The sequence below is a fragment of the Phragmites australis genome, chromosome 24 (assembly GCF_958298935.1).
Source record: "Phragmites australis chromosome 24, lpPhrAust1.1, whole genome shotgun sequence".
In the NCBI taxonomy this organism is placed as follows: Eukaryota; Viridiplantae; Streptophyta; class Magnoliopsida; order Poales; family Poaceae; genus Phragmites; species Phragmites australis.
The window spans coordinates 8,054,744-8,115,691 of NC_084944.1; the positions used below are offsets into that span (position 1 = coordinate 8,054,744).

The 60,948-nt window shown below is 43.1% G+C and overlaps 5 protein-coding genes across 11 annotated transcripts in view; 1 reads left to right on the plus strand and 4 right to left on the minus strand.

Annotated features, from left to right (window-relative positions):
* Positions 1 to 8,305, plus strand: part of LOC133907043 (serine/threonine-protein kinase EDR1-like) — an 8,425-nt gene extending 120 nt beyond the window's left edge. Inside the window, exons 1-13 of one of the 4 annotated variants that reach the window (XR_009907907.1) lie at positions 1 to 554; positions 2,104 to 2,520; positions 3,056 to 3,159; positions 3,330 to 4,564; positions 4,826 to 4,866; positions 5,065 to 5,133; positions 5,251 to 5,351; positions 5,779 to 5,857; positions 5,945 to 6,043; positions 6,134 to 6,202; positions 6,283 to 6,360; positions 6,827 to 6,916; positions 7,311 to 7,359. The exon at positions 1 to 554 is cut by the window's left edge and continues 120 nt beyond it. Coding sequence is in view for 3 of the 4 variants with exons in the window: in XM_062349037.1 (XP_062205021.1) it covers positions 189 to 554; positions 2,104 to 2,520; positions 3,056 to 3,159; positions 3,330 to 4,564; positions 4,826 to 4,866; positions 5,065 to 5,133; positions 5,251 to 5,351; positions 5,779 to 5,857; positions 5,945 to 6,043; positions 6,134 to 6,202; positions 6,311 to 6,360; positions 7,311 to 7,487; positions 7,635 to 7,770 (2,943 nt within the window). In the remaining variant the exon portion in view is untranslated. Of the gene's footprint in view, positions 555 to 2,103; positions 2,521 to 3,055; positions 3,160 to 3,329; positions 4,565 to 4,825; positions 4,867 to 5,064; positions 5,134 to 5,250; positions 5,352 to 5,778; positions 5,858 to 5,944; positions 6,044 to 6,133; positions 6,203 to 6,282; positions 6,361 to 6,826; positions 6,917 to 7,310; positions 7,488 to 7,634 lie in introns of those variants that run through there. The other 3 variants (XM_062349038.1, XM_062349037.1, XM_062349039.1) reach the window with 3 other exon arrangements.
* Positions 8,306 to 9,343: 1,038 nt separating this feature from the next.
* LOC133907555 (uncharacterized) lies at positions 9,344 to 12,194 on the minus strand. 2 transcript variants are annotated; one of them, XM_062349617.1, is made up of 7 exons: positions 11,986 to 12,194; positions 11,820 to 11,861; positions 11,612 to 11,729; positions 10,574 to 10,633; positions 10,119 to 10,227; positions 9,790 to 10,015; positions 9,344 to 9,695 (listed from the first exon to the last, which is right to left on the minus strand). In XM_062349617.1, exons 1-7 carry the CDS (start codon positions 12,040 to 12,042, stop codon positions 9,507 to 9,509), a joined length of 801 nt encoding a protein of 266 aa, XP_062205601.1. In that variant the 5' UTR covers positions 12,043 to 12,194; the 3' UTR covers positions 9,344 to 9,506. The 2 variants fall into 2 exon arrangements, with proteins under 2 accessions (XP_062205601.1, XP_062205602.1); XM_062349618.1 differs by lacking the exon at positions 9,344 to 9,695 and having other exon boundaries at positions 9,877 to 10,015; positions 10,114 to 10,227.
* Positions 12,195 to 26,833: 14,639 nt separating this feature from the next.
* Positions 26,834 to 31,269, minus strand: LOC133907563 (protein EARLY HEADING DATE 2-like). The gene is made up of 4 exons (XM_062349627.1): positions 30,786 to 31,269; positions 30,424 to 30,676; positions 30,134 to 30,307; positions 26,834 to 27,645 (listed from the first exon to the last, which is right to left on the minus strand). Exons 1-4 carry the CDS (start codon positions 30,976 to 30,978, stop codon positions 27,078 to 27,080), a joined length of 1,188 nt encoding a protein of 395 aa, XP_062205611.1. The 5' UTR covers positions 30,979 to 31,269; the 3' UTR covers positions 26,834 to 27,077.
* A 3,390-nt stretch (positions 31,270 to 34,659) lies between these two features.
* Positions 34,660 to 37,700, minus strand: LOC133907836 (heat stress transcription factor A-2c-like). 3 transcript variants are annotated; one of them, XM_062349932.1, is made up of 4 exons: positions 37,040 to 37,700; positions 35,562 to 36,304; positions 35,106 to 35,203; positions 34,660 to 35,010 (listed from the first exon to the last, which is right to left on the minus strand). In XM_062349932.1, the coding sequence occupies exons 1-3, from the start codon at positions 37,349 to 37,351 to the stop codon at positions 35,200 to 35,202; spliced, it is 1,059 nt and encodes a 352-aa protein (XP_062205916.1). In that variant the 5' UTR covers positions 37,352 to 37,700; the 3' UTR covers positions 34,660 to 35,010; positions 35,106 to 35,199. The 3 variants fall into 3 exon arrangements, with proteins under 3 accessions (XP_062205916.1, XP_062205914.1, XP_062205915.1); XM_062349930.1 differs by having other exon boundaries at positions 35,461 to 36,304; positions 37,040 to 37,697; XM_062349931.1 differs by lacking the exons at positions 34,660 to 35,010; positions 35,106 to 35,203 and adding an exon at positions 35,210 to 35,369 and having other exon boundaries at positions 35,461 to 36,304; positions 37,040 to 37,698.
* Positions 37,701 to 38,900: 1,200 nt separating this feature from the next.
* Positions 38,901 to 53,516, minus strand: LOC133907837 (acireductone dioxygenase 1-like). Its single transcript, XM_062349933.1, has 7 exons — positions 53,429 to 53,516; positions 51,387 to 51,498; positions 51,173 to 51,267; positions 50,937 to 51,051; positions 50,687 to 50,811; positions 39,323 to 39,393; positions 38,901 to 39,241 (listed from the first exon to the last, which is right to left on the minus strand). Exons 1-7 carry the CDS (start codon positions 53,444 to 53,446, stop codon positions 39,178 to 39,180), a joined length of 600 nt encoding a protein of 199 aa, XP_062205917.1. The 5' UTR covers positions 53,447 to 53,516; the 3' UTR covers positions 38,901 to 39,177.
* Positions 53,517 to 60,948: the final 7,432 nt, after the last annotated feature.

Here is a 60,948-nt window from a genome sequence, read left to right on the forward strand (position 1 = left end):
CCACTCTCCGCCTTTTGATTTAGAGCTCTAACCCCCGCCACTTTTCTTAAAAGCCCCCTCCGTTTCCGCGTCTTCCCCATTCTCACCCCCACCTCACCGCCCGATCACATCACCAAGCGAAGAAGAGAAGGGAAAAAAAAAAAAGTCGGAGCCCAAACCCTAGCAGGGCTCGCAGCGAGCGGGAGGCCATGAAGATCCCGTTCGTGTCCAAGCGGTCGAACCGGTCGAGCGAGGCCGACGCGGGGCCGTCGAACCCGCCTCCGGCCGTGCCGCAGCCGCCGTCCCCGGCTAGGTCCGCGGCTGCGTCAGCGTCCTCGTCGTCCCCCGCGGCGGCAGCGCCGGGCGCCGGAGAGGAGGACTTCATTTCGCAGGAGGAGGAGTACCAGATGCAGCTGGCGATGGCGCTGTCGGCGTCGGCCTCGGTGGGCGGCGGGGGCGCGGGGGACCCTGACGGGGAGCAGATCAGGAAGGCGAAGTTGATGAGCCTCGGGAGGGGCGCCGCGGGCGATCGGGGCGGGGGAGACAGCGCGGAGTCGCTCTCACGGCGATACCGGGTAAGCCTACCGAATTCTGTTGTTTCGCTGTGCATATAGTAACTGGTATAGAAGTATTATTGTGGATTAGAGGATTAGACTAAGAATGTCCCTGCTATTTCTTACTGCACAAAGTGCTTTGTGTGTACATTTTTCCACTTTGATAGTTTGATATAGACTTAGCCCTTAGCCTATGATGGATGCACAAGACCGCCCGTGTCATCAATGAGAGTAAGGTAGAGTTCAGCTAGTTGGATACCTTGGAACAGTTTTAACATTTTAATCGATTAATTTCCAATATTTGGAGCGAAAAATTTGGTATAGAACATGTAGATTTCCAATACCAGAACATGCAGATATTGTCACATGAGAATAATTTAAGCATTCATCTTCAAAAGTATTTCTCTATCATTATAGTTTTATTAGCTTTTGTTAATGTATATTTATAAATAGTAATGATTGACTGTATGCATAGGAGACTGTGTCCATGTCCTAGATCTCAGCTCATATTTGCATGTTATGTGGTGTCTTGCTTTCACAGTTGAAACAAGTCCTTTCCTTGTCAGCCGTTTAAAACATATTGCATGCACATGAAGGTAGGCATTGATTTCTTTCTGGGTCCATTATGTCTACTCTGCTCTGTTAAAATGTGCAAATACTAACAAAAAAAGGAATTAGAGCTTTTAATACATGCATGTACTGGCAGTTATAGGGTACATTGAGTATAGTAGTGGAGGGTACGAAGATCGCTTTCTGCCATGTATGAAGCCAGGAGAATAACTAGGCAGGCAAAGAAGTAGAAATTGGGTGTGAAATTGGTGGTTTCTGTTAGCCATATCCAAGATTTAAGATTTGCATCCTTTCTAATGCTTATTGCTAGATTTTAGGAATTTTCACAAAGTAAGTCCAAGGGATGAAAATGGAGAAAATAAGGAAACAACTATTCTCACACGGTTTCATATATTCAGATATAATGAAAAGTAGTAATGCCTTAATTTACTCCTTGTTCCGATTTGCTGTATAGGACAACTTACTTTGATGGTGTGCATGGTCTTTAGCTCAATTAGCAATGCCTCCCTTTATCTAAGCATAAAAGATTAATCACAACTCATGACCATTTCCTTGCATGGTAGCTCTTTCAATGGTATTGGAACCTTGCATAGAGAAGTCGTATACATGTAAAATCAATATTCTGTAGTTCTAAATTTTTGTATTTGAATTCTTGGAAGCCCGCTGTTTTTTATATTAATGGTAACTGCCTAAATTACCAATACCCAGCATGAATTTTCTGGTTCCTGCTAGTTTTTTTTTACCCTGCTGAGGAGCACACTGAAGAGTTGCGGATGTAATCATATTGAAAGAAGCGGAGTGTATCAATTCGTGTTATCAGAAAAACGTCCAAACCACTAAGCAATGGTGTCAGCTTACAGGGTATCTTCATTGCCAACTGTGTACTCATAGGGTACTTGATGATCGGATGCTGTCTAACCCTGATATCTTTTTGTTTTGGAACTGAACCCTTGTTGATGTATCCATTTCTGACTCTAATTTGTATTCTAACTTATTTTAGGAGTACAACTTCCTTGATTACAACGAGAAAGTTATTGATGGATTCTACGACATATTTGGCCTCTCTGCTGAGTCGTCCAGGCAGAAAAAGATTCCATCACTTGCTGAGCTTCAGATGAGTATTGGGGATCTTGGATTTGAAGTGATTGTGATTGACCATAAATTTGATAATGCCTTAAGGGAGATGAAGGAGGTAGCACAATGCTGCTTGTTGGGCTGTGCTGATATTTCAGTATCTGTGCGACGAATAGCTGAAGTTGTTGCAGAACATATGGGTGGTCCTGTGCTAAATGCAAATGAAATGTTTACTAAGTGGTTGGGCAAAAGCATTGAGCAGCGGACATCACATCAGACAAGTCTGCTGCCAATTGGCCGCATTGAGATAGGCTTATCTCGCCATCGTGCCCTACTTTTCAAGGTTGGTTCTTTTTTCTTAAAAAAAAAAGTATGATGCTTGTTTCTCATATATGTGGAGTTCATTCCGCCAACTCTTCATTGGCCTGTTTGGCCATAATTTGATGAATATTAAGAAAAGTTATTATAGTTCTATGTTGGTAAACAGCAAATTAGATTTCACATTAAATAGATAATCAACTTATCTTAAGATATCAACCTTTATGTTGTACACATTTTTTCCCACTACATTGCATTTTATCAACATGTTAGAACTTGTAAATAATTTACAGCTTCACCATGTCTCCTCTTGAAGTATCTTATTTATTCTGCCAGCAGATTGGATTAATGGTTTCTTCAGTAGATAAGGAGTAATTAATCAAGAGGCATCTTATAGACACACCAACGAAATGAACATGAGATTACCAAAACTGGGGAGCTAATGTATTACATCACCAGCATAATTAATTAGCACAGTTCCAAATGGCTTCTTAACAAGCGCTGTATTTAGAAGCATGCTTTCTCTGGTCTTGCTCATACGCTCTTTTGTATTCATGCAGATCCTTGCTGATAGTGTTGGTATTCCATGCAAGCTGGTTAAAGGGAGTCATTACACTGGTGTTGAAGACGATGCTATTAATATCATAAAGATGGACAATGATAGGTACTTTCATACTTAGATTATCATTTTAATCGTTCATCAACCACACTAACACTGTCAAAATAATCCATTAATGCATTATTAGTCTGCTGCTGTTAACACTATACTAGTGTACTTACTTTATTTGCATCTGCTTCTGTTGACTAGTTTCCTCCACTTAATTTTTTCTGTAGGGAATATTTGGTCGATATTATGGCTGCCCCTGGCACTCTTATTCCAGCAGATGTCTTTAATTCAAAGGGCACTTCATTCAACACCAATCAAACATTGGGTCAGAATCAGACAACTGATTCAGTTAGTAACATGGACAATGAACCAGTTGCATTACAGTCTGAGCGAAAGCACAACCAATTGCATCTGCCTAGCAATATCAATTGGATACCTGACAATCATTCAGGGTATGAGAATACAACTACTCTGTCTGCTCAGAATCCTTGGGCTGAAACATTATCAATGACTGCTGGAAGTAGTGCTAGTGCACCCTGTGCATTGGCACCTCAGATGCAATCAGGTCAACTATCGACTGCTGGCGACCTTTCAAAGCAGAAAGAGGACTTGAAATTACTTCCAGACTCTCAAGACAATAAGGAGTCCAAAAAACTATTTTCAGATCTTAATCCTTCTAGGGCTATTGGATCTAGGAAAAGTTCAGTGGCATTCAAGGGACTAGACAATAGGAACAATGAATTCCAAAGACGTAGAGAGAATGTAGCCCCAGTCCCTGCAAGATCACATCAGCCATTGGTGATAAAGAACTGGTCTGCTTTTAATGACATTTCCAACAACAAGCAGTACAACTTTGCTGAGGGGTTAGTTCCTCGCAGAAATATTATTGACAATGTTGCATCATCATCTCAGGTGCCCTGGTCAGCTGGAAAGCATTACAATTCTAATTCTGCAGAGCGCAACAATAGGTCATATGCAGCACCAGTTCATAACTATGACAATGGAATGATTGGTACCTCACCTATGACCACAGCCTCTACCTCCAGAGAGCGCCTTGATAGGTCAAACATGGGAGCTGCTTCTGATTTTGATGTGATTGGTACCTCTTCAGTGAACACAGCTTGCACATATGGAATTGGGAGGGTTGCAGAAAAGGGCCCTTGTGATGATGTGGAAAGAATTCCCATGTATTCTAGATTCGATGGTCAACTTTCTGCCAATGCACAAGGATTTGCTATACAAGCAAACGAGAACAAGGAGAACTATGGCAAGCAAGACCACAAAAAGTTATATCCTAATCCAAGAACGTCCCTTCCTGACAGATTCATGGGTGCACCAAAGGATCACTCAGGGTCTGTTTCTCCATCCCAAGTTGGTTCAAGCAGGGTTGACATGTTGGAGGATGTATCTGAATGCGAAGTCCTCTGGGAAGATCTTGCAATTGGTGAAAGGATTGGATTAGGTACACTAATCTTTTATCTATCCTATACTGATCTTTCCACTCATTTGAATTTAACGTAGTTTATGGGGTCCTTTATCATAAATAAATATTCATCTAGCATTAAGGTAAAAAAGTTATACTTCAAAGTTCTTGCTCTATATGTTCAATCATAAGTATGGATATTCTTGTCTATTACGCCACCAGAGCCGTTATGTTCCACTGACTTGCATCATAATGTTCTTTGATGTGGTGACAAAATGATTTTCTCCTTTCAACTTTTAGGTTCATATGGAGAAGTCTACCATGCTGATTGGAATGGAACTGTAAGTACTTCTCCATTTTAACTTTATATGGATATGGAACTTATAATGAGCTCAGTACACTAACCCGATTTACATGCTATTTGAGGTACTGATTGCACAACGTAAATAACAAGTCAAAGCAGGGTCTGTGTTTGCTATTACTTCTGATTGGATCTCCTGATCACTATTACGACAGTTTGATATTCTGTTTATTTACAGGAAGTAGCTGTAAAGAAATTCTTGGATCAAGAATTCTATGGTGATGCTCTGGATGAGTTCCGTTGCGAAGTAGGTGATTTTTTTTGCTTTGATACCCACAAGCTTTGTTGAAATGCTACTTTCTTACTACAAATACAGCTCTCTTTTGCTGAAACATTAGATAATTTGAATATACTCTTTTAATAGGTGAGGATTATGCGCCGGCTTCGTCATCCAAATATTGTGCTCTTTATGGGTGCGGTAACACGGCCTCCGAACTTATCCATTTTATCAGAATATCTTCGAAGGTATAGCTAGGTTTCTTTAGTGATTTATGAAACAACTAGGTCAAAATAGGTGTGGTCGAGTACCATAATCCGTGATTCCAGAAAAATGCGCCTTGGTCGATGCAACATACCACTGTTTGCAGCTGATTAGTGGGTACTAATGCAACACTTCATGCATGGTTAAAACTTGCAAAGAAACAATGCTGAGCATGGTACATGTTATTAATGTGATATTGCTATGGTTGACTAGCTTTACATAATTGCATGTACTAGCTTACATGCTACCATGGGCTATATAGATGTGCTTAATTTTCTCAATGAAATGCTCTATTGGGCTAAAGTTAAACCTCTTATCATGAATCTTTTGTGACGCTTGCATTTTTAAACAGTGCTGGCTCAAATGTTCCTGTTTCAACATTGACTTTTATCTAATTGTTTTTTTTTTCAGGGGAAGCTTACATAAGATCATTCATCGCCCTAACTGTGAAATTGATGAGAAGCGTAGGATTAAGATGGCCCTTGATGTGGTAAGAGTGAAATTCAGATCTTGTGGTTTCATGTTTATTTCCGTTTGTCTGTCCATACTCGATGCTATGATTATGTTCTCTCTGTAGGCAAGAGGAATGAACTGCCTCCATACAAGTGTACCAACAATTGTTCATCGGGATCTAAAATCACCAAACTTACTGGTTGATGATAATTGGACAGTTAAGGTATGTAAAGCCCTTCGAGAACCGAAGCCTGAACTCTTATTGCTTTACTATTTCTGGATTACTGTTGGTTAACAAATTAAATATACACAGGTCTGTGATTTTGGACTTTCACGTTTAAAGCACAGCACATTTTTGTCATCCAGATCCACTGCTGGAACTGTAAGTACTCTTGATGTATAAGCAGTAGAATTACTTTTTTATTTTAGCTGTGGTAGAAATATTAAATAATTTTCTTATAGAATTTATCGTTTCCCGCTGTTGTACCAGCCGGAGTGGATGGCACCAGAAGTATTGCGGAATGAACGATCCAATGAGAAGTAAGTGATTTTGTAGTATCATTTTTAAATGCTCTTATTTGTCAGCTTAGGTTGAGACAAATTTTCAGGCTTTCGCCTAAATAGTAGTAAGTTAAAACCTGAAGGGTGTTTCTGTAGAAAACAGCTAACGACATGTTGAAAGCACTAACTTGAACTTTGTGGGTAAGCCACAGTTGCCTGAGGGGATCTTAATTGACTCATAAGAAGGCTCCTCTTAGTGGAAATCTGGAATCGATGGCTTTATAAGCTTGATATAGTATAGTGTCATTTTTTATGTGCTGTTTGGAGCCTTTTGTGGTTGATTTCATCTGTCTTCCTACCTGTTAATTTGTGCAAGGACTGTCTTTCTGGAATATATTATTATAGCCTCAGTCTTCACATGATAAATTCCATAGCTTTAAGTCTAGTTCGTTGGTTTTTCTTTGATAAATGCTGAATTGGATACCTGGTTCTCAACTTTGTGCAGTACAAACTGGATAGAAAAAGGATGTGCAATATGTAGGTTTTTGGAATTATGAGATGGATTGCTAAGAGTGATGACCGATGATAAATTCTGGTATCTAATTTTAATTACATCTGCCATGAAGGGTTCTTAAATTCTTTCAGTTCATCTCTGGTTACTTAATATTATTTTACATAACCCATATCTTACTGGATGTCTGTCGGTGCACATAAGGCATGCGATGCCTTTTAATGGTCCGGTGGAATGGTCTGATCCCCACTATACACTGCCACATGGAGCACATAACTATAAGGCTAAACATCAATTGTGAAATAACTGATATTATCTTGTAGAGATCAGAACTTTCATACGACTTCACTGATCACTTTTTCTTTCTTTCTGAAGAATGGAGCTTCTGTTTCTTGCAGGCCTTTTTTCTTTTCTTTCTGTTGGAACATCACCAGTAAAATATTGGCAATAACACACATTCATCTCCTGAGTTTTGCAGGTGTGATGTTTACAGCTTTGGTGTCATCTTGTGGGAACTAGCAACGCTAAGAAAGCCATGGCAGGGAATGAATCCCATGCAAGTTGTGGGCGCAGTTGGCTTCCAGGACCGACGGCTTGAAATCCCCAAGGAAGTTGATCCTTTAGTAGCAAAGATCATACGGGACTGCTGGCAGAAGTGAGTTTTCATATGTCCAAGCTTATTTTAATTTGGACAGGAAGGACATGAAGGCTTCATTTCTGGTACTGTTGATTGGGCATGTATCTTTTTTGTTGCATGCGAACTAATACATGGTCTGTTTCTATTGTCATTTTCACTTTCCAGGGATCCAAACTTGCGCCCTTCTTTTGGTCAATTGACGAGCTATCTGAAGACATTGCAAAGGCTAATAGTTCCTTCTCATCAGGAGATACCGAGCCCCCATGCGTCACAAGAAATATGGGTGAACTACACCCCTTGAGGTTATCATACACCAAAGGGGAACAAAGAGTAACTATGATTTTGTCGCCATATATTCGGGTTCAGTAGTCTGCGAAGGCATGGCTTGATTGAGAACCCAAGCCCCAGTCCCAGATAGCAGTCATCCTTGCTGTTGCAAGAAAAAGCTTGGCAGCAGAGTTTGTCCAGTACAGGATATGAGTATAGGACCATCAGATAACAGCCAGAAGAAAAAAATATAGGGCTTGTTCGGATGAGGGTATTTCACTGGAAGGTTTCTGGATCTAGTTCAAATTTGAACTAAATACAAAATTTCCAATGAAATACCGCCAATCCAAACATGCCCTAGCTGGCAATTATTTCTTGCTTCTCATGTGTCACCTTTCTTTTCCTTTTATCCCTACCGGGTGCGAGCATGCTGGAAGACAGCGTGCTCGTTGTGTCATGTGGATTATGGAAACATAGTAATAATAATAAAAAAGCAAATGTGTAACTGTATGGCTGAGTTAATCAAATTTCAGTCACCTTATAATGAACATGGCAGCTAGATTCTGGAACATTGTGCATCGCGTGATTGATTGTCTTCTGCCATATCTAAATAGTCAGTCACTTGTGTTATATAATGTTGTGGCGCCCTCTGGCTGCCGCTTGTTAACACATTCAGTTCGTTGGGTCTATCGTATGTTTATTGCGATGTGATCAGGCACTTTGAACTGGTTCAACTGTCACAGAAAAGCTCGAATGTTCTATGAAAAGTTACCACAGTTTGCGCAAGTGCAAATCAATATTCCAGTCAATCTGTAATGGTCAGGTTGCGTGTACAAATATGTTGTTTCGATTCAAGCGATAGGCACCCACACGGCATTTTCCAGGCTATATATCTTGATCAGCCTTAATACTCCATTATGCTGGTTGACATGAACAACTCGTCCCAGAAATGTATGCCGGCTAATAGCTTGTTACTGTTAGTTAGATGCTAACATTTACGGAAGTCCACCACTCTTCTGATGCCAACGATGATGTTTTCAGAGAGATTGTCGCCTTCGATGTCCTCTCTTGGAGAACCGAGCGCACAAGCCAGAGGGTCCTCCATAAGGTCACAAAATGATCTCAAACATAAACATAACAGAAAAAAAGAAGTCATCTTGCTTGAAATATTTTGAAATTTGGACGGAGGAAAGTATAAAAAATGTAGTATGCAGGATACTAACTACTAAGGTACTGAAAACTTGAATATTAGTAGTAACTAACGATGTTTAGAGTAGTCTGTCTAGAAATTGATCTGGCCTTTTCATCGGAGTCGTTAGCTTCAGCTTCTATTTCCTTCATTAGTGCCGCCATTTCATTTGTGGAGAGAAGAATGCAAACATCATGGAATACTTGCGGACCTCACACAATAAACCGGTAAACCCCCACTCCCGTGGCGATCAGCAATTTTATCAATTTATACAATATAAACTTCGATCAGGCATAACACACCAATTAATTTACTCGCACGCATGAACAAATTCATCCTAGCGACCTGTGGCGACTGATAATTTCAATATTTTTTTATCAGACATAACACTCCAATTATTTTGCTCGCACGCATGAACTCATCTTAGCATCATGTAGCGACTGATAATTTCAATATTTATATCAGACATAACACTTAATTATTTTGCTCGCACAAATGAACAATTCATCCCAGCAACCTGTGGCAGCTCATTTCTCACAACCGGAAGTTCGAAGCTAAAAACCCACACTTTTGATCAATCTTCACGATGCAGCAAACTTGTCAGCATAGCGATGATGATGATGATGCCGGTGACCTCTCCTGCGGGCTCGCAGCTCGCTCCTCTTCAGGACAGTGCCTGTGTTTTCAGGGGGATTGTTGATTTCCATGTCGCCTCCTGGAGAACCGAGTACACAAGCCAGTGGGTCCTCCATGAAGTCTCCAAATGATTTCTGCAAATATAAATATACAAAAAGGTGACATTTTGCAGCAAAATAAACCCAACATCTGTCAAACTGTAAAATTAGCAGTAAACCAGTAACTCACTATGTTTACAGTAGTCTGTCTAGAAATTGATCTGGCCTCATCATCGGATTTGCTAGCTTCTATTTCCTTCACTCTTTCCACAAAGGCGCTGTCAATATACGAACGGCGTGGGTGCCACCTAAAAAGTGGTCTATCTTGATGCAGATCATTGAACAGATGCTCAGCAAAAAAGTGCCTTTCTACAGCTTCAACCAGATATTTATCATCGCTATGCTTAGTGAGTATTCTGTTAATGGAGCAAGTAAAAAAGAAGTATGATGTTAATGAAACAAGTAATTAGTTGGAACACCTTATCCTAAAAGAACAAATCGGTAGTTCACAAACCACACATGTTAGCTAGCTCCATCTTCATGCGTTCATCTTCACTGTTCAAAACTACTGCAGCACACCCACGCATCGTTGCATCATACAACACCTTTCCCATCATAAAAGCACAGCCTGAAATGTTAGCTTCAATTATTTCACATTCCCACTGAAAAAGATGAAAATTTGATTCGTGAACACCAAATGAACATCAAAGAGTTAAATTGTCCAATATTTCATAAGGTAGCGCCCAATGTTTATTTTACCTAGATCCATCTTCCTTTCCCAGACCTGAAGGCATGTTCATTTTAAATCTAAACTTTGAATGGTTTGATCTACTGTTAGGTTAACTAGTTATATACCTTTTCTCAACTATAACATGAAGATTGGATGCGGGATTTTATAAAGCTTGGCTGTGCCTTTGCATGCCATTATTAATATATAGGGGATCGCTAACAGGTTCAGTACCCTTGAGATTTACCAGCAGATAAGCCGAACCTTGTTAATCCATGCATAGGTGGATGCCCAGCCAATTTAGCTCCTGAACAACAAAACATATGTAAGCTTGTGTTTGATACCCATAGCAAGCCCCTGCAAGGCAAAATTAACAATGATAATTTTGCAGCTTTATAATTTTTTTATACAACACTCGAATGCATCAAAAGTAGCAAAAAATACAATGTCTCCCTACGTTACGCTCGACCAATAATTGCACTGGCCATATGTAAATTCACAAGAAGACAACTAATACTTGTACATATTTTACCTGTTCAAAAAGACAACTATACAACTAAGAAAAAATACTCCATATGTAACAGATTCACCGTGGTTGGTGAGCAAGTATAGCATACCCATAAAAATATCCTTGAAAAGTTAAGACAATGGAAGGAGCAGACTACAACATTATTTACTGCGAATAGCACACTCAATAACAGCAAAGACAACACTATTTATGGCACAACACTTCAGAAAGGAGTACACAATACCAACTATGTGAAACGAAACAATGAATTGTCTTCCAGTTTAGCCAGTCATACTGTTAATCAGATGACAGAGCGTTCTTCAGAAAATGAGAAAGGGTTAGTCTTTTCCTCAAAATTCAAATAGACAAGTGTGTCGCTATGCACCACAGCACTAGTATCGTTTGAATTGAACGCCAATATTATATGGCCTTTCAAGCTGAACTCTACCATGCACAAATAGCTAAAAGAGTTTCATCCCCTTCTGGCCTGCTGGGAATGCTTATATAATGTATATTACTCTTATAAGCAGGCTGTTGGGCTACCTGAAGGTTTCCTCCAGTAAGATTACTGAATACTACAGTCGCGCAGGGCCACAACCATGCTGCAGGCATATATAACACAATGTGCTCCCTAATTACTAACACAATGTCTTCTGAAATGGCGTCTACGATACACGGTTCTTCTACTCGGTGGAATCTTTTTGTTTATTAACTGAATGCTCCTTGTTTACCACGTCTTCAAAACATCATAAACAATCGAGAGAGGGAGGAAGTGACCTATGCCGAGACCAAACCATCCCATGTAACTGCCCAATCCTGAGGCCAAGATGAAGCCCCCACTTGGAAGAAAACTGATAAGCCTGAGTTTGGTTTCCTCCTCTCGGGTCATGTCGCCCTAGATCATCAGCAGAAAATCCCACTCAGCAAATCGACAAGAACAAGATCTTTCTTTTGGGAGGGTGGGGATTATCGCGGACGAGGTTACCTTGGTCCGCATGGCGAACTCCAGATCTTGGATTACGTCCCCCTGCGACATCACAGCAACATAAAACCCCATCAATCCCATTGGTGAACCGCTGCTGCGCCAAGAACGGGGGAAGGAGACATTGGGAATCGCAATCAGGGCGTTTCTTGGGAGCAATCCGGCGAACCTTGCCAGGTGCCGGGGCGACACGATTCTTCATCTCCCGCAGCAGCGCCAGCACCATCCCTGATCTCTCCGCGCCTCTCCTCCAGTGCTGCTCGCTCGTTGGGTCGAGTGGACGGACAATCGAGCTGAGGGCTGGAGAGGAGAGGAGGAAGACGAAGAGGGGAAGGGGGTCATGGATTCGGGCCTTTGTTTCACCGCTACAAACCTACAATTGCTATGATTTTTTTATATTTTTTATTTTTTAATATTTGCAAGACAATACAATTGCTATGAATTTTTGTTTCCATGGACCGCTACAAACCTACAATTGCTATTGGGTATTTGGGCTCAACTGTTTTCTGTCATTGGGCTAAAATATCCCTCGGCATCTTATTGACCCCATGGCCCATTTGTCATAGTCGCTGCAACCGCCATTCCTCTTAAACTAGCTTAAGTGCCTGTGCGACGTAAAAAAACACACTGAATGCAGTAATATTAAATATAAACTTAAGTATGGATATTTGGATGTGTTATCGGAGTGCTGTCGAACGAATATGTCGGGAGCGATGTCATAGTTTGATTTTAGATAGGATAAAAAAGAAGGAGGAAATTATTCACTAATTTTTCTCATAATTTATTTATTTATTTTTCTAGGTAAAACGGGTCCTATATCAGTAGTCAGTAATGTGGCGAGTAGGATGAAGGACCAGGGTAGATAGTAAAAACTAGTCTGATTGACGCGCCTATGACGCGTCCGTTTTTATTTTACTGTATAGAGCATAACAAAAGAAGATTAAAAAAATTAGGTTCATAAATTTTGTGCATTTCAATATTTATCTATGAATTTATCAATATTTAACACATTCAATTAATTATAGAGAAAACGGTAGTACTTTTATGTATACATATAGTTTTAACATGTAGATAAAAGTAATACTAACCTAAAAAAATTGTTTCATATTTTTTTTTAAATTTCAGATATTTTTCTTTGCATTTTAGATTTTTTAGTCGATTTATCAATATAACTAATATTAATTTCAACATTTTTCTAAAATTTCCTAAAAAATGAAAATTACAAATATACGTGTATGTATACATATATATACATACATGTATGCATACACGTATATATAACCAATACTATGGCCCACTGCTACAGTATACTACAGTTGCTACAGTGGCAGATGGCCTTAGAGGCCGCAGGGTTCCCTAGTATATTTCCTCTTGATAACTAAATTATTTAAATTTTAGATGTTTTTATTAGATGAGATGAGAGCATATGAAAGATGTGACACGAGAATCAACTTAAATTTTATACAGTAGAGATAAGTTGTGTGAGATTCAACTAAGGTTATATTTAAAAAAGATATGTAAACTATGAAATCCAAAGACAAATGCGTCTCACATTATTCATCCAAAGAAATATGGTATGCCATTGGATATGTTGTATTAATCCACGCAAAAGGGTTCACAAAACATTGCCCAGCCTACAATATTTTCATCATACATAAACACTTCAATTTGATCGTGCACATGAACAACTCATGTCGGCATTATATGCCGACTATGACCAACTGCTCCAGTTCGAAACAAAATGCAAACATTTACAGTATTCCACCAGCCTTCTGATGTAAGTAAGCATCAAAATACAGCAAACCTGTCAACATTTTGATGACGACGACGATGCTGGTGACTTCTCCTGCGGTTTCGCAGCTCCCCTCTCTTTAGGACAGCACCTGTGTTTTCGGAGAGATTGTGGCTTTCCATGTCCCTTCCTGGAGAACAGAGTATGCAAGCCAGCGGGTCATCCATGAGGTCTCCAAATGATCTCTGCAAGCGTAAATATGCAAAGAACAAAAAAGCATAAGAAGAGTCATCTTGCTATGAAATATTCTGAATTTTAAATGGAAGAAATGAATAGGAAAAAAAGAAGTAGCGATGCAGGGTGCTCGAGTACTAGACTGCTAGGTCTGAGAAACTGTAAAAGTTAGTGACTCACGACAGTTGCCGATCTAGAAATTGATCTGGACTCATCGTCAGAGCTGTTAACTTCATCTTCTATTTCCTTCCCTCTTTCCACATAAGCGCTGTCAATATACGAACGGCGTGGGTGCCACCTGAAACGTGGTCTATCTTGATGCACATCAGTGAACATATGCTCAGCAAATGAATAGCTCTCTTAGCTCTTCAGTTTCTTCCTGGATTAGCTCTGTTGTATAGTCATTTCCCACTAGTTTCTTTTGCTTTTCCTTCTTTGTGGGCTGTTTTCTTTTTTCCCCTGTTTTGTTGTCCTTTCCAAAATCAATAAAAATCAAGAGTATGGCACTCCCCTACTGTATTTCGTTCAAAAAAATATATGCTCAGCAAAGAATTAGTAAGTATTCTGTTAATAAAGCAAGTAAGAAGGGTATTATGTTAATGGAACAAGTAGTTAGTTGGAAGTTGGGAACAAGTGAATCGTTTTTTTAACAAACCACACATGTCAGCCAGTTCCATCTTCATGCGATCTTCTCCCTTGTCATTGAGCAAAATGACTTCAGCACACAGACGCAAGGTCAGCTAATACATCACTTTTCCTGTGATAAAAGCACCACCTGAAATACAGCTTAAATAAATTAGCAATTCCAACAAAATAGATAAAACTTGATGCATAAGCACTATATGAACAACAAGGAGTAAATGCAACCAATTATTTATTAGGTACCCAAGGTTTGTTTTCCCTCACCTGTCTTCCTGTTCTAGATAAGAAGAAAAATACTAGCCGGTTTCAATTCAAATCAAAAAATTCAAAAGGTTATATCTAATACTGAGTGTACAGCAGTAGCTATATACTTCCTTACAAGTATAACATTAAGATTTTACAGCTTTATGCCTAAATGGTGGCAAAAATAGAGAGGCGCATAACAATGGCTGGCAGCTATTCCTACGAGAGTAGCCAATTTGCTTCCTTCAAAATTTAAATTTTAGAAAATCGAAGCTACTTTCATGCGGCACCCACCAACATAGTATTAGTAGGGAATTAGAGATAAGAATAATTAATCTCCTTGTTAATTCGGTTGGTTTCTTTGTAGATAGATATTCCATACATTGCATATGAGTTTATTAAGTTTAGAAATTTTTTCTTAGGGGTCAACTCAGTCATCCATATAAAAGGGATAGCCCTTTTCCACTATGAACCAAGCAAGAATGTTTAATTAGTCTTTGTCATGTCTAAAGTTCTTGCACCCCAGTTTACAGTCTATATTCCTTTTCCAGCACCCCAGTTCCCTCAAGTCATGCCATTTGGCCTTCCTCTGTATGTCTGCAGGTGAGGAAACGCCCGTGTTCGGGTATTTCTACCCCGCTGAGGGTGGCAAGGGTGGTGATAGATGAATGCCATACTATATCCAACTCTGGTCGGTTGCCTTGTGGCGGTTATTCCGTTATGAAATAATGTTCACACCGTACTGGTATTGACTGGATAACCAAGTCAAGAAAGAAAGTTTATCAAACTGGACATCTGAACCCGAGTGATTCTGACACCCATATCCATGTCCAAGAATCATTTATTGTGCTCATTTTTTTGCTGTTTATTTTTCTCAAAATTTTGAATGTTTTTAAGAAAAGATAAGGTGTTTGGATAAGCTATAAGATGTAAAAATACATACATCTGCAAATAAGGGTCTGTTTGGTAGAGCTCTGATTCTGTGGTGAGAGTGATTTTGTGGTGGAAGTAGAGTGTGAGTGATTCTGTGGTAGAAGTGATTTTGTTTGTAAAATTGTTTGGTATGCTAGTGGTGAAAGTGATTCCTGAGAGAATATTTTGTTGAAATCGAGAAGAATCAGTCGAAAATTAGGTGAAAACTAGTTTTTTTAGCTCCTACCTCGCTATACAAAACGGGAAGTGATTCCCGCGCGGAATCACTCCCCGACGAACCCGTTTGGCAGTGCTGGGAGCGATTCCGGCGCGAAATCAGCTTCTAGAGCTCTACCAAACGAGGCCTAAATAAGCATCATATGGTGCCATTCCGGCCATGAAGCAAACCTATATGTAAAAATCCATCGCTGGCCCCTTGAACCCTGCCTGTCAACAGTGGCTTATAAACTTTCAAGCACAACAAAAATCCAAGGTTTCCAAAATCTTTAGGCTTTACTTGCTGAACAAAACAATGACAACAGTTGTACTTAGGATGTTTTGCTATATTGATAGTGAATTATATGTATACTTGATCAGGTCTGTGCTTACACAAATTTTCATTTGATTATCCCTGACAGATTGGATTACATTACTACATTAGTATGTACTAGATGCCCCTAACCCCTAAATTAGAACTAGTGTTGTACCAGTGAAGAGATGGAAGTTTTTGCCATGAACACCAGCAGCGGTCCATTCTCTCTATATATTAGCACACAGCTTACATGACAAATTTACAACAAATCAATCAACCGGCAGCTATTAAACTGGGATTGCTACAAATCTTGCAACTACCAAATATACATGATGTGTTGCCAGATACACTTACAGAGGTATTTTAACATTCCCCCTCAATCTCAACCGGCCACTATGAGGTTGATACCGCGTCGTAAACGCTTCAGCATCAAATTGGTAGCAGGTTTGGTGAAAGCATCTGCTACTTGATCAGTAGAAGACACAAACTGAACATCAAGTGTACCAAGCGTAACCTTTTCACGGACAAAATGAAAATCCACCTCAATGTGTTTTGTCCGGGCATGAAACTCTAGGTTTGCTGCCAAATAAGTAGCACCAAGATTATCACACCACAACACTGGTGCATGTGGTTGAGAAACCCCTAATTCCTTGAGTAGGGTTTGTACCTAGACAACTTCAACTGTACAATTTGCTAGAGCTTTATATTCCACTTTAGTGCTTGAGCGAGAGCCCCATGAGATTAGGTTAGGTCCGAGAAAAAACTACAAAGCCTCCAGTGGACCATCGGTCATCATCATAACTAGCCCAATTAGCATTAGTGAACAACACTGAGAAGTGTTGACTTAGACCGACAAATTTTAAACCAGTAATCAAGGTACCCTTAATATATCGCAAAATGTGCTTGACCGCCTCCCATTGTATATCAGTGGGTTTAGACAAATATTGGCACACCTTGTTAACTGCAAAGGAGATATCTGTACGAGTCAAAGTGAGGTACTGAAGGCCGCCCACCATGCTGCGATATCGGAACACATCATTTTCTCCAAGTGGAGTTCCAAGATCAGATGCTAGTTTGTTAGTGATTGACATGGGAGTTGAAACCGCCTTGCAATTCTCCATACGAGCACGATGAAGTAAATCATCAACATATTTATGCTGAGACACGACCATTCCCCCTGAATTGTAGGTGGCTTCAATACCAAGAAAATAGCTAAGGTGACCAAGATCCTTAACGGGGAAGGTGGCGGCAAGTTGTCGTAGTAGACGGTCAACTGCATGAGGGAAAGAGCCAGCAATGATAATGTCATCTACATAGACAAGCATATAAATGGTGGTGCCACCCTGATGAAAAATAAAAAGAGAAGTGTCAGCCTTGGAGGATTGAAATCCCAACTGATGGAGCTTATCACTTAAGCGAGAATACCATGCACGCGGCGATTGCTTTAACCCATAAAGAGTCTTCTGTAGTTTGCAGACATGAGTTAGATGAGCATGATTTTTCAAAACCCGATGGCTAATGCATATAGACATCTTCATCAAGGAACCCATGCAGAAAAGCATTGCTCACATCAACTTGTCAAAGGCACCAACCGTGAGACACAGCTAAGGACAGAACAAGACACATTGTGGCTGGTTTGACAACAGTGCTAAAAGTATCAAGATAATCAATACCATACTGCTTAGTAAAGCCTTGAACAATAAGACATGCCTTGTATTTGTTAATTGATCCATCCATATGCTACTTAACCTTGAACACCCATTTGCAACTCACAATATTCGTTAATAAAAGGCCGAGGAGCAAGAATCCATGTCTTGGTCTGTTGTAAAGCACAAAACTCATCCTCCATAGCAGCACACAACGCTGGATCGGTGAGTGCCACACAAAGAGAGGAAGGAGTGGCAAAGAAGGCATGACGATTCGGTTCATATCAAACTGTACCATCAGTTAAGAACTAATGCTTGATGATGTTATTTTGTAGACGAGTCTGCATACGATGGGGACCATCTGACACATCCCCATTTGACACGGTCGTCAATGGTGCATTTGTCAATGCTGTAGTCTCGGGTGCATCTGACACCGTTGCCAGCGCCTCGGGTTGGTGCTCGTCTACCTCCGTAGAGGCAGGGGTGAACCCAATCCACCGTCTTGGTCTACTCCTTGGATTGGAAACGAGAGCATGCCCCCCCTGCATGTGGCGTCGTTGCGCATGGCACCAGGGGAGGTGATGCTTGGTGCAGCATCATGCACCGCAACAGGATCTACTGTTGAACCTGGGAAATCAATGTTAGCGGACAAAAGTGACATATTGTAATTTCACATATTAGTATCCTGAACAACTGGCTCTGATACCAAGTGAAGAGATGAAAGTTTTTACCGTGAACTCCAGAAGCGATCTATTCTCTCTATATATTAGCACATTGCTTACATGAAAAGTTTACAACAAATCAATCTACAATCAATCAATCGGCAACTATTAAACTGGGATTGCTACAAATCCTGCAACTACCAAATATACATGATGTGTTGCCAGATACACTTACAGAGATATTTCAACAGTACTCTATAAAAAATTGAAATCATGCAATTTGGATGCATATGAAGATTCTTTTTACTATGTAAAAGGTAGATATGTTTAGACTATGCACGTAACAATTTTGGAAATAGAAGTTAATTTGTTCCTTGAATAGACCAAGATAATTCAGTAGCTGAATAGTTAGTAAAGTGCAATGTTCAATTTCTGCCTTAGAAAGGCTGACGGAACTGACCAGTAATGTACATATCTTTGTTCTTTCTTTTTTTTGTTTAAACAATGCATCTATTGAGCAGAATTAATCTGAAGCTAGCAAAGATCTTCTATCAGTCACTGGAAGGAGTAAGTCAATTTTAGAAATGTCTTGCACAGTTAGGCAGTTAGGTCTGCCTGTCGACCTTCCAAATTACGGTGTCACCTTGCATTTTACTTTATGTGTACGACGTGAGAGACAATTTAAACAATCTTCCGCTCACATAGTTAGGATTCACCATCTTGACCTCCAAAACTGCAGTATTTCCTAGTTTTAAGTTATTTTAATGATATGAACTATTTTTTCATATTCTCGTGTTCTTTTACATACCACAATCTATCTATGACTGTTGCCTCTTGCCCTCTCCCTTGCCATTTCACTAGAAAAGCAATTTCTTCAATAACATCGAGACTATTAAAATCACATTACTTTCTCTATTACAAACTTAGCTGTTGTTCTCCACTTCAATAAGTCTTGTGACTCCAGGATCAGATTATGTGGAGCATTCTTGTCTTTTAAGAATATGTTCTTCTTATTCACCTTATTCCCTTACAGAACTATGTTTATGTTGTTAAAATAATATGAAAAATGATGATGACTACTGGATAACTACCATATCCGGGCATCTCAGGATCTCTCGTAATTCTCGGGGCATATCTCTATCTCTGAGAAGGGAATATCTGAATAAAAGAAAACTACCCGCAGGAACCCAGGGTATCCCGTAAATATGGAAGTTTATCTCCAAGAACGAGAAGAAAGACTCCAAAAGACGTATGACAACCCCTTATATATACAGAGCCTGGGGACACTGCAGAAGGGGGAGGTCAAAGCGAAACAAGTCAAACAAGAGCCAATAGAAATCATTCAAACTTTTCGACAAACCAAAAGACACCTGAAGCCGAGTATGGAAGTCACCACCTAGGTTTAGATCCATCTAGACTAGCCATACCCTCTTGTAACAGGTTTAGATCAATACAAGATAAATATGACGTAGGGTTATTATCCTTAAGGAGGCCCGAACATGTGTAAAAAACCCGTATATTCTCCTGTAATTCGTCTACTCAAAGCATCGCTTACCTCTTCAACAAGTTCGCAAGATCGACGATTCACCAATTGTCGCTAGCTGGCACCGTCTGTGGGGATAATGACAATAGGTGTTAAAAATTCTACACGGAACATGCTATCGACTACGCCTACACCGAGGACCAGTTTTTTGCACGAGGGGTTCTATGACAACTTCACCTCTCCCACCGACGAGCTAGCGATCGATCGGGTGAACTTTGACGAAGAACTTTCTGGCGACGATTCTAAGGATGACGTAAGTCATTTTATGGATCAATGCACCAAGGATTACGGCATCAAGTTCGAACCACTTTGCTGTCAAGACAACCGTAAATGCCCTATTCGCCACAAGTCGGGATCTTCCCTCGCAATTCCCAACAACATGGATTGTCAAGACACCTATCCGGAGCAATCCGATGAAAAATCCATGATGGATCTGCCATCAAGCTGGATACGCAAGCCTTTCACGACATAGTATCCGAATCTTCAGCCACTTCCATTGGCAAGATAGTGCTCCCCGTTACCGTCAGGAAGCATGACAACTTCCGGACGGAAAAGATTTTATTCGACGTGATCGACTTTGAGACGACATACAACTCCATCTTGGGAAGGTCTACTCTTGCCAAGTTCATAGCATCCACACATTACGCTTACCAATGCGTGAAGATCTTGGAACCCGAATGGGTCATCAGTATCCAGGGTTACCCCAAGACAAGTCTCTATTGTGATAAGCAGAGTCTCGATATGGCATCTTAACTCAAACCAAGCAAAGAACCTAAGAGCTCAAGGGTCAAGGTGAATAAGAAGCCTCAGTCGTAACCACGACCACAACGCCTCAAGACGCAAAACCAAATACTCGAGGGCTGGGTTCACAACTAGTTTGAAACCATGTAACAGCGTATACGCTACCCCCGAAGTAATAAATGTCACTGCTTATCGACTTAATCTAGTATGTGTCATTTAGATTTAAGATTTTAGGTCTACAATAGCTCATGGGTCGTCAATAAGCTCTGTAAGTCCCAAGCGTAAGTACTAAGAGTACTTTCATAATAATAAAGATCATATTGTCTAAGAAGTCGATCGAATTCTTTTGTTGGCTTACTTATCTTTTTGTGCATCCTCATGCCCGACAATGGGATAAGCCGCTTCTCAGGTTCCTCATCCCAAACGTGCACCCAGGATGGCGAAAAGCTTTTCTCGACCCAAAGGCAATATGAGCTCTTTTCTCTTTTTTGCATTTTCTATTTAGCTGCCTACCTGAAAAATTCTTCCGAGCAGACAGTCATGGGCTAACAAGTACTAGGTGCTAGAAACCAAAAACAACATATTGTGTACCCTCTGAAAGAAAAATCCAACGAGAAGGGAAGGATCGTTATGTTGCGAACTCGGATTGCGAGAAGGCTCGTTATCACGTTCAACGAGTGACTGGGAGCTACGACGCCTTCCACTCAGCGGACCTAAGGCCAGCCATAATAAGCACTCCAACTAGTGACTAATGTGCCTGGACTAATCAAAGTTGGAAGCAAGTAAGGAAATCACAATATGTTGTCGAATGCATCCAGCACAGAGTACTTCCATCGAATGAGAAAAGCGTTTAAATTCCTACTAGTCTAACAAATCTACTAAGTTATTTATTACAGACTACAGGGAAAAGTTTTAAGGCAGAGAACCAACTCTAAAAGTTTTATGTGTAAGTACTAAGAGTGAGTTTACACTAGTAGATGTTCATATTTCCCGTAAGATCACTTGAATCTCTTTGTGTTCTTTTTTGTCTTCCCTAAAATTAACGTCTAGCACCTGTGAGACAGGTACATTGATGGTAAGCCACAATCCAGGTACCTTTACCTATCACGTGCCTGGATAAGTCTGGACAAAGTCACATGGGAATTGACTTCAGGAAACAAGAGTTTCTACGATCAGAGGGGAAGTATGAGTGTTCAATTCTTTTTTTCTTATCCCGATCGGCTAATTTATAATGGCTGGTCGGTAGTTTTTATTCTATTATTTTTTACTGCATATCTAAGTTTCTTCCCAGATAACCAGTCGGAGCTGGATGAATACAATATACTAAGAGTTAACAACAACATATTGTGTGTGTGCCAAAGCGACTTCCTTCGCATAGAGACGATGTTCTAAATTACGACCTCGTGAGATGTGACAAAGGTTCCCTATCATGCCCTCGAGTGCCCGAGGGCTATGTCACCTCCCACTCATGTCGGACTTAGGGCTGACCTGATTAAGCTCCACAATTAGTAACGATGTCATCCTACCCTAGCCAGAGGAGGGATCAAGTAGCACTAAGCATGTTAATTTGTCAGTATCTCCTCGGTATCGAGTTCTCAAGAAGTCCCACCATTTTCATTTACGTTCTTTTTTGTTTTTTACTAACAAAAGAACACGTTTCTATTTCCATGCACAGGATACAAAAGAAAACCTAAGAGGACTTGGTGATTCTTCGACTAGCCACCGCGGCGGTTCCGAGTCCTACTCGGAGCTATGATCTTCTGTGCCAGGGTCCCATCACATTTCCTGTTCGGAATCTCTTCCGGCGCATGCGAGAGCTGTTGGTACAAAATACCAGGAGAGCTGGCACACTACATCGACAAAGGCGCTCAGTTTTCAAATATCATCTTGATATTTTGCCAGAAAAGGAGGAAAGATACTTTCACCACCACGCGAAATCTTCGCCGCGACGGTTCAACTTTTTAAAAACCCACCGGACGGAGAGCCAGATTTTCCCCAATCTTCTCGGAACCCCGAAAAGTTGAGACGATGCTTATCAGTTGATCTGAATTTTCTACTCGTATGAGGTCCCTACCTGGAGGCTCACGGAGCTACCCGCAGAAGGCCTAATATCCCGACTAGATGACCCGATGGCAAACAGGAACCTAGATAGATGTACATCCTACCCGGAAGCCTGAGTTATCACTCGGAGAGGCAACATGTCGAGATGTCTTCCTCGGCTAGGCTAAGTTTCTTGATCCGTTATAACCTCATTTCACGTACTGGTGAGGAACTTGACGATGACTACTGGATAATTACTATATTCGGGTATCCCGAGGTTTCTTGTAATTCTTGAGACATATCTCTATCTACAGGAAGAGAATCCCTGGATGAAAGGAAATTACTCGCAAGAACCCAGGGTATCTCGTAAATAGAAAAATTTATTTCCAAAGACAGGGAAGAAGACTCCAAAGGATGTACACCCTCCTATATATACGATGCCTAAGGACCCTACAGAAGGGGAGGTCAAAGTGAAACAAGTCGAACAAAAGCTAAAGTCGAAGAAGTTGCTCAAACTTTTCGACAAACCAGAAGACACCCGAAGCCGAGCAGGGAAGTCGCCGACTAGTTTTAGATCCATCTAGGCTAGTCACATACCCCCTTATAACAGGTTTAGATCAATACAAGATAAACAAGACGTAGGGTTATTATCCTTAAGGAAACCCAAACCGTATAAAACCCCTTGTGTTCTCATATGATTCGTCTACTTAAAGTATCTCCTACATCTTCGATAAATTCGTAAGATCAGCGGTTCATCAATCATTGACCAAAAATAATAATTTTCTCCAGCTGCAACTGCAAGATATTTTGCGTATACAGCAGGCAGTCTAGTTCATTTTGATGTTTAGTTATTGAAATGCTTTTGTGCGTCATATAGGAAGCAAATACTACTGTTGTTCATATAAAAGCCATCTAAGCTATATCTGATTATGCGCAAGTGCTCTTTGAATCTAGGAACAACAAAAGTGAAGAACCTTGATGGTAATATTGGTGCCGTAAAGATAAAGCTGAGCAAGGAAGACCTCAAAGAATGATCGGCTGCAGTCCCTGCTGGTGAGGTGGCCGGGTCCAGAGTTACTGGAATCCTGGAGCCTTATTCTTGGAGGCTTGCGAGGACCCCACTTCCAAAGTAGACACTTTACATCTTCAAATGCAAATTAGTGATCGTCCTACCATGTTATGTTGTATTTGTTCTTATCTAGCGACAAGAAAGAAACAATATTTTCCATGTCCGAGAATAGCTTGTACCTCAAGCAAGAGATTTCACTGGAGTTCTGTGTGGGATGTATCAATTGATATACTTCATCAAAGAAATATGTGAGACAGAAGTTAAAACTCCGTTTGTGTTGCGCATTCTCTGAGTGTTATGTCATTTTTTCATGTCATTCTCTGAGTGAATCCATGTCTGTTATTTATGGGAATGACTTTATGTCCATTGGCTATCATCCATTGAAAAAAACACTACTTCAATATGTTTTCGTTTACTGCATTATTGACTGATATTACAACATATATGGATACAGCTTACTGCACAGAGCGAAGGACCGGCTTGAAACGCAGGGCTCCAATCGGCCCCAGCACAGAGAAATTGGTACCTTACCAGTTTTGATTACAACTTTTTTTGACAAACCAGAACATTTTCACTTAGTCCTTATTTTGATTTAGTTACAGTTGGTTTAAACTTGTTACTGCACTCACTTGAAATAGCATCCAAGCACATCAACATAAAGATGTTCTCCCCACCACCACTAGTGCTACCTCAATAAAATTTACCGCCTTTTTACTGTCTCTGTGCTACTTTTAACTCCTCAGGTCTGCACTACTTTTTTTTACCTTATTGCACTCCCTCTTTGCGCAAAATTTGTGGTACAAAAATAATATTTCCAAATTAATGTCTGTGTGTGCTACTTCTTGCTAACTACTAGTCACCTAACATCTATCACAGCATCTTGCAGTACAGATTTAACTTGCATCCTGCTTAACTTTATTTGCAGATGTTTCAAGCAACATGAGGAGACAATTGGCGATGCCCAAGTAGGGCTGCTGCATGCGCTGTCGCCAATGGCCATGGGTGTCCCTTTCAGGAGGAGCTGACCAGATTTTGAATGGATCTCGAGGCAGCGACGCCCTCTCCTTGGTTTGCTGCCCATCACGCACTTCGAGCATCGGGGATCTCGCGGCGGCCGCCGGGCCGGCGATGATGCGGAGGGACGCTCACCAAGAACTTGTGGAGCTGACCTTTGGTGTCTTGGACCACCTCCCCCCAAACTCTTCTGCTGCTGTGATATTTGCCTCCGTTGATTGCAAGGCCACAAAATCCTGATGCAGTTGAAAGCAAGGCATGCAGCTTGCGTCAGTTAGAGCAGTCGTCAGTCTATGATTATTCGATGATTGGTTGGTTGATTGTTCATGTTATGCTCTTCTGATCCAGCTGAAAATCTCTAGTGGCTGCTCTTCAACAATGCACAGTGTACTACCACCTGCCCGAAGCCGGTGGTTGGTGCAACTCTGTCTGAAACTTCACGTCTGCTGAGCTCTCTGAAACTGTGCATCTGCTGATATGTTTTCAGAGAAGCTCTTGTTCATGGACCATCTCTCCATTTTTGTTTTTCCATCCCAACATTTTTTTTATAACTCTACTGATGCACTTAATAAACAAGTTCTATTTTTTTCTGCAAGGTTCTTTCTACAAACTAAGATTATATTACGTGTGAATGCAGGTAGCTCAAGTATTTACAGAAACAGATACTTGCTTCCTGCTGCAACAGCTTATGCGAATCAGCAGCACAAAGAGGCTGTCAGGAAGCAAAAGAAGGGGTTGCTTTTTGTTAATGCCTGGATTGCAAAAGGCAAAGAGCTAGGGGAATAAAGGAGGGAAAGCAAAGGAGGAAAAGCCATGCAGAGGAGCAGTGATCCTTTTGTAGGAGAGGAGGGGGGCAATTGGGATATTGGATGTACTAATGCCCTGATGCATCTCACATGCCCATAGCTTTTCCCTTCTTCAAAAGCCTGGCTAAGTATATGCAGCATGCCTGCCCCTGCCATTGGGATATACATAGTCCCAATCCCTAGGTTTATTCCATATGCACACCCATGCATGTAAACTTTGTATCTTTTATCCACATCTCTCATCAAGAATATTCTGGCGTATTAGGCTTTTGATCTTTTGCGTGCCTATCTTTCGCAAAGGCATTTAGGTCCATACAAAATGGAAGGAGTAGGATGCAGTAAACCAGCAGTGCATTGATCAATTGAACCGATGTGCATATGAGCTTGTACATGCTTGGGCATTTGAAAAACTTCTTAGAAAAATACATAGATGCAGAACATGTGCATTTGCAAAAAATTGTACAAAAGGAACGTGCTCAAATTACAAAGATACTATATATATGTGTACAAACTGTGCAAAAATATTTTTGACATTTTTTGGCGAGTGAACACACATGATCTACCATGCGCCAATGTTACCATTATAAAGAATTGATTTTTTTTGGGCACAAGTGCACTTTTTTTATTTCGCCATGAATATAATTGATCTTATACTTGTTGAGTAGTGCCAGCATTCATAAGGAGATGGAGATTTAACATTAACTATCCAGTAGTAATGCACACTTTAGAAGAATTATTAGTCGAGGAAAAGAGTGGGGCATGAGCATGATGCGTGTCAACGCACGACAATAAAGAAGCCATGCACACATTTTGCACAGGTCCTTTTCCTTCTTCCCCATCTTTCTCAAACTATGTGCTAGGCTCTGTCTCGGGATTGCACATACATATGTATAGATGTACCATGCGTATATGCATGGTCCCCGACCGAGCTCGTAGCCCCATATGGCATGCTCCTGACTCATCATGCATGATGCACGCATACTGCAACAGCTGCAAATCCATGCAAATGCTAACTCACCTGTTAATTTGGATTCGTGTTCGTCTTAATTTTTGATGTGCATACAAAGTTCGCATGCTCCTAACTTATCTGAACATGCTTGCACAGATCGAGCAGTAGAATTTTTGCTTTAGTGTACTTGATAGAGTTCAAATCCAACACAAAGAAATTAAACACAAGATACTTCAATGTATTTACCATAACCATCTCAAGGAGAGTAACATGTCTCTCAGGAGAAGAAAAAGAAACACAAAAACCAACAAAAGCTTGATGATCCATGCATGCAGTGATAGTTACGAAAGCCGAATCCGCGTACCCTAATGAGAATTAGACAGGGAAATGAAGATTAAGAAATAAACGGCATTGGACAAGATGTAGGCACGTCGAACTATGTTTTGATTGCTCTTCAAGAGTGCATGCAGTTTGAGTGGCTTCTCTTCAAGCAGGCCTAGAAGTTGTGGCTCCACGTCTCGTTCACCGGCGGCAGCCGCTCGCCGAGGTACTGCCTGGTCAGGTCGGTGGCGCAGCTGGCAGCGCGAGGGACGGTGGCAGCAGCGGTGTCGCACAGTGACAGCTGATGCAGCTCCTCGACCTCGCCGTCGTCGACGCTGAGGAAGTCCCTGGTGAGCCGGCGCCGGTGGCCGCCGGCGTGCAGAGCCACCGAGCCGTCCGGAGTAAGACCAGTAAGACCGAAGCTGACAGTGTCGGCGACGACGTTGGTGCTGATGGTGGCAGAGATAGGGAGGTCAAGGTACGGTGAGGGTTGGATAGGCTGCAGGAGATCAGAGGCCCCTTGGTGCAGGAAGAAGAGGGCATTAGGGTTTTGAGCGGCAGGAGGAGGAGGAGGACTGGAGAATGGTAGGAACAGTGGTGTGCTGCTGTTGGTGATCAGAAGATTATTGTTGCTGTTGCCATTGCTGTTGGTAATGGTGCTGTTGTTTGCAGCTGCAAGAAGCCTTGCACTCTCCTCAGCTAGGGCATCACAGAAGGCCCTGTGTGTGAGCAGGCTGTCCTTCCTGCATGCATGAAGTCATGGGTTGGATAAACAATCAGAGGAAGAGTCAACCATTTCATAAATACATGATATTTTAGATAAAATTTGGTGAAATTTTTAAAACTTTAATAATTAATAACTTTTGAAATATTTAGGTTCATAATATGAAAATTATATATATGAATTTATCTTAAAAAATATTTTCATAATATCACAAACTTATTAGATTTTATAAATACATTCTACTTGAAAATAGTACTCAAAGTTATACATCGAAGATCGTGCAATATCCAAAACGTAAGTATTTTTTACTGGAGGGTGTATTATTTTGTAGGTTAATAACTTAATATTGATGTCCACATGCATGAGTAGTCAATCCATGCAATCCGTTCATGTAAAGTTGCATTTAACTTTAATGACGAAAAGTTCTTGCATATGATCGGCTCAGGTTCTTTTGTCAGTTTCCTTTGTGACAGTAGAAATAAAGGGAGATGTGCGTGTGTGTATATATTCTAAGTCATCACTGAATTCACATGGTAGCCGTGGATATACATACTTCCCTATCAAATGAAGTAGGACAGTACATATATAGGAAAACTAGTATGTACATAGTGTTTTATCTTTAATTTGAAGACCTTAACATGATATATACTGCTTGAAACTGCCTCCTTCAATTCCACTGTCTAATGTAGGAAGTGTGCATCAAGAAATGGAAATATGAAAATGATCCTATTGGAGTGCACTGAAACAGCAGATTGCAGTATTTGTGAAGGATCTCATGGCCACATGGACAACCATAAAGTATTTGCAGGCTGGAGGATTCCAAGTATACATATTGCCTGCTACTTTGACCAGGATTCTGGTTTTTCAGATCCAAAAAAAATCAAAAATTGTACCAAGTTATTCCCTGGGATCCATGGGGAAGGTCACATCTACACATAGGACAACACCAATGTATCTAGCTTGTCACTTTTTTGTTTTAACTAGTTAGAGATGTGCATCAAGATGTAATCATACACAGTTTATGATAGATCAAAACCCTAAAATTCTAAATGAAGCCGCATTCGGTTATTTTATCGTCAAGTGACATTACCAACCGAAGTTTAAGAACGCTGCCCAGACACAGATCGTAACTTCAGAATTCAGATCAAAGTTTAAAAAACCTACAAGAACATGATCTTTATTGAACCAGATTCCGGAATTAGACCAGAGTGGCAATTAAAGACCATGAACACAAGATTTATTTTTCAATTCAAGCTACGTACGTACCTAGTTCAAATCTGAGGAAAAAAATAAAGGAACATATCAAAACACTGCACCCATGCACTGATATTCCAAGAACAGCAGGTCAGCGCACTACTACAGAACATGCTATAAGTAGCGTTTTTATCAGTGCCTGTTGTGTAAAAACCGCGACTGAAGACGTATCGATGCCGGTTGTTAAACTCCCACGCACGAATAATAGCTGAAGCGCTAAGAACCAGCACAGATGTGTCTGAACCCGAAATTTGTCTCCAATCCAATTTTGGCTCACGTCTGCATCCACAGAGCCTTATCTCTTTTCTCACGAGTCATGTCTGGCTCAGTCCTCCTCATGTCCGCAGAGCGCCAGAGACTTATCTCTTTCCTCACCACAATCCAGTCCTGTGCTGTTTTCAAACACCAAAGATTTGGTGATTTTCCCCTTGAAGGATAGTTTCTTGTCCACTGTGATTCTCTATAAATTTTCAACTTATATAAGATTCCATAAAGATTTGTGTGATTTCTTTCTTTCTCTGGTTCTACTATTTAGATGCTGCTGTTTGTGAGAGTTGCAAGGAGCTAAGATTCATATGAGGTTCAAGAACAGGGCGGCGGTGGAGAGCGGGCGGAGGTTGGTCTCTGAGCGGCATGCGGCTCAGGCGCGGGAGCGGGCATGGCCTTCGAGCGGTGCGGCCTTCGAGCGGCGTGTTGTCTCCCTCTTTTCTTTCCATTAGATTTTGTTGTGTTGAGTTAGTGTGAGCGGCCACAACATTGTAGTTTTCTTGTATTCGTATATAGATGAGAGATGAGTCGATTTGATTGTGTTCTTGTGTTAAAGATAAGTCGATTTGATTGTGTTCTTGTGTTTGAGATGAGTCCAGCGTGCAGACGGAGAGCGCGGCGGCGGAGAGCGTTGCCGGTGGTGCGGTCAGAGCTGGTGTGGCGACGGAGAGCGCTGGCCAACTTGAAATTGATCCGACTCATTTTCTTTTTTTTTTACTCCTGATCCACTTATCATTGCCAGTTTGTAGTTCAAACCGACAATGATGGTGAGTTAGTGTGTTAGGTGGTCAACCGACATTAATACTAGTTAAGTATTAATGCCGAGTAAAAAGCTATTTTGTAACCGACACTCTTATGCTTTTTTACAGTAATGGCATAAGAACGGTGCGTGATCAAGAATTAGCAAGAATTTAATCGAGCTGATGACCCTGCTCATGAGAGTGTGTCCATGCATATATGCATGTGTGTCCTCGGACGCGCAGTACCTGGAGAAGAGGATGCCGCAGTCGCAGCGGTACTCGCGCGTGCCGCAGCTCTTGACGTGCGCCTTCCAGTCGGACTGCACGGCGTAGCGCTTCCCGCACCGCTCGCACCACCACCGCTTCTCGCCGTGCTTCCGTGAAAAGTGTTTCTTGATCCCCGTCAGGTCACCCAGCGCCCTGCAAGCACGCACGCACGACGTCGCGGCCATTATTGATTCCATTTCCATCAGCGCAAGCTCTTTCGGCTTGTGACTAGCTTGTGTATACCAGGCAGCAGCTCGATTAATTTTTACCTTGCCGGGTCGTGGTGGACGCAGGTGGGCTCGGGACAGACGTACACGCGCTTGCGCGGCGGCGGCGCGGCGTCCTGCCTGCCGGCGCCGGACGGGAGGCTGCGCTGGCGGAGCTTCCAGGGGAGGTTGTGTCCGCGGCGGTGCAGCTGCAGGTTCTGGTCCCGCTGGAAGCCCTTGTTGCAGATCTCGCACACGAACCGGTTCGTCGCCACCAGCGTCCGCGGCGACAGCGCGATCACCTCCGCGCCGGGGTCTTCGCGTCGCGTGATCAACCAATCAATCGACCCGGATCAGCGAGAAGAAAATTCTCGACGCAAGAAAGAAAGGCACACTAGCTAGCTAGCTCTCAGTCAATTAGTTACCTGGGTTGCCGGGCTGGCTCCTCTTCCTCTTGGCCCCCGCCCTGGGCTCCTCCGGCTGCGGCGGCGGCAGCGCGGTGGCAGAAGCCACCGCCTGCCCAACAAGGAGAGGGCTCAGGGCGTAGCTGGCGATGTCCCCGGCATGCGAACTGGATCCAGTGGCCTCCTGGTCAGACGAGAGATCAGAGAGCAGCATGGTCACTAGTCACTCCTCACCAGCCTGCCTGTCGTTTCTTGGTGTTCTTTTGCAGTCCTCCTCCTCTTGTATGTTGTCTTGTGGTCTCAAGTCTGCTGCTGCCACTAGAGTGCGGTTGTGATGGGAATTGAGATCTGAGAGAGGAGGGCAGGAGGAGCAATCAGAGTGCAGGAAAAGGCGTCAGAGAGGAGGATATGAGGAGGATGTGGTGTGCGTTTGGCGTTGCCTTCTGCAGGCTGCAGTTGCTGCAGCCAGAATAAGAAGGCCTACGCAGAATAGACGCAAGGAGTGCACTCCCTCCGCAGCTCTGGGCCAAAAAGCTACGCCATCCAACCGTGTCCTCTTTTCCCTCACTCCCCTTCAATTTCTACTACACCTTTTCTCAATGGCAGCTTGCATGCATCATGCATGCATGGCCAGGTCCATGGATGCATCGCACGAACATGTGGTGAAAACGTACCTGAGCTGCACAAGCGTATATCAGTGCATCAGCAAGTTACAAAAAACATCATGTTTATTTGGTTCAGTTGGGCATCAAAACAGTGGTAAAAATTCTGAGAAACATACAGATGGAGTGAAATGTGACAATTTACAAACACAGCTAGCAACAACGTTAGTTTTCTTAGTAAACGATGAGCTCACTCGTCAAAATGCTCAAAATTCTGAGGGAAGCGCACTCTTTTATTTTTCGTATTTCAGTTGCTCACAAACAGCTAGAACTGAAGAGGAAACAGTCTGCTTAGTGCTTTCAAGTTTCTATTTTTCACATAGACAGAACTAGTCCAGCTTTCATCTGCAGCACCCAGGCTTTTACTACAAACTAATAATCAGATAGGAGTGTTAAAGGCACTAGTTTTTCTTCTTTTCCTCTTTTACGTCAAAGGTGAAAGGCCAGTAGAACATAACATACTAAGATCAGCATGAATTGTATATATCTTTTCTTTTCTGTTTTCTATTTTCCCTTTCTGGAGTGACCTGGTTGGTGCAGAATTTAAGTCACCAGTATAAATAGATCAGCCATACTGAAGCATCACAGAAGATACATTTTCTGCTTGGCCCTCTTGCTAATCTCAGCAGCAGCTCTGGTTGTACCTGCACTGTAAGAGAAAACCCAAGGGAATTATAATTTATAGTAAGGTGTAGAAAGAAAAGGAGGAAAAAGAGGGACATAGGGGCTATTTGGTTCTCACTCTCGGGAAGTCGAGCCAAAATTTGACTATGTTAAAGCTAGGTTCATACTAAAATATGGACATGACAAGTAGTATTTGGTTTGAGACCGAGCTAAAATTTTGGCCGGTCAAAAATCAGAACGGTCATTTTGAGCTCCAAAAGCTTACTAGCTTTGCTATAGAAAAAATTTAACCAGCCAAATTTATTGAGACGCGGCCAAATTTTAACCTCAATCCAAACCAAAGCTAAATTTTCTAGGCGTGGCTAAATTTTGGCTTGTTTCCTTGGGCAAGAACCAAACTGCAGAGCATGCACACACAAGGGAGGGATCAGGCAGGCTCACCCTACAAAGAAAGCAAAAGCTCCAGCACAAGGGCACGCCCACTCATCGATCATCCTTTACCTTCAATTTTGAACATTTCCCTCCTGCTGCCTCTGATGCTGTTTTATCAGTATTTGCTCAGAGTTTGCACACATCTTGTGACTGATGTTTAAATACTACTTTCTGTTTAGTATAGGGTGTTAGAAAGGCTGTCTAAGACTTGAAAGTTAGATCAGACATCAGCTCTTCAGTCTTGTCTCTCTGGACTATCTTTTGCTGCAGGCTTGATCACAGTCTTAATCAAGGTTTCATCTTTCCTCCCATCTTTCTGAATCTCTGAGGCTCTTTTAGCCTGCTTGTCTGGTCATTTTTTTTGTTGATGGTTTGGGGAATGGCACTGTCCTTAGTTCCTTGCTTGCTGCATACTTTAATCTTTTGCATCTTTTGTGTGTCTCCTTTCGTTATTCCACATGCTTTTGTGGTAAGTAGCCCCACTGATGAGAATTTTTGGGCCCCTTTCTTTCCCTTAATTCCCTTTGGCACTGTGGGCACACCCTGTGCTGGTTGGTTGGTTGGATCCATTGCAGTTTCACTGAACACCATCTATTTTTGCTGTTCATCATTTTTCTTCTTCTTCTTTTGTTTTAGGAGAAAGAAACTCACATTGCAAAGTGGTGTGTGCTAAGTATGCAGTTTGATGATGCGCATTTGCCTTCACTGTTTAAGCACAATGGACTGGTGAAAATTAGATGAGTTGTTGCTGATGAAGCTTCTTTCATTTCCTTCTCTTTGTCAGATTTTGTTCAGATTACATAAAAGGGCATATATATAAATCCTATTTGGCCTGAACATGATGACTCCTTTACGTCTATTACCATACAAGATTAGTGTGGTATTTCTGCTTTGGTTTTCTCCTGGCCTCTGGGTCTTGACTACGTACTGTACAACGCTCCACTACCCTTTGCTATCCACATCTCTTAACAGTGGCAATGCTTTCTACTTACCTCAAGTAGTCTGATGGACTCCGGATTCAAAGCTTTCAACATCACTGAACAACTTCTCCACTAAAAATACTACAGCTTATACCTTAGTATTGAGACTCCAAAAACTTGTCCACTAAGGATTCAATAGGTCGTGCTGGATCATAGCTTCATAGGTTTTAGACTCGGCGGGAGCGGAGTCAGTGTAAAAATCGCCCCACAGGCTATCGGGTCGGGGCCCAATTCGAGGCGGGTTTGGGCCAAGGCAACATCTGCACCCACGGGTCCCCCATGGGCCATGAATATAGCCCAACTCGTCCTGCAGACGTCATAACCCATTCCGGAGGTCCAACAAAACCTAGGTCCTATCATCGGTCGTCCACTGATCCATTCCCTCCCGCACATCGCACTTGACCCCAGCGCCTCAAGCAGCAACTCAATCGGTCAATCCCACCCCCTCCCCCCAGCCATCGGCGGTTGGCGGCTCATCCCCCTCCCCTCGGTGGCCCAGCCATCGGCGCCTCGGCAGGTGGCGAGCTCACCTCTGTGTAGCCATGGGAGAGCACGGTGATGCGAACGGCCTCCTTGAAGTCCTCCATCTTGTCCCGAACTCTCAACATCGCCGATGTAGTAGTAGCTGTGGCTTCCTCTGATCTAATCCGTGAATACTCATCTACTCAGGATCCAGCGAGATGTGCTAATCATTCAGTCGTGAACTGCAAGGGCGGAGGGACGACAAGGAAGCACCAGCTGCAACGCATAGGACCAATGGGGAACAGCTGCCAGTGCATCAGATAGGGCGGCGAGGGAGCGCGCATGAAGGTCCCTTATCAAATCTTAGGTCCTCACTAAGGCCAAAGGTAGTTTCACACCTAGTATTAATTTCAGAATTAGATCGGGTTTGATGCTTCGAAAGTCGGATGCGTTCTTACGCCATCTGACCCCCACCTGTTGCCACCCATATTCTCCACTACCGAGAGCCATTACTGAACAACCTCACAATCTGTGGCAATTGCAGAGTTCACAGAAGCACAAAGTCCAACCCCCAGTCGACAATTTCAGTAAGCAAACTACAGCTTAGATTGTCAAATGCAAATACAGAAGCAGTTGCCAACACGGAGTTCGCGAAAAAAAACAAATGAAGCTGATTAGGAAGCAGAGTAATTGCTCATATCTTGCAACTCAATGTCTATAGACAAGGAACTGGAGTTAACAAACAAAATGCTTCTCTGTTTGAACAGCAAGGAAGTTTCAGGGTACACCAATTGACGAGACCTGAAGCGATAACAAAGGGACCATACTAGGAGACCGACTCAACCTACAATCAGATACAAGAACCTGACCAAGGACAACGATATGGCACCGGCACAACATACTAGAAAACTTGACTCAATGACTGTTGTTTATACACAGAGTAGAACACTTCCACAGGTTCTGGTTGCAAGAGCTACTGAATACCAGCTGATGATCACTGCAGTCTTGAGTTAGGGTCGCTTCTCCTGTCACCATCAGAGAGATTAGCAGCTACATTACACCTCAAGGATCTCTATCTAGCGACACCTGCATTGAAGAAATCGAACATCGGTAGACATGACAATTTCCAATGCCATAGCGTGAATATACTTCTTTGTAGACGACAGAGGCTAAATACTTACAACATTGAGTCTTCAGCATCTAGCCAGTGTGTCCCCGAGACCCCAATCTGGACTCCAGCATGAACACCTCAAACAGCAAATACATCTCCACCATTCAACTGAATAAGGAGCAATTGAGAAAGCTTCAGAACGAAGGAAAAATAGGGAACAAATGTGAAGATGCATTTGCAGAAACATAAATCGGAATAACTAGAAGAAAAAAGAAATGCATGATTTGTTGTCAGCCTCGTTGACAAGATCCTTCACTAATGTAATCGGCCATTCCTGCATATTCCAGCAAGATGGATAGAATAAAATGTCACTACTCACTACATTAGCAGTTAACCAGATTTATGTCACTGAATACGAAATATACCAGATTGTTCAATGTAATCTGCAATAATACTGAAGCTGAGGTATTAGTTGGATGAACCACTATGAACACAACTCTACTTTGGGCTAGTAGAACTCAGATACCCCAACTGTTGAGCAAGTTCATCCACATCTTCAGTTCTTCCCTCCAACTCTGACTGCCCTGCCTTGTCCCCAAAGTCTTCAATCAACAGCTCTGCCCAGAAGTCATCATTCAGCTCTGACTGGCCATTAGCTCGATCCATCTTCCCACCATCTGCATTACCCTTCCCAAGCTCCTGAATGTTTGCTGCTAGATTCCCCAGCTCAGGCATTCCAGGTTCACTGAGCTCATAGAGCACGCCCAAATCAAACAAGAACTGTGAATCAAGCTGCTCGCTCTGAGTTGTTTCCCCAGGGCTGTAAAATGGAGCATTGTCAATGGGACGTCTTCTTTTCTTTGAGATGGCATCCTCGAGCTCCTTCCTCTTATCTTGCTGCTGAACCAACTGCTGGATGAACTCTGGATTTCGCATTGCTCTTGCCAAGAACCCCATCATCTGTACCTGCTTCTGCTCAGCCACTCGTAGCCTCTCTTCCATGGCTTGCACATGATCTCTAGTAGTCTGCTGCTCCTGCCTTAGCTTTACTACTTCTGTGATCAAGATGTTTTTGTCGCGCTTCAGCCTATCAATTTCTTCCTCAAATCCAAACTCACCAACCTCCAGGCAAGTAGCGGGGGCCTGCTGCCGTGATGGTGGCACAGTTGATGGTTTCCTTCTCTTTATCATCTTCAGTAGGTGCCTTTGACCCCTGAGGAAACCTTCATTTGCAAACTCCCACCTGTCAGGATCAACCTTTCTGAAGCCCTGCAGATTGCAACAGACAAGCAATGACCATTGTTAGGTCATAGTCAAAAGGTAATATCTTGGAGAAAGCTTCCCTGTAAACTTTTCTTTGTAGCATTTCATGTTTTTCAATTAGAGTAACAGGATGAATGAGCAGCAGTATACTATTATCATTTGAAGGTGATCAGATGAGTCCTCTAGAACAAAACAATCTGGTTCTTGTACTTCATCCAGTATCTTGTTCCATCTAGCTACAATAAGAAATTTCAGGAAACTATGTCAGGATGATACAAATGTTTGGTGAGAGTTCTTCTCCCACCAACTCCTTGCCTCCCCTTCAAATGAAGCTCACTGGAGGATGTTTTTCATATAAGAATAAACACATTCAAATAACTATAGCTTCATATGCATGCGTTGGTATAAAATCAAGATATAGAGCGAACACTAGAACTGAAGCCCCACTTACACTGAATCCAACTGACATACAACCTACACCCACAACTAGATATGATCAAAATCCTAGTTTACCTATGTATGTAGTTAACTTTTCTTTTCGGAAATCAAGCATAAATTAATCAACTATGGGTAGTGCTGCTATTTCTCCTCAAAACAAAACCTGCACATTACCTAAAGCAGCAGTAGGTGTGATCAGAAATCAAGCCTCAATTTACTTTGAAAATTTTGCACATTCCAAAGAACGGATTTGTGGGGACAAGAAGGGGAAGGAGGTGGGGGGGGGGGGGCGTGCTAACTCACATAGGTGTTGAGCTGGCGGACGAAGCTGGAGAAGTTGCTGTGCTTGAAGAGGCGCGGGAGCAGCGCGTCGGCGAAGACGTGCGGATCCCAGACGACGAAGCTGTTGCCGGCGCGGTTCCACGAGACGACGGCGTCGGTGGACGGGTCCTCCACCAGGTCGAACGTCTTGGTCAGGAACGGCGGGGGGCCCACCTCGTGCAGCCCCTCCATCGGACGCGGCGCCCCCGCCGCATCCCCGCCGCTGCCGATACCGTCCTCTAGCGGCTGCTCCAGGAGCTCCTCCTTCACAATGCCCGCCGCCACCGGGCCCATGGCTGCCCAAGAACTCGGCTTGCGGGTTTAGGATTCAAGAGCCCCGATCGCCCCCAAGAACTCGATTCTCGCGACCAAGAGCTGGAATCCGTCGGACAAGTGGCGAATCGGACGGAATCTAGGATATTTTTCTCTCCGGTGAGTCGCAGCGAAGCGAAAGGTGAGGGGAGATATTTTTTGCGCCTTGAAAGGTGTCCGGTGAACTCGCTGGGGGAGAAGAGCTGCGGGGGAGGCGGTGCCTGGAGCCGCGGTGAAATACCCCGCCGTACGGGCGCGTCGAGACACGTGGCGAGAGCCGTGGAAGGTTCTAGAGCAACGCGCCGGGGTCGCGTGGCCTCGGAAGGTTCTGGAGAGAATGGAGGCCAGCCGGGCGAGAGGAACACGACGGCGCAAGTGGCCCAATCAGAAGGCCCGCAACGCATCAGAGCTGGCCCATTTGTCAGAAAAGTTTATTCTTTTTTAACGCGTCAGAAAGACTCCTCGAGGAGCCAGTAGATATTTCCTTCTGATGTGAATTTTATAATTACCGTGTCGACACGTGTCGCGGCTAGGTAGGGATACAGGCGAAGGCTTGGTTTTGGTCCTCACCGCATGTCGAGTTTGGTAGAGCTCTTGATAGTGGTTGATTTTTTGAGAAAACTAATCATATAGTTTAAAGTGATTTTTTAAGTAAATTTAAATTTTGTGAAAGAAGTGACTATACGTGAGAAGTGAATCAGAAAAAAATATTTTTTAGCTTTCAGAATTTAAGTTTATTATAGAAAATCACTCATACATATTCTATTCAAGAAGCTAAAAACTAAAAACTATTGTTTCACAAAGCTCTCTGATTCCATTAAAAAAACCACTCTGAAAGATCTGTTAACCAAACTCATGGTTTGCCTATTACCGATTGTAGTAAAAAGCAAAAACTATTTTGCATGCGGTTAATCCATGTACATTTTGATTTGTAACTTGTCAACGAGACAATTGAGGTTGGATTTTTTTAAGAAACGTAATACAACGCGTAGACATATATACACACTCATATAACCACACATATGCACTTATATAATATCTATTGAATTCTAAAGATGTGAAATATAAAAATTGATAAAGTCACCATAGACGTCTGACGGTCGACGGGTATATCATCTCCTACTGAAAGAAAATTTCATCTTAATAAAACACGTAAAGAACAAAACTAAGTTAAATAATGTGTTCAGAGCTTGTCATCCCTACTCGGAAGGTTCGAACTGAAGAAACCGGCAGAAGATGTTTGCTCAGGGTATTAAAGATCTTTTGGGAAGAGAGCAATAGCTCAATTGATGCTGTAGAAAGGGATGCGTATGGAGGCCAACTGACATCAGATCGGAATCTCATAAGCGTGGCAGGCCAAGCTTCATCGAGCAAGTTGCTGAACCGCTTCTTCTCCACCATTGGATTGCCCGGGAACGGTCAGGATGCCGTATAGTTGCCCGGAAACCAACTCTCAAATTGTGTTGGTTGAGAAACTAATGGGAACTCATGAATTCCACGCTCGTTCATAGGAATCGAGAAAAATTCCAGCAATCCGAATCGAGCTTTAAGGAATGTATTCCTCAATAAATCTGTGTGCACAAGCATTTCTCAGAGGAAGCTTGGATCATTTTTCAGCATCATGCACCTTACATCCGTATCAGCTCCCATTTCTGTTTATTGAAGATATCGACAGTGTATGGTACAGGCCAACTGATTCACAGGAGTCGAGAACGCACCACTGGGATAAGAACTTTCACATCCAGCATATTATTCAGGTTGTCCATAGGACGCGTTTCAACAGCCCGAGTAAGTAGGTTCAAACGCCCTCAACGTGCTTCAACAGCTTGATTTCCTCCTTCTGTCTTGAGGAGTTTGTCCAGATACTCCTTCCTGAAAGGATGTGACGACTCCGTAAGGGAACATGAAAGAAGTTGGGAGGCAACGAGAACGATAACGAAACTTAGAATTTACCTCGCTGGCAGATGATCGTGGGGACGGTTGTACGGTGTCCACACAGGTTCGCCAACAAAGAGCCGCATCGCCTGCAAAAGGACATGTCTGTGATGATCACAATTGCACGGCCCCAGTAACAACTCATGAGGATTCTGAAGTCAATTATCTGACACACCAAATGAAGCATAAATCTTACACAACATTTTAAAAAAGATAATAGAAGACTTATCGTCTCAACAAAATAGTGTGCACATGTATTCTATTGACAACAAAGAGAAATCGCACAAATTATATGGTGATGATATACCCCGCACTCGAAGATAACTGCAAGGTTAGTTGGAGGTGCTACGTGATAGCTGTCGTGTTGGTTGCATCTTCTTCTCACCGGATTGGCGTGTGCGAAGCGTCCAAGCATCTTGTTCTCACCGAATTGGCGTATGCAAAGACTGACCGATCTCGATTGTCGGGCGAGGCCCCGATTCGCGTCCCGCGTCCTTCGGACCATGCGAAGACAAGACCAGGTCTTCGTATGGAGGCGGCGAAGGCAGCTCGTCAGGAGGTCGGACGAAAAGGACTTCGATATCCTTCGGTTGGACGACTAGCTTGACAGTGGGCCCGGTTACCCTGGGCACTGTTGTAATTATGGGATCATGCTCATTTGTACCATATTACCCTCGGATATTCCGGGAATATAGCAGGTTAGAGGGTAATATATGTAAACCGGGTCCGTGATCGCCGGGTACGGGCTATAAATAGAGTCACAGTGTAACCGTGAAAGGTAATCGAAAACTGTTCTACTTCCAGTACACGTCACTATAAGGGACATTCGCCACTTCCACCCCCGAAGGCCCACATTGTCTGGGACTTCGATCCCATCAGTTGGCGTCGTTCGCGGGATCGAACCCACAAAGGCATGCCACCCAAGAAGAAAGCGAAGCTACCTGGAGGAGCGGAGGCGCTACTAGAACTCCCAGCCGCGGTCGGACCTTCGACCGACGGAACCACTCCGGCTGTACCAGAATCAGGCAATGCCTCGGCCGGCGGGGCTTCGGCCGCACAAGAGCAGCATTGCGAAGTTGACACAGCGCCACAACAAACTGCCGATGGCCGACATGACAACGCACTTCGGATGGACACGGAGCAAATGCCGATCATGGAGCCAATAGATCGCATTCGCTTCGATCTTCCAGAAAAAGAAGGCGAAAGAGGGCGGAACGAAGAATGGGAGGAACTAGGCGACTTCGCGGAGTTTGAACATGATGAAGAAACAAACGAAGAACGAAATGCTAGGCTAGAAGCAGAGGAGTTGGAAAGGCAGATTGCGCACAAAAAGCGCATGCTGGATGGCCTAGCAGCGACCCGGAAAGCTGCGGAGTACCGTCGGCGAGCAGACGAAGCAAGAAAAACATTGGAAAGGATCCAGGAGGAAATCGATATACTCCAAGCGGAAGGCATGTCTCGCCGACCGACACCACCGGGAGATTTGATACGAGCTTCGCAAGAAGTTCGGCGAAGATCTTCCACAGGAGATCCTGAGTCACCCCTAGCAATGGACCTGCAAAATCAGCTATGACCGCTAGGATTCAAAATGCCCAGAGTGGTTATGTTTGATGGAGAATCAGATCCGAGAGAATTTGTCATGAGTTTCGAGGCAGCCGTAGAGTCAGCTGGTGGGGACGGTGTAACCTTAGCGAAGGCTTTCGTATTGGCGATCAAGGGAATAGTAAGATCGTGGTACTCCGCTCTACCCCTGGGATCCATATATTCATGGGAACAACTGCGCACTGCCCTGTACAGCAACTTCCAAGGGAACCGGGCAGATAACATCACCGCAACCGACCTCTTTGCGCTGAAGCAGCAACCGACAGAAACTTTACAGAGCTACATGCGTCGATTCGTACACATACGTTGTCAGGCGAAGGGATTGAGCGAAGATACGATCATCGATGCCGCAATACAGGGCATCAGAAGGGGCCTTTTGGCAGGAAAGCTCACCAGAAAAAGACCCGCAAGCGTCCAGGAGCTGCTAAACAAGATGGAAGAATACTCAAGATCTGAACTCGATCATCTTCGAAGAAAAATAAGTTTACGGCCTCAAGAGTAAAGCATGCACCACCTAAAGAGGCAGTTGGTGGCAATCAGAGAGACAGACCTCAGCGTCCAAGAAAACCCGAAGGTCCTGATTATCCAAGCCAAAAAGAAATCAACCCCGACCCGCCCGAAGTAGTACAAGGCTTGTGCGAAGCCTACAACTCGTCCAATAGAGGAGGCCGAGCGGACAGGGGAAGAGGACGCGGAGGTAGAGGAGGACGACCTTTGCAAGACCTCGCAACCTTTTACTGCGAGCTGCACGGCGAAGGAGCAGGCCACCGGACTAAACATTGCCCACAGGTCATGGCCATGAAAGAAAGTTTAGCGAAGCAGTCGATAGATAACGGAAGGACAGTTCACCACGCAACAAGCTTCGCAAGAAGCGAAGGGTGGAAAAACCACAATCAGAATGTGGTGCTTCCGAACCAATGGCAGCAAATTTCAGCACCACAATTTGCACCCGCACCTTCAGCCCAATTTGCACCCGCACCTTCAGTCCAATTTGATCAAACTAGGCAACTGAACATTCGGGGCGACCTACCACCGCCTCCGCCAAGACCTGCAATCGAGGCACTACCAGAAAGTAGCAAATCAGTTAATACCATAAACAATGGGTACAATGTGGTGCTGGCCATTTCAGGGGGGTCCAGCCAACAAACAGAATCCAAAAGACAACGAAAAGAATACGTACGAAGGGTTAACCACGTCGAAGTGGGACCAACGTACGTCGATTCAAGATGGTCTAACATTCCTATTACATTCTCGCAAGAGGATATGAGGGTATTAGATTATCCGCACACAGATGCCTTCGTCATTACCGCGAAAAATCGGGAAACGAAGTACACAGGATATTGTTCGATGGAAGAAGTTCTGCGGACATTATCTTCGCAGATGCCTTCGATAAGATGGGGCTGCGAAGAAGTGACTTGAAACAAGCTGGGTCGCCGTTGCTAGGCTTCGGCGGAAACACAATCAACGCTCTGGGAAAATTAACAATCCCAGTGTCGTTTGGCGAACAGATGAATTTCCGCACAGAGGAAATTACCTTCGATGTGGTGGACATTAGCTACCCATACAATGCGATATTTGGGAGGGGGTTCCTCAATAAATTCGGAGCAATACCGCACCACGCTTATTTGTGCATGAAGATGCCTGGCCCAGAAGGAGTCATAAAGGTGTTGGGAGATCAGCGAGTTGCTAGGCGAATCGAAGTAGGAATAGCTCCAGGAAGAAGAAATGTCCACAACATCGCAGACCCTTCGACGGGTGCCAAAGCAGTCCATAGCAGGCAAACCATAGAGAAATGTGCGAAGGCTGCACCAGAAGGACCTACCAGAATAGTACTGCTAAATCATGAAGAAGAAGATAAGAAGATTACAATAGGGGCAGAGGCCCCGGCAGAAGATCAGCAACAACTTGTAATATTCCTTCGCAAAAACGATGATGTCTTCGCATGGTCCCCCAGAGACCTGCAAGGAGTAAGTCGAAACATCATTCAGCACAAGCTAAATGTGGACCCCAAAGCGAAGCCAAGGAAGCAGAAGCTTAGAAAAGCTTCGGGGGAAAGAGAAGAAGCAGCAAAGGCCGAAGTAGAAAAACTGCTCGATGCCGGAGTAATACGCGAGGTTATGCACTCGGAGTGGCTGGCCAACCCCGTATTAGTAAGGAAAAGTAATGGAAAGTGGAAAATGTGCATCGTTTTCACAGATTTAAACAAAGCTTGCCCAAAAATGACTTCCCACTGCCTAGAATTGACCAGCTCATAGACTCCGCAGCCAGCTGCGAGATGCTAAGCTTCCTAGATGCTTATACAGGGTACCATCAAATATGGATGGCAAAGGAAGACGAAGACAAAACGAGTTTCAGAACCTCTTTCGGAACATACTGTTGTGTAAGAATGCCTTTTGGACTCCGGAATACTGGAGCAACCTTTACAAGATTGGTACAGGCCGCATTAAAGCCGCAACTGGGACAAAATGTATTGACCTATGTCGATGACATAGTAGTAAAAAGTACCAAAAGAAGCCAACACATCGAAGACCTCCGAGAAACCTTCGATAATCTGCAAAGAGCAGGTTTAAAATTAAACCCGGAGAAATGCGTCTTCGGAGTGCAATCCGGAAGACTCCTGGGGTTTCTAGTGTCGAAAAGAGGAATCGAAGCGGATCCTCAGACGATACAAGCAATTTTAGATATGAAACCGCCACATAACAGAAAACAAGCCCAACGCTTGACAGGAAGACTAGCAGCATTGAACAGGTTCATTGCGAAGTCCGCCGAGCGAAGTCTACCACTCTTCAAGGTGTTAAGAAGTTCTGACCCTTTCAAATGGGGTGCCGAGCAGCAGGCTTCCTTCGATGAGTTAAAAGTATACTTGACGAAACTTACAGCATTGACCAGCCCGGATCCAGGCGCAGATTTGCTGTTATACATAGCGGCGTCCCCCTCAGCAGTCAACGCTGTTCTCGTGCAGGAAAAACCCGAAGATAACAGGCTGCGTCAAGCACCAGTGTATTATGTATCCGAAGTACTAGCAGGCCCAAAAAAGTCATACACAGAGTTAGAAAAAGTAGCGTATGCATTAGTAATGGTATCCCACAAGCTCCGCCACTATTTCACTTCTCATAAGATTACAGTGCCAACTTCCCTACCCCTTCACGACATGTTCGAAAACAAAGAAGCCATCGGAAGAATAGCGAAGTGAGCAACGGAGATAGCTCCATTCATAATTGTCTTCGTGGCACGAACATCATTAAAATCGTAGGCGCTGGCAGATTTTGTGGCGGAATGGACACCTTCATCTGATGCTTTGGATGACGAAGCAGCAGAACCTATCTGGACCGCGTACTGCGACGGAGCTTGGGGAGCTGTAGGAGCAGGAGTCTCGGCAATAATATTTTCACCTTCGGGGACGAAGCTGCGATACGCCGCCAGGTTAGAGTTCTGATCCACAAACAATACGACGGAATACGAAGCTGTACTCGGCACTTCGCAAGGCGAAGGCTTTGGGAGCTCGAAGAATACTTGTCAAAACAGACTCGAAGGTTGTAGCAAGCCAGATTGAAAAAACATTCCAGACAAAGGAACCAGAGCTGATCAAGTACGGAGCAGCAGTGCGAAGAATGGAAAAATACTTCGTCGGATTCACGGTCAAAAGTGTATCAAGGAATGATAACAACGAAACAGATGAGCTAGCAAAAGCAGCTTCGCAGAACATGCCCATGCCTCCGGATGTCTTCTATCAGAAACTAACTAAACCGGCCCTCGATGACAGTTCCAACCAAACGCGCCTGGTCGCAACAATCGAGAGCGAAGACTGACGTTTTCCGATAATGGCATATCTGCGGGGTCAAAGGGATATCGAAGATCAAGTCGAAGAAAAGCGCATGGCTCAGAGGGTCAGAAATTATAAAGTTATAGACGAAAATCTGTACAAAATAGGAGTCTGCACACCATTCTTGCGATGCATATCTCGAAAAGAAGGCCAACAACTGTTAAGTGAAATTCACAGCGGGCTGTGCGGCTCACATATCGGAACGAGGTCTTTGGTAGGAAAAGCATACAGGCAGGCCTTTAAACTTCCAACGGCTGTAAGTGATGCGGACAAGCTGGTACGAAGTTGCCAACAGTGCCAATTCTGGACGAAGGGATCAAACAGACCGACAACGAAGACACAACTCATTCCACCGATCTAGCCATTGCGGCGATGGGGAATCGATATTGTCGGGCAGCTGCCGCCAGCCCCAAGAAATTTACGGTATGCGGTGGTGGCAGTAGAGTACTTTTCAAAATAGGTAGAAGCAATGCCACTTGTGAGCATAACATCAAGAAACATACAAAAATTCCTATGGCAGAATATTGTGTGCCGCTTCGGGGTTCCAAGCGAAATAACCGTGGACAATGGTACTCAGTTCGATAGCGCGGGATTTAGAGATTTCTGTAATGGTCTGGGCATAAAATTAATGTTTGCATCAGTTTACCACCCACAATCTAATGGCGCAATTGAGAAAGCAAATGGCATCATCTTCGCAGGGGTCGCGAAGCGTCTTCAAGGATTGCCAAAAGGAAAGTGGGTCGAAGAATTGCCCAAGGTACTATGGTCATTAAGAACAACGGTTGCAAGACCAACAGGATACACACCATTTCGCCTCCTATTTGGAGGAGAGGCCATGACTCCAGAGAAATGCAAAACGAAATCATTCAGGGTCGGGAATGAACTAGACCAATGCGAAGAATTATCATCAAAAGATGCCCTCGAAGAAGTAAGATTACAAGCCGCAAAAAACCTAGGCACTTACCAAAAAGAGACGAGAAAATGGAGAGATAGGAATGTATCTGAAAAGACCTTCGCACCTGGAGACTTAGTGTTGCGAAGATTTGGTACAGCAGCATCGGTTGGCAAACTTCAGAGTAAATGGGATGACCCCTTCATAGTTAAAAGATCTCTGAGACCTGGTTCTTATCATCTAGCCAATATGGAAGGTGAAGAGCTTCCACACACCTGGAACGGAACGCAGACAACCTTCGCAAGTTCTATACCTGAAGATCGGCAACTAAAGTCCGAGACTCCAATGTAATTTTTAATTTTTGTAGTAGTTCTTGTAATCGCATTATAAGGGTACTGCACTCTTTTCCTCACAGGGGGATGCCTTCGCAGGGGGTGAGGTTTTTAACGAGGCAGGAACCCATGTAAGCAATGATAGTGCTACCCCCCCCCCCCCCAAAATGTTGCTTGTCTTGAGTAATAGTACTTTTCGTCGAAGTGCGCCAGCCTAAAGAGATTGGCGCACCAATCGACGACTAGAGCGCGGTGCGAAGTGTAGGAAAGCAAGCGTACACTTGTGACCTTCGCGGAATTGAAAAAACCGCTAGGGGGCTAAGAGTGCTTGCCCCCGCACCGAAGGGAAAAACAAACCTTCGCAATAAAAAAAATGAAGTATCGCTGAGCCAAAGAAAAGGCAACGAACTTCGCTAAAAGTCGGGGGCTAAGAGTGCTTGCCCCTGCACAGAAGGGAAAAACAAACCTTCGCAATAAAAAAAACGAAGTATCGCTGAGCCAAAGAAAAGGCAACGAACTTCGCTAAAAGTCGGAGGCTAAGAGTGCCTGCCCCCGCACCGAAGGGAAAAATAAACCTTCGCGATAGAAAAAACGAAGTATCGCTGAGCCAAAGAAAAGGCAACGAACTTCGCCGAAAGTCGGGGGCTAAGAGTACCTGCCCCCGCACCGAAGGGTAAAACAAACCTTCGGGACAAAAAAAAATGAAATGTCCCTAAGCCAACTAAAAGGCAGCGCACTTCGTCAAGGGCAGGGGGCTAGGAATGCCTGCCCAAATATCAACCATCCAACGAGTTGAAGTAAAAAACCTTCAAAGCTAAACGTCAGAGGCCAAGATCGCTTGCCCCCCACCAGGCCGAAGTTACCTGCGAGTAAAAGTCAGCGGGGACGGCGTTTCGCAAAAATAACAATGGTAATAAGAAAAATATCAACCCAGTACAATCACAGGAAACTGCGGTGAAAATCGGGGGATGGCCTTCATCAAGAAAGTCTAACCCGAATATCCAACAAAGGTTCAGAGCGCATCGCACCGAAAAAAAAAACGCTTCGCGCGCCATGCCACTAAAGGTGTAACAAAAGAACAAATCATAACACAAACCCAATTTATTCCGCATCAAAATCAACATCTGAATCAACAAAATCCTTATACAAACGACTGAAAGAAAATTGGTAATCAATGCTTTCGCTGGCATGAAAACGCGACGATGGGGTCGAATGGGCCCCAACTTGATTACAATAAGACGGCGACATAGGGGTATCATCATCACTACCACTTCGCCTGGCTACCTGCGAAGAGGGACCATACCGATAGTAAAATTGGGGTCTATGCGAAAGCGGCTCCTCGTCCTGAGGTTCAAACTTCGGCTCAACGAGCACCGATGTGCCTTCAACGTCCCCTTTCGTTGCACGACACAGATTTCGTTCAGCTCGTCAACTAACTAGTGTCGAAGGACTAATAGATTTCCAAAACGCTTTTGTCCTAGCATTCATATCGTCATACGATCTACACTTCGCATGCCAATACCGCTCCAAATCGATATTAGCATGACGTCGGTGAAATGATTCCCAGCAGGACCAGGACACATAAAAATTGTCCCTTATCATAGTCAAAAGCACAGCTTCTTCGGCTACCTGCGCAGTATCCGAAGCAAGGACCTGCACAGGGAGCGCAAAAGGTCAATAACACTTTGATATAAATATATAATATATTACACAGCCAGCGTGTCACATCGTTAATTATAAAAACAAAAGCATAAACAACACGACCCTTCGCGCCAATTCAGCCCACCTTCCCAGTATCTTCGGCTGCCATAGTCGTTGGTTGCGACGAGGTGACATCCCTCGCCTTGGCCTAACAAAAATTCAATAATAATAAATACATTATTACCACATATAACCACTTTCATAATCTTCGACAAGAGAGAACAAAAGTTAAGTAGTCATACCCTCTGCCGGTTCAATTCGGCCTCTCGAAGAGCGAGCTCGCGGCCATGCTTGCACCAGTAATTGGTGGTGAATGATCGAGCAGTGCTCTTCGATGCCTTTGTAACGACCGAAGTTGACAGATCCGAAGGATACTGGAAGGAATGTCTTTGGAGAGCAGTGTGATGGTCGCAACCCATCATCTCCACAGATTGCACGAGACTTCGGGCGGCAACCATGGCGCAGAAGTCACCGTAAAGTTGTGCAACTGGAAGGAGGCTACTACTGGTCTCATTGATCCAACCAATAAGCCCACCCAGTCCTACGAGTTCAAATGATGGGGGAGTCGCCGAGGTGCCTATACCTTCGAAGGTACGACTGATTGCTTCGCACGCGGCAACCGCCTTCGGCTCAAGCTCCCCAATGACATTAAGAGCATCGTCATTGTAAGCCTTCGCTTCGCTTAGTTCAATCTGCAGCCGCTCAGCTTTCTCTTTCTTCAACGCGCAAAGTCCTTGCAATTCGCAAACTTGCGCTTCAGAGGACTGCAGATTCTGCCGAAGATAGTTCACTTCGCTGTCCGCAATCCCCTTCGCCGAACGAAGGGCGTCAACCTCCATTTCAAGCCGCTCCAATCGTAACTCTGCATCCTTCGCACGTCGCGACATCTTGCGTTTCTGGCCCTCAGCCTTTTCCACCCGTTTTTGTAGCAAGTCAATCTGGGATGGAACCTCATTCTAACTATGGCATTAGGCGTCAACTGATGCAAATATACCTCGAAGAGTTTTAACACCTTGATTACCATCTCGTCACAGGGAAGCTGAAGGCCAGCCCAAAAATAATGCACAAACACGATAGCCTCATCGTCAGCGGGCTCCGATATCTCTTGTTTCCCGGGAAGCCGGACCTTCGAGACATCACTAATCAACCCTTCCCTGACAAGGCCAGCTAGAACTTCGCCATCTACTTTGGACTATCCAATCCAATAAGTCTTCGGTCGGGACGACCTGTGTTTCGGAGCCATCTATTCCAAGAAAATCCTCCTGCAGCGCGAAGGCAATCGGGGGCTTCGTCTAAGGCGTCTGAAGAACTGTAACTTACTTCGTACGAGAGCGACAACTTTAAACAAGGGCACGGTAAAAAGATTTTGACAGCATCCGATATTTATAGGGGGAGACGGACGCGGTTACAACTTCCAGCATCGAAAATTGAACCAACACCGGAAATCGTGCTCGGATAACTACCATGAACATTAAATGCAGGCAGTTATAGATATCGTTGCGACGGCGCTAAAGAGTATAAAAAAACAAAAAACAAATAAACAAATAAATTTTTTAACAGCGCGCATTGGATCCAACTAACTTCGACAGGCCGAAGGGGGACGGCGTTTAGATATCTCAAAGACTATAGGCTTGACCTATCGAAGATAAACCTTGCCAGTAGGGGGCTACTGTTGGAGATCATCTCCCGCCATCCCCGCACTCGAAGATAACTACGAGGTTAGTTGGAGGTGCTACGTGATAGCTGTCGTGCTGGTTGCATCTTCTTCTCACCGGATTGGCGTGTGCGAAGCGTCCAAGCATCTTGTTCTCACCGGATTGGCGCATGCGAAGGCTGACCGATCTCGATTGTCGAGCGAGGCCCCGATTCGCATCCCGCGTCCTTCGAACCATGCGAAGACAAGACCAGGTCTTCGCATGGAGGCAGCGAAGGCAGCTCGTCAGGAGGTCGGACGAAAAGGGCTTCGATATCCTTCGGTTGGACGACCAGCTTGATAGTGGGCCCGGTTGCCCTGGGCACTGTTGTAATTATGGGATCATGCTCATTTGTACCATATTACCCCCGGATATTCCGGGAATATAGCAGGTTAGGGGGTAATATATGTAAACCGGGCTCGTAATCGTCGGGTACGGACTATAAATAGAGTCACAGTGTAACCGTGAAAGGTAATCGAAAACTGTTCTACTTTCAGTACACGTCACTATAAAGGACCTTCGCCACTTTCACCCCCGAAGGCCCACCTTGTCTGGGACTTCGATCCCAACAACATGATTGGTTACAGTCAGAGATTAAAAAATTCAAACATAAATTTAAGTTCACAGGCACCTAAGTTCAAAAAGGTGCACGTGCCTTTTTTCCACAGTACACATATGATTGTATTTTTGCACAATTGTGGGAAGTGCATACATTATAACATGTTCTACATATATGGTTTTCTTTTCCTGAATTTGTTTAGTGCACACCGCGCAAAACAAAATGGGCGCATATGAATTTAAGTTCATAAATCAGTTTCAAAGAATTCCAGAGTATTCTCTGGTCAATGACAACAAAATGGCATGTGCAATTCATTTCTTCACTGCTATATCCGATGAAATGAGAACCTAGCCTAAGTTCAATACTTTCTACTTTGTGTCATGTGCGGCAAGGTCTACAGGAGCTGTGGTAGGAGGTCAGGCCTGTGTCTGCCACTTTCATGACCACTAGGATATAAGCCACTGAACTAGCTTGTTTAGCTATTATCCTATCTATTGGTTGCCAAACATTCAAACCAGCATTTGTTATTCCTATATTTATTTGTTGAGCATCATTATTCAAAGATAGAATTATCTCTAAATAGATCAAGCAAGTTATCTCAAACTCCTCTCTTCCCCTTCACTTCCCCACACACCCTCTTCTCTCCCTGCGCATTGCTTCTCCTCCATCATGGCTCCTGGCCACACTTGCATTCAGGGGCAGAGACCACCCACTAACCACAACTAAGGTTGTTAAGCAAACGAAAAGCAGGGAAATAGCACAGTAATAATAATAAGTACCTTGATGTAGTTGTCAGTGTCCAATGTGAAGCGGTGATACATCCCTGCAGGCAGAACAATCATGCCTCCTTTCTTTAATGCTACACGGATCCACTGATCATTTTGATCCCTCACATCAAAGTATCCTAGAAAAATATCAGAAGTGACTATATAGAAAAGATGTCCTCTTTATTTTTCTAAGAGTACCAAAGATATTGTGTTTCTTGAAGTGTTTACAGAGTAATACAAACAAACGTAACAAGATACATACCACTCCCTTCGAGACAATAGCATATTTCTTCATCAGTATGCAGGTGCTCTTCAAAGAAATTCTTTATCTTAGTCTCATAATTTGGCAGCTTCTCTGGGCAAACATCACAAATGTCCTGCAAATAGCAAAACAATAAATGCCTACTAAATTTCTTATATTTTACTTTACTAACACCAAACAGTACTAGGCTCGAGCATAAGACAATAAATCATCAAGTCTAAGGAGTGTGGACAAACCATGTAAGAGTAGCCTCTGGCTTCACGGATTTTCTTGAGGTTCTCATCATTCTCCCAGTTATCAGGGTTTAGGCGCCAGCTGATGATTCCTAGTTCTAGATATAAAAGATGCAAATGTTTTAACTTCTATAAACAGGGAATTTAAATATTTGCCACTTGTACAAGAGTTCAAGCACAAGCTATAGTTAATAAGGTGAGCTGCAAATGTGCAAACCTGATAGCTTCTCAAGAGGAATGAATTCTTTAGGTTCACGGTGATGAGGAAGCCTCTGGTCTTCTTGGCTATCATCCATGTACCATGCTTCAATAACATCCTTCTTACCATCCTATTGAAGAAAATAAAATGAGTATAACAATTAACAAGAAGTAAACACCACGTGATACAAGGGATACACTTACAATGAAATTTCTCTAGTTGATAAGGATGCTAGTTACTAGCCTAACTCAACAATAGGGGTGCAAATTAATTAACCTAAGGGTATCCACTGACCCTTTTTAGTTCAACCAATAACACTACTTTTCTCAAATTGAGCAATTTTTTAGAAAACTAGTGTTATTGGTTGAACTAAAGAGGGTCAGTGGGTACCCTTAGGTTAATTAATTTGCACCCCTACTCAACAACAATACTTGTAGTGTATAACTATATGATATGCCTTCTATAAATGCATCATCAGAATAATAGAATGTGAAAGTTGATGTAAGGATAGTCATAGATTTCGCGTAAGTAAACACATATGGCAGCATAAATTTGTAGCAGGCGTCTGAACTTAAACTTTTGTCTGTGTGTGCAACATGTATATCCTCTTTTTTGGTGACTTTGAGGAAGGAGAAGGCCAGAGCCTCTCAGTTCCAACTTCTAATATGAAAGATCGCACGTGATATAAATAATTCAGAACCAGTTAACTACTAATACATGACACTGCCAGCTTTCCTGTTTTAATTAAATCGATGGTGCTTCCACTATAAGTAGATGGATATCGTTTTCAGAGTATTGTTTTAGAGACCAAATGTTGAAATTCTATTGTTGGGCGCCAAATGAAAGAAAGACACAATTTAAACACATTTACCAAATCCCAATTTGTCATCAACCCTGTTTTAAAATTTTATCATTTTATTCCTTAACTTCTAACAAAATGGATTGATTTTTTGAGAATTTATGATCCTCAACATGAGGAGACAAAGAAAAATATTCACAATTGAACTGAAACCCCATTTGGCAGCAGTGATTAGGGATGCATCCACGTCACTGTCAGGTTTGTAGTAAGTCTAAATCCACAAGCAAAGTATTATTCTGCTCATGCTCCTATAGTTCAAAAGAAAACAAAATAGAAAGCAACGGAAGAATTGAACAGTGTTCAGATATTGTTAACAGTATAGCTTCAGGACATCAGATAATTATTCAGTCTGAGTAACATCATCACAGGGACAGTTTACTATCCCCACTACATAGATTTCTCTCTCTGGGATGAAATCAAGGATCCCACACAATGATTCTACACACTATTCCTTCATACAGGACAAGAAATGAAGGTATGCGGGCAAGCTGACAGTGAGTTAAGCAACCGTTGTATGGTTTATCAATTAGTTAAGACCAAACCAAACAAGTCAATTGATAGCATTCTTGGGGGATCCTCCAGACATCCAAGTATTAAGGACGCGAAGGAACAAAACAAATCTACCTCATAAACAAGGACCAATTCAAAATTTATGAAGTTTTTAGCACTAAGGTACAGTTACTTAGCACTAAACCAGCAGTAGTCGAACAGATGAGATTTGCTCCAAGCCGTAAAGCTCATTTGAGATTAGAGCTCGCATCAGATGAAGCATCTAGTTCATTTACTTGGCCATCAGATTAATCAAGAATCGCAGCGATTCCTACGCCCAACTCCCCCAAAAACTACATGCATGTTTCGAACAATAACCTAGCAAATTTCCCAGGAATCCCCACTCCAACCCAATTATCTTCAAGAATCCTCTCCTCAACCATCCTAGCTCTGGTTCCTGGTCTAAGGAATCCTCTCTCCATCCGAGAACTCAAATCTACCCAAAAACATTTCGCAGTAAACAAGCAAAATTTCTCCACTTCTGCTACTACGCTTCTCCCCATCCGTTTCTTGCAGCCAGAACAGCAAATATACAAACACAACCAAGATAATAGGTGGAAAATTTCCAACTTTCTTGATGCAGGATCCTTTCATCTTCGCGAAGAAAGAAGAATAAGTGAATCGAGGGACAAGATTGCGCAGTGATGAATACCTGGAACTCGGCCTCCATGTTGGAGCTCCTCTCGATGTGTGTTCTTGCTTTCGCTTCATCGGCAAAATCCTCGAGAATTTTTATACGGTGCAAAGGTTAAGAGATTTGCGCGTGTAGGTCCCTGAAGAAAAGATTAATTGTATTCGTACCCTTGGACTTTCCCGAGCTAACAAAATGGCTTATAGGTCGTGGCTACTGAACCGACACGAGACACGACACTGTAATCACGTTATAGGTACAGCATAGCCCCAAGACGGGATATATCTGAGCCGAGCGTGCGGCACGGTGTACCCGCATGACACGACCCGGTTGAGTCGGGCCGGCACGGGCACGACCCAGCCCAGGCCGACACGATCAGACACGATCCGGCTCGGTACGTATGGATTCGACTATTTTCTATATATATTTTTTTTTAATTTTGAAGCTATTTTATCTATTTTATATATATATTTTTTAATTTTATAGCTATTTTTTATTTTTTTCGAGATGACTGTGCCAACGGGCCGCCTGTAGCACTGTACCCATCGGGCCAACCGTGCCGTCGTGTCGAAATCGTGCCTTGGCCGGCCCGACATGGTACGGTGATCGATAGGTCGTGTCGTAGGCTGAAGGAGAGGTACGCGGGTCGACACGATATGACCCATTACAGTAGGTGGGTCGTACCGAGTCAAACCCGTATCGATCCGATTCAAATGACCTATTTAACTATCTCTGATTCTTACCAACCTTACCTGCATAGAATAAGGCTGGATTTTATTTTGCTAACTTATCATATTTAATTCTTTACAACAAGTTTGACAAATTACACCGAAGCTCAATACATTATGTTATTCAGCGATTCATCCTCACTGTTTTTTATATGAAAGTTCTTTTCATTCCTAATTATTATATATATATATATATATATATATATATATATATATATTTCAAGATGTATATATTATTTTTTAAGATGTGTATCATCCTTTCTGAATATTTATTAGAGGAGAGTATATCTACAGAACTAAAAAAACTTTTATATATAATATCATATTATTGACTTATTTGAGACATAATACCCAACAAAAAATGAGACTATACCATTCTCAAAGGCAATCAAAGCCCAAAATTCATCCCATCCCAGTGGACCTTTTATTCTTACGTCCGCGTATATTAGTGATATTTAATCACACACGCAGGCATAAAAAGAATACGGAGGACCGCATGACAATTGCTCCGGCTAAGCGCTGACAGAAGCAAGCCACGCCGCACCCGCGGAAACGAGGCTGCACGAAGCACGCAGTCAAGGATCTCCACACGAAATCCACGGGCGTTCCTGGTTTCCTTGGGCCGTGCAATTTTTATTTATTTTCTATTTTTTCCGATGCGTTGAACCTGGACGTGTTTTGGCTGCAGAGTGCTGGCACGAACAAGGGATTCTGAATTCTCGGCAAGAGGCACTTAAAGAAATGAAAAATCTTGATCAGAAGTCACAGAATGAGAACCCAAACTCTGGGCCATGAAGCCGTTGAAGACGACAGCTTCGAGGTGACGGCTAGCAAAACCATAGGAATCGTCAATTCTTGGTTGCAAATTGTAATTGTATAAGTACTATGCGGTTGTGAGTCTACTGCCAACCAAAGGCTGGTAGAATATGCTGACAGCAATGCCAACTGGGAGTAGAGAGTAGTCCAACTATTACGAGGAGTTGCAGTAAATTTTGCATCAGAATATATACCAGCTTATTCTTTGAAAATGTTTTTGATGAACCAGTGTTACTCGGATCCGACACAGATATTATAATCTGATTCAAATTTGAGTATTTGATTCGGTAAAAAAATTTAGATACATAAAATACAACTTGAAATGGATATAGATAACATGATGGTGAACACGTGGTGCGGGTAAAAAATGTTAAACATGCCGCAGTACAGTATTAATCCAACCACAAACCAAGTCCCGGACAAGAATCCACCAGGGAGTTGGGAATCGACCACAAACCAGCCAGAAGTTGGCCAATTCTAAAAGTGCGTATGGCGAAACCTGCAAATTTTGGCTTAGCTGTTACCTGTTCTCCATTCGTATGTTTTGAAACAAACAATACAAACTGGCATTGTGTGTAAGCAAAATTCGTGGAAGATATAAAAAATTATATTAGCACATAATAATTTAATCAAATTAAAATCAAGCAGCAAACATTTATGTGTGTATCCCACATCTAAACTATTCATATGCTACATTGCACAAACTTACCCACCTATATATTAGTGCTTTGCATATTGAAAGTATTTCTATCCTCTCTTTCTTCTGCCTTTCATGTACTCTTGATTAGGGATGAAAACGGATCAGGTACGGATGGATAATGATCGTTTCATATCTTTATCTGTATTTTTAACCGAAAACGGAAATGAATATGAAAATTCTGGATACGGAAACGAATACGGATAGTATCAAAAACAAATATGGTGTCAATACGAATCGAATATAAATATGTATCTGAATATCTGTCAAATGATAAGACTCCTTAAATTGTGCGTATAAAAACAAGAAAAATAGTAATATAGTATAACTTCACATATAAGATGAATAAATTATACATATAAAAACAACAAAAATAACAATATAGTGTAACTTCACACACAAGAGAAATAAATTATACGTATAAAAAAACAAAAACAACAATATAGTGTAACTTCATACATAAGTAAAATTATAAGTAGTTAGAGGGCAAATTTGGGAATTTAGACAATATACGTAACCGTATTTGCGAAATTAGATAACATGTTGACGTATTTGTAAATCTAGCACTCGTATTCGGTAACTCAAAATCCGAAATTTAGATTTCGGTAACTAAAATTCCGAAAACAACTCGGACCCACTGTATTCGGCAACTGAGGTACCGAATACGGCACTGTTGCCGAATACACCCGGCCACCCATCGCATCAATAAAATTTTGCCGAAATCAGTGCATTGTCACGTCACATCGTATCGATGCTTTCGGTGTGTGCGTGCCAGCGGGAGTTGATGCTGCTTTTGCGCTTAATCAAATGCCCTGGCTCGCAGAAGAGAGAAGGGAAAAGGGAGAAGAGAGCAGCAGAGAAGAGAAGGGAGAAGAGGAGAGCAGCAGTGGAGAGAAGAGAGCAGCAGTGGAGCAATGCTAGGAGAAGCAGTTCGAGCAGAGGGGGCAGCCGGAGAGGATCAACGCGAGTAGCAGTCACGCTCAATTTCCTTAAGGTAAGTTCTTAGATTACGTAGTTAATTAGTAATTGTAATTAGATTTTTCTTAGTCCATTCAGAAGTATATTAGTCATTTCGTCAGTATATTGTTAAATTCATTCAAGTACATTTGATTAATTATATTATTTTGATAAATTAGAGTATTTAAATTATTTATTTAGTTGGATTATATGAATTTTATTAGTAAGTGTGATTAGATTCTTTACTTAATATAGTAACATGAATTTACGTGATTTAATCTAGGTAATTAGTTTTATTAAAGTAATATAATTAATCAATTAACTTGATTAATTAGTTTAATCACTTAGGTTTGGTACAACCGTAGAAGATAGTGTCCAGTAGCAACAAAGATGCATATTAGTTGTATATTGCACTATTTAATTAGTATTATTTTTATACTTATTATTTATTACATGTACATTTATTTAGGAGATATGGTATGATTTTCCATATTTATTATGGAGAACGTCCCACGGTTTTGTACGAGAGACTCGTAACAATTCAGAACTGCCAGCACATAGAGAGTTCGGTTGAGGTACCTATTGATCTAGATGGCCTGAAATCACATGTTATGTGTCTTTTGCGTGTGAACCAGCAGTCCCATACTGTTGTCCTAGAGGGTGTACGGCCGCGGCTTGTTCCAAATAGCTCGGTCGTTGTCCATACGTTGTTCGAGATGAGTAGGAACAACGCATGAGCTTTGTACTCACGCAAGGCATTAGAGGAGAACTTTGATATGGCGGTGTATGTAAACATAGTGTCACGACTGGTGCAAGATGATGCAGTGACCACGGTGGAAGGCTCAGACCAGCAGGTGATGCATGAAGAGGATGGAGGGCATGTTGGGGAGGGCAGTTCCAGTAGAGAGGGAGCTAGAGTGGACCCTTGTGAGGTCGATGCAAGATGCATGGATAATGAAGCTGGTGGTAGCGGGGATGAAGAAGCTGCTGACAATGATGACCCGGTCCCGACGATCCAGTACTTTCGTGGTACTGGGCTCCTGGATTGTGTCATCGTTGAGTATAACACCTTATCTAACTGGGGATACCAGAATAGCGACATTCAGGTCGGGCAACAGTTTCGTAACAGAGGGGAGGTCATCCACTTTATTAGCAACTATGCTGTAATAACAAGAAGGGACCACAAGTGCGCCTGGTCTAACCCTACGGAGTATGAGGTAAGGTGTACCAAGCACCCGAATTGCCCTTACTTCGTACGAGCACATCAGCCAAAATATGAGAACTATTTTGTGATCAGTAGACACACCCTACATACATGCAGCGAATAGGCTATTAGGAATGTGAGCCACGCCGTTGATGCGAGGTTCGTAGCCCCACTCCTCATCACGCTTATTGGCACGGAAATTTGTTTGTCGCCAAAATCGATTATGGGGAAGGTGCACACTAAGACTGGCATGCTTATCAATTACCACACCGCGTGGCGAGCGAAGCAGAAGGCGTTGCAGATGCTATTTGGAAGCTTCGAAGAGTCATACAACAATGCTCTGAGGCTGCTGCAGAAGATTGCCATGGCGAATCCAGGGACTTAGTGGGCCATGGCGGATGAACCGATTAGGCTAGATGATGGGTCATATAGCACCACTGACCGATATCTCATTAGGTTATTCTGGTCCTTTGGACAATGCATCGAAGCATTCAGGCATTGCAGGCTGGTTGTATGCGTGGATGCCACATTTCTGAGCGGCAAGTTCCATAGTACCCTTATGACAGCAATGGCGGCGGATGCAAATAATCAGATCATTTCTCTCGCCTTTGCAATGGTTGAGAGTGAAAATAATGATAGTTGGCTCTGGTTCCTCACCTTGGTGAGGACACGTGTCGTGGGAAATAGAGAACGAGTTTATGTCATCTCAGACCGCAACAAGGGCCTTCTGCATGCGTTGGACGTGCTGCATGATAGCACAAACTGCTCCATTGCATGGCCTGATGTGGAGAGAAGATGGTGCATGCGACACTTGGGCGCGAACCTGTACACAAGGTACCACAGCAAGTCGCTTGTAAAGAGATTCAAATGGCTATGTCTTCAGAACCAGCAGGCTCAACGAGATATGGAGAGAGTTAATTGAGACCACTCTCAAGATGATGGCAGACCAGTAAGCAGGGGAGGATCAACTACGGACGCAAATGGTTAGGGGCCAAACTATCGTTAGTCGTTCACGTGGTACGTTTAGCCAGTGGATAGCGGGAAAACCGGTGGAGCGTTGGGCCCTTATCTATGATACTCATGGTGCCAGGTTAGCGCATAGAATTGTAATGATCATATTGTACCGATTCTTATGCAAATAGCCATTCTAAAATTATTGTATCCCATGTTAGGTACACCATCATGACAACGAACATAGCGGAGGCGTTCAACAATATCCTAAAGGGAGTACGGGGCCTCCCGTTATGTGCCATTATTGAGCTCACATTCTAAAAAAAGGTGGACTACTTTCGAGATCGTGGTAATGCTGCTATGAAGTGCAGCACACGGTTTGCACCTAAGGTGGAGCAAATCATATCAAGAAGGAGGAGCAAGACACACTTTCATCAGTCGAGGATCTACGACCTGGCCAACAATGACTTTGAGATCATGTGCCACCGTAGGTATGCTTCAGGGTATAGCGCCGGGGACACCGTGCAGCAATGTCAACTTGGACCTAATGAGGTGAAGTGCACATGCAATAAGCCAAAACTACACCATATCCCGTGCAGGCATGTCTTAGCCGCTTGCAGGGACATAGGTGGCAATGACGGATCACAGTACGTATCACCGTACTTCACGATCGATGCATTGAGGAGCACATAGCTTCCAAAGATGCGGTCCTTTAACATCGGAACCAACTACAAATCGATCGAGGGGCCAAAGTGGGTACCTTATCCACGAGCACGACACACAGATCCTGGAAGGCCTAGATCTACGAGGCTGCAAGGTAATATGGATGAAACAGATGCTGTTGATAGCCTACGCAGGTGCAAACTTTGCAAACAACCTGACCATGACAGAAGGACTTGCCCGACCCGTCAGTAAACTATCATACCACTATCGAACTGAATTGTCTTAGAGACTTTGCATTTTATTTGTTCTTAGAAGCTATCCGCAGAAATGGTTTGTATTGTAAAATGTTAGTCACCTGTTAGTTGTACTACTTATTTTGCATTATGTGGTTTGCACTGTACCCCTTTAGACAAGAAGTGACCACACGGCTCTGCTTGAACTATGAAATGACAACACCTCTAGCAACAACCATTGTATTGTAAACGTAATTTTATTTATTTATTTCATGTTTCTTAAATATTCATGGATCCGTGTTTTGATGTAGAGACAGAGCGTTATAGTCAGTGAGCAATAAATCTATGGCGGGATCCTCTAGTACAGGCTTTCCATGGACACCGTCAATGATCGTTATAGCACTTAATGCCTCCTTACAGGTTGTGCGCGAAGGAAACAATGATCCCTTAAAGGAGAACAACATAATCCAAGCCGTGGCAAAATTGCATGCAAGACCCATATGTTCTAGGTTAACCGCGCCGCTCCAATGTGTAACTACCGAGGACCTTAGGGCCCTCTTGTATCATCGGCGTCAAATGTATCTGAGGGTCCGCGAACTGGCTGACCATCCTTCTGTGATAGGTTTCTCTAGGAAGCACAGAACGATAGTAATGTCGTCGGACCAGTATGCATCTCATATTCAGGTATGTCATATAAACATTTGGTCACCCTACTTATCTTATTTCCATTGATTCGAATGGTCCTCTTCTGCGTCAGGCTTTCCTGGAAGATGAACAGTTGATCAACAAAGAAATCTCACACTTCTTGGCAATGTATATGCTCTTCGGCAGGGGTGTGATGCCTGGTTCGCGTAGAAGACGACGACAGTCAGCGAACCAAAAGGGTACAGAGGCGACCTCTAAGAATCATCCAGATAATGACGAGGACGAAGACGATGACGATTTCATGCCCCCCATGCCTAGACGTTCCAACAGAAATACAGGAGAAGGTTCTAGGAACACTGCAAGAGGACGTTTACGCACAACATCGAGATGCCATACAACCGATAGGGAAATAGGACGTGGTACCACCTCGGAGAAACCTCAAGATGATGACGACGACGACGATTTCATGCCACAACGACCCCGCCCTCCGAGGCTTCCATCTCCGGAGGACACCGATGACCCTGAAAATGATGATAGATTTGCTCGTACTCATTTTTACAACTTCCCAGAACCACCTCGGAGATGACAACCATCTTACCCGGATAGCTTTGACCATCACACCTGGAATTCTTACGCTAATTTGCGTC

Excerpts from the sequence above, each read along its gene's own strand:
- LOC133907837 (XM_062349933.1), bottom strand. Across the intron at positions 51,268-51,386 it reads TCCTCTTGAGAAGCTATCAG|AACTAGGAATCATCAGCTGG; the intron begins GTTTGCACATTT and ends TTTTATATCTAG. Across the intron at positions 51,052-51,172 it reads CCAGAGGCTACTCTTACATG|GACATTTGTGATGTTTGCCC; the intron begins GTTTGTCCACAC and ends TGCTATTTGCAG.
- LOC133907555 (XM_062349617.1), bottom strand. The coding sequence starts at position 12,042 with ATGGTGCTGGCGCTGCTGCGGGAGATGAAGAATCGTGTCGCCCCGGCA. Across the intron at positions 11,730-11,819 it reads AGTTCGCCATGCGGACCAAG|GGCGACATGACCCGAGAGGA; the intron begins GTAACCTCGTCC and ends CTGATGATCTAG. Across the intron at positions 9,696-9,789 it reads GACAGACTACTGTAAACATA|AAATCATTTGGAGACTTCAT; the intron begins GTGAGTTACTGG and ends TTATATTTGCAG.
- LOC133907836 (XM_062349930.1), bottom strand. The coding sequence starts at position 37,351 with ATGGGCCCGGTGGCGGCGGGCATTGTGAAGGAGGAGCTCCTGGAGCAG. Across the intron at positions 36,305-37,039 it reads TCCGCCAGCTCAACACCTAT|GGCTTCAGAAAGGTTGATCC; the intron begins GTGAGTTAGCAC and ends TGCAATCTGCAG.
- LOC133907563 (XM_062349627.1), bottom strand. The coding sequence starts at position 30,978 with ATGCTGCTCTCTGATCTCTCGTCTGACCAGGAGGCCACTGGATCCAGT. Across the intron at positions 30,677-30,785 it reads GAGCCAGCCCGGCAACCCAG|ACCCCGGCGCGGAGGTGATC; the intron begins GTAACTAATTGA and ends CGCGACGCGAAG. Across the intron at positions 30,308-30,423 it reads GTCCACCACGACCCGGCAAG|GGCGCTGGGTGACCTGACGG; the intron begins GTAAAAATTAAT and ends GCGTGCTTGCAG.